Genomic DNA, 61,911 nt, shown 5'->3' with positions numbered 1-61,911 from the left:
CATGGACCAATCAGAAGCTGACATGTGGCGTTTCACTGTTCACCGACCCAAAAACATTAAAATAATATGGTGTCCGGTAAACTTCAAACGTCCATAACTTTTTAACCGGATGTCCGTTTTAAGCGTGCCCCTAGTTTGTGAACTCGTATCGACGGGCACTTCAAAACCATGCACGAGTCAAAGCTCATTTTCCCAAAAACAAAAAGTCAACTCCGGCACTCCTTGGACAGTTTGGACCGCAACTTGTTTCGCCCATAACTTTCAAATTGTAGCTCCGTTTTCGACGTGCTACCAGTCTACGAACTCGGGGCATTGTGCACTTCGCCACGGTACCCTGGTCAACTCGAAATTCCCACCGAGTCAAAAAGTCAACTATTGACCCCCTTGGTCAATGGTCAACGGTCAACCTCGGTCAACGTGCAAAAATTTCCGACATGGTTCGGGACGGGGTGTTACACCATGTAATTTAGAAAAGTTACATTTTTAACTTTCAAATTTAAAATGTTTCAATTTTAATTCTCAAGTTTTATTTTATTTAATTTTGGTCCAATTGTTTTTTATTTATTTGGCTAATGGTGATTAATGGTTCTATTATATTCAACCAATATTAAAATAAAATTTGTTGCAACCTTTTTTATTCACAAAAAAAAAAAAGGAAAAATGAAATATTAATATGGATTAGTTATGTTTAGCATCATGTAATTTAGAAAAGTTGCATTTTTAACTTTAAAATTTAAAATGTTCTAATTTTGACTCTCAAGTTTCTTTTATTTTATTTTGGTCTAATTGGTAGAAAAAGGTAATATTAATATAGGATACGTATAATACCATGTGATTTAGAAAAGCTGCATTTTAACTTTTAAATTTAAAATTTTTCAAGTTTGACTCTCAAGTTTCATTTAAATCATTTTGATTCAATTAGAATTTTTTTTTTTTTTTTGGTTTTTTTGGCCAATGGTTAGTAACGGTTCTATCATATTTAACTAATACTAAAATAAAATTTGTTGCAATTTGAACTTTCTAATTTTAATTTGTTACAATTTATAACTTCTATTTCCAACCTTTTTCATCTACCAAAGTCAAAAATAAAAAAAGAAAAAGAAAATAAAATGTTATTAATTTGGTTAGTTACGGTTACTACCATATAATTTAGAAAAGTTGCATTTTTAATTTTCAAATTTAAAATGTTCAATTTTGACTCTAAGGTTTCATTTATTTCATTTTAATCCAATTAGTTTTTGGTTAATGCTGATTAAAGGTCCTATTATATTTAACCAATATTAAAATATATTTTGTTACAATTTAAACTTTCTAGTTTTAAGTTGTATACAATTTATAGCTTCTATTTTCAAAACGAGTAACCATTTAATATCCTCGAACTATTAATTGCTATTTATTAAAAATCCAAATGAGTAAAAATAAAATAAATTGAAACCTTTTAATATATTTGAAGATAAAAAATATAACTTTAATTACTGAGCACTAAAATATAATTAACCTTGTAAATATTCTTATGCCAATCAAGGTTAAGCACTCACTTAATGATAACAATTATTTATTTTCCAAGCTTGTAGAGGAAACTATTTTATAATTGAATGTACAGGTGCAAAACTGAGCGTTTTATACTATGAGTTGACTTTATATATTTCTTTTTCCTGAAAACCTCAAAAGTTTTCTTCAATTTTAAGTTCTACCAAATTGTGACATTTAATAGAACAACAAAATCTCCAAAGTAGGATAAATATTCTATGAAGTTGTTATATGTGATTGCTTGATGCGTGAACATATCGGATAGCAAATTCATGTGGTCTAATTATAGCATCCTTAGATTAGTCCCTAAATGAATATATATATATATATGTAAAATGATTAGTCCCTAAATGGTGGTAGCACTGTGACTGTACTAGCATAACTATAGCTTAGTGCTTCGGCAGGAATAATCAAGTGGTAAAGTCAAGAAACTACAGCTCAATTTAAGAGGTTTATAATTGTATGTTTAATTGGCTTTCAATACCAACGTGTGATTTATTCTTGAAGACTTAAAAATATTACATTTTAATTTTAGTGGGATATTGGATTTCCAAATGTTCTCTCACTTGGATCTACATGTATAAGCTAAAAATGCAAATTATTATGTTGTGAAAAAATATTTTACAACTAAATTATTTACATCTCATATATTCGTTCAATTTATAGAGAAACAAAAAGGAATAAATTAACGGCACTAATAATTTTTTTCCATTTTTTTTTTATCCACATGCAATGCACCATTTGTTCTAACATGATCAAACTAACATAATAATAAAAGAATTTATAGTTGCATTATCAAATGGACATTATAAAGTCCCATTATAAATTTACATTTTTATTTATATTTAAAATTACTTCTAGAGAAATTTAATAATTAAATCTTTTAATAACTTCTTTATACACCTCAAGGCACATTTGGTATATGAAATATATGCAGGAATAAAATATCTATCCATAGATTAAGTTTTTCTTATATTTGGTATATTTTTAAATTTAAAAATAATTATTCTATAAAATTATATATATCCATTTGAAGTAATAATAATTTTATTTAAAAACTTAATAATTCCCATTTCTATATTTTAATCTAGATAAATTTTAAAATATTCTTAATATATTTTGATAAGTTTAAATTTAGAGTGATTATTAACATACTAAAAATATGAAATTTAACTTTTAATTAGTTTTTACTAAATTTGAACATTTTGGATAACAAATATTTGTAAAGGCTAAAACTTAAGATTCCAATTCAATATTTTTTACTAAACATATAAATAGGAATGATTATACATTTTTTGATTTTTGATTTTCACGAATAATTATTCTTATTTTATTTGGAATAATCATCATGTACACTAAACATGCACTCATTTTTCCTTCAAATCTCTAACTCATACTCCACCATAAACTAGAATTGTATACAAAATAGTTATACAAATCATATAAGCTCAAAAACATGAAAAAAGTAAGATACCTTGTAGTATTTGCTTTGTTTTGTAATTTTTATTTTATTATTAATACTTTTTTGTCATTTACCAACAGCATATGATTAGGGCAACATTCTTCTTGGTTACTTACGTTTAGGTTTTTTTTTTTAAGACATGGTTTACTGAATTTCATTATTTATTTTTTAGCTCAGAAGTGAACACTTTTCAATTGTTGAGAAGATATATTTAAACATTATTATATTGTTCAGCACTTGCCTATGAAAAACTTTATAAATATACAGATGTTATATATGTTTCTTACATTATACAATATGTCAATTTTGGATTTTTTTTTTTATCTTTTTTTTATTATCTTTTAATTTTTATCATAAGGCAGAATGTTTGGCTCTCGTTTATTCTTGTATTTGTGTAGTGTAAAATGGCTGAACTAATGTTATTTTAGAAGAAGATTCAAAGGAGCTTATAAGCAGAATCACTAATTACCTTGGATTCTACCAATATTAGTCGCCGATATACAAGTTTGTTTATAAAGGATGCATCAAGAGACGTAGATTTTGTACCACGGGAAGCTAATCAAGCGACTGATTTGATGACAAAAAGGACTAGTCTCCAATTTTTCAAAACAAAAAGGTCTGAACTTTTACACATTATAAAGCATATATACAACTACATGAAAATAAGTGTTAAAAACAATATATATCATATTGAACATGCATCATATGTAATTTCATTATTTTCATTGTCATCAAATTGTTTTAAAAGACCATTGGCTGATAGGTTCTTAAATTACTGCCTAATAGATTCTTAAAATTTCATTTTTATTGTTTTGTGTAAATGATTGCTGAAATATGAATATTTAGGTGCTATCTTTCTTTAAAAAAAGAAAAAAAAGAAAATTGTAAACATAGTTATATGTACTTATCTGTGCTTGTGCATTACGCCCGAGTATAAATAACTAAAGCTATTAGCTAATTTAAAATATTTTATATTTCAAAAGAAGAATTGTTGTATAGTAATGCTAAATGTGTGAACTTAACATTAATGCTGTATGCGTGATCCACACGGAAATGCACTTGATTCCTCTAACTCTTATTTAATTTCCCAATCAATCCAGAAAATACATATATATATATATATATACATATATATATATTTCAATTTTCTTTATCCAACAGAATCAAAACTTTAGAATAATAATATAGATTAGTCCCTAAATGGTGGTAGTAACATTTCTGTACCAGCATAACTACAGCTTAAGGTCCCCCTGACAACAACTCGTAACAAAGTCGCTGTTTTTTTATTTTATTTTTTAATTAATTTATTAACGGTAAAACATAATATTTTCTATATTAGTGAGATATTAGATTTCCAAATGTTCTTTAACTTGGATTTACATATGTATAAGCTCAAAGTACACACTACTGTGGGGCACATGATGCCTTGGCAAGAGTTTGAGCAGAAAGAAAAAAGAAAACTAAAGGAAACAGTTTTCATTTTTGAGCAAGAAGTTTCTCTAAGAGGGAATTTTTTTTTTTTTTGGTAGTGAATTTTTTTTTTTTGGGGTAATAGTATGTGTTAGTGAATTGAGAGTGAATATATATATGTATTTTAGTTAGATATTATTTTAATAAACAAAAATTATTAATAAAATCAAAAAGTAGGGAAAAAAAATTAGGGGGCACTGAACCGTACGTAGAGCGTCCCATTATATATATATATATATATATATATAGAGTGGGTCTACAATAAGGATTGACCAGATGGCTACAATTCGGACCAAAAACGTGAAGCAAATGGGAGCCCTTGGATTTTCAGCATTGGCATGAACAATCCAGATCCATACTTCATCACTTGTGAATTTTTACCCGAAATCTCCCTTTCTCTTCTCTTCTCCTCTTCTCTTTTCCTCTGCTTCCTCTGCTTCCACATTTCCACCATTCAACCGACGTTAAGCCATTGCCATCTCCAGCCGTTCCCCACCATTCCAACCACTCTTCACTGCTTCCACCGGCAAGACTTGCTATCATCGGCCAGACCTGCTTCCACCAGCCAACCCTGTCACTGATTCTCTACTGCTTCTAGCTAGGGATTAGGTTAAATCTGAAAGTTTTCTCCACCGTTTCAACCCCACTATCTAAAAAATAAAGATTTACAGCTAATTCATCCGATGAAGAAATTTTGGAAAGGAAAACATAAATTCCTCTGCAACTAATTCCATTCACCACTTATTATTATTATTTTTATTTTTAAACAATTTATAAGCTATTTTGGAAAATTGACTAGCTTTCTCCAAAAAAAATTTACAAGTTTGAATTTCTATCCAATAAAAAAAAAAAAAAAAACAAAGGAAAAAATAAAGGACATGTAAACAAAACTTATATTAATCCTCATTGAGCTTCTTTGCTATTCGATCAATGGGTAATGAACCCAGGGGGATTGTTGAGTCACTATCATAATATACTTCATCATCCTCATCGAACTCATTTGTAAAATTGCTTGGCAGAGCTGGTGCGATTTGGCAAAGCTGGTGCGAGAGCTGGTGTGAGAGCTATTGCGATTTGGAATTTTCGCAAAGCTGGTTCTAGATGATGCGAGTGGGAATGGAACCTGATGCAAGTGGGAATGGCTGAATTGGCAAAAATTCACACGTGATAAAGTATGGATTTGGACCATTCATGCCAATGCTGAAAATCCAAGGGCTCCCATTTGTTTCACAGTTTTAGTCCGGATTGTAGCCATTTGGTCGGTCCTTATTGTAGACCCACTCTATCTATATATTAGTTAGATAATATTTTAATAAACAAAAATTATACAAAAATCAAAATGGGGCAAAAATAATTGAGGGCGGCACCGGACCCTATGTAGAGCTTTCCATGGTTAACATACATATACTCCCACTTGAACATAAAGCATATCTACATGAACAAACTAGTATGTTATAATACTATAATAACACCAATAATGTTCTTTTTTTTTCCCCCCCTTGAAATGACACCAATAATGTTATGAGATGATTACTAAGTGAAATCATTGACTAAAATGATTCTTATTCATTAATTATATTTAATTACGTATCATTTGTTTATTTAATTACGTATCATTTGTTTTTTATTTAAAAATTTAATTTGAAAAAATTAATATTTTTAGATAGTGAGATATGAATTCTTTAATAATTGTGACAGTGGCAAAAGATCATTTTTTCCCCCTTACATACAGAGAAATAAAATAATGTTTCATTTCTGATATACTTTTGTGCAAAATCTAATAAAATAGACATGATTTTATTTCAATATCCTTCCTGCAAAATCCTTAGCTTACTTCCAAAGAACCAAAATTATTTCTAATTAATAATTAATAAACACATAAAGCCATGTCCACACCCCCCACTCTTAACACCAGAGATCAGAGATCCAAACCTTTTTTTACTTTCCTCTCTATTTTTTAAGTCGTCGACACCGGCAACAATGTCAATCACCGCCGGCGGAAGCCGACCACATGTTCTTGTATTTCCATATCCAGCTCAAGGCCACTCTCTCGTACTCCTCGATCTCACCCACCAACTCTCTCTCCGCAACATAGCCATAACCATCTTGGTCACCCCCAAGAACCTTCCAGCTCTCCACCCACTTCTCACCGTCCACCCAACCATCGAAACCTTAGTCCTTCCGCTTCCTCCCCACCCCAAACTACCTCCCGGGTTAGAGAACATCAGGGAAATCGGAGTGTGTGGAAACATCGCCATGGTCAACGCCTTGTCCAAGCTCCACGACCCCATCGTAGAGTGGTTCAACTCCCACACCAACCCTCCTGTGGCCATCATCTCCGATTTCTTCCTCGGCTGGACTCAGAAACTCGCCGATCAGATTAAGATTCCGCGAATCTGTTTCTTCTCCAACCGGGTTGCCATAGCCTCATTGTTTGACTACTGCTGGCGCAATATAAAGACAGTTCGCTCTTTACCGGTCGTCGAGTTCCATGAGCTCCCGAAATCACCTTCTTTCAAGCAGGAGCATATGCCTTCTATAATCCGGTTGTTCGACGAATCCGATCCCGATTCGAGGATGGTTAGACATGGTTTCATAGCAAATGGTTCAAGTTGGGGACTTGTTTTTAATAGCTTTGATTTTTTGGAAGGCGAATTTTTAGACCATTTGAGAATGAGAACGGGACACCATCGAAGCTTCGGTGTGGGGCCATTGAACTTGTTTACTTTACCTCAAAGTTTGGAACGGGGGATACCGGATAACAATTTCCATGGCTGCGGCGGTGATGTTTTAAGCTGGCTTGAAGGGTGTGCTGATGGATCCGTGCTTTACGTTTGTTTCGGGAGTCAGAAATTGTTGAAGAGAAAACAAATGGAAGCTTTGGCTTCGGCACTCGAGCAGAGCAGGACTAGGTTTATATGGGTTGTAAAAACTGGTGTTACGGAACGAGAAATGGAAGAAGGATACGGCGTCGTTCCGGACGGGTTCGAAGAAAGAATCCAAGGGAAAGGACTGGTGGTGAGGTCATGGGTTCCGCAGCTGATGATACTGAAACACAGAGCGGTTTGGGGGTTTCTGAGTTATTCGGGTTGGAACTCATTAATGGAAGGGATAGCAGCTGGAGTGATGATATTCACTTGGCCAATGGAGGCTGATCATTATCTGAATTCTAAGCTTCTGGTGGACGAAATGGGTGTTGCGTTAAAGGTCTGCGAAGGCGATGATGGAGTGCCTGACTCGGCTGAGTTGGGAAAGGTGATTGATGAGTCAATGTGTAACGTGGATAACCCACACAGAGTGAAAGTCAGAGAGATGAGGGATCAGGCTTTTGAAGCGGTAAGTGACACTGAGAGCTCATGCAGGGATTTGGATCAGCTCGTCAAAGAATTGCGCCTACTTTTAAATTAAGGTGCTTAGATTGACGTGAAAAATATGCTTCTGCTTAGCAATAAATGTTTATATAAAGAGAATTCATTGAACTGCATCATATATGTAAAATATAATTATATTATTCTATTATCCCATTGAATGAAAATCTTCTTATTCAGGACCATCCGTAATAGAACAATAATAGGCGATTTATTAAATATTATGTTCTATTTGATGTTTTAGCAATTGAATATTAATTAGTTTGCAGCTAATTTATTATTTTATTTTTTTAAAGTAAAAACTAATAAAGGAAAATGAATTATAATGGTAGACAATTTGTTGAAATAGTGATGCAAGAATTTTAGAAACTTCCAAGCATTTTTTGAATGTCCAAACCAAAAATAAAAATAAACAAAAATGAAAAACATGAAACAAAAAAGAGACTATATTTCCAAATGACACCTTAATCATCGACTTACAATTAACATACAAGGCAACATCTGACTTTATCTAATTGAACCTTCTGATTAGCTACATGCATGCCTTCGTTTGCTAATCCAATGTAATGATCGACACCTCTAATCTTATTCAATAACTATATTTTGTCATTAATCATAAATGATATCATATGACAATAAAATAAAACATATAAATCCTACATAAATTTAATTATATATTCAATAATAAACGGTTTGTTACATCGTATTATCACCTAAAAATTAGGTATAAAAAGTTTTTGTTCCATGAGGCTCCCTTATGACATTCATTTTTTTCCATGAATATTTCATCTATCTCCATCTTCATTGTGAATAAGAACAAAAGTTCAAAGGTTAAAAAGATAAATAATTAAAACGAAAAAGCAAAACCCCAACCATCTCGAAGGCCGCACCGAGATTTGCAAATCATTTTATTTTTTTATTATTATTATTATTATTATTATTATTTTGGCTTTTTCCTGTTAAATCCACCATGGAGTGTAAGATCTCAGGTGTTATAACGATGCATCCTTTGTGCACCAAACCTAAATCCATAGAGGGAACAATCGAAATTGAAAAAGGCAAGTATACGTATGGGTGGGCCTAGTTCAAATCGAAAATTGCATTACAAGAACAGAGTTGATGTGGAAGTAAAGATTAAAGGGTTCTTGATCGGATAAGAGTTTCGTGTGCCTCTGATAGAGATGGAGAAGCCAAAAGCCATACCGTGTTACCTTTTCAATAAATAAATAAAAATTAATGGGGATGATGAGCAAAGTGGCATATTGTTAACATAGGGTATTTGGAGGAGAAAATCTTGATATGTTGGGCGTACCATACATACACTTTAATCGCATACACATATAGGATCCATTTACATGTGAATATGGTGCATCGTGCGTCTGCCCCACTAAAATATTTTTCTATTTGGAGTGGTATCGGATTCCATAGACACTTTTTTCCCCAACTATTATCCCATTTTATATTTTTTAATAATTTATTCCATTTACACAAAACAGTCTTATTATTTGTTTATATTCATTTTTTAATATTATTTAATAATTATATCTTATTAATATATATTTGAGTTATTGATTTTGTTATTGCTTAAATTATGTCTATAGTTGCACTTTAATCTTTAAATTATTTTTTAATTTAATATTTGACAGCTTTAAGACATACAGTATACAGAAACAAAAATAATAATAATAAAATTTCAAAATCAAACAATCTCATGAGATATTTGCATATTGCATTTTAAGTACACAGTAGATCTCAAAAATATTATAGACAAAAAGTGAATCAAAAACTGAAGTTGAAAAACCAAAATGGACCCAAAAAAAAAAAAAAAAAAAGGGCACTAGAAGTATAGTTTAGAGACTAACCGAGCTAATGACTCTATTTTTAACTATTATTTATAATTGATATTTTTTCTTATTAATTTTGCAAAGTGGCCTTAAAGAATTATTATTTATGAATGTACAAGAATTACTATTAACTTTTTGTTTTCATAACTAATTTTATACTAATATTATAAGTTTAAAATTTTGATAAAATAATTATAATTAATACTTTTGTTCTAAATATTCTTGTGCAATCATGTGTTATTGAATAAATTTTTATGATGCTTATATATAATTTATTTAAAAAATATTTTCGAAAGGGTGCGTTTGAAATTTTTATTTATAAATTGATATAGGATATCTTTGTCATTTTATAAGCAACATAAAAAAGGAGAAAAATGATTGATAAATGGATTTGTAAAGAGTGGTACCATTCACACTACAAAATATACTAGCTGAACTACAAACTATATACACCCATTTTAAGATTTGTTTTTGCTAACTACATCAATAATTTATATCTACTTTACCTTTAATGACTTAAAATTAAATCCACTTATACTATAACCTATAATTTTCTTTAATACCTTTAAGCTTTATTTGAATATTAGAATGATGGAAGGAAAAAAATTTAGAGGAGAAATGAGGCGAAAAATATGGAAGGAAAAAAAATATAAACTTCCTTATATTTGACTTAGCAATTTGCAAAAGGGGAAAAAAAATCTACATGTAGTATTTCATCAACATGAAAGAGAGGAGCAAGAGAGAATGGAGAGAGAAAGAGTTTTAGAGGAAAAAGACAGAAAAGAGAAAGAGTTATGGAGGAGGGAGAGAGAGAGAGAGAGAGAGAGAGAGTTATAGAAGAGATGGAGAAGATGGAGAGCTATAGAGGAAAGAAAGAAGAGAGAGTGGAGAGATGTCCTAAAAGAAGATAAAATCATATGGTCCTTGGACTACCTATTTCTACATAGTTCTTATGTAAACTTTTTGATGTGTAACAAAAATAAAATTAAAAAAATCAAAATATTAAATCACATCAATCATTTTAAAATCACATCAATCACTTTTTCATCCCACATTAAATCTTTTTGTAATGACAGTATAGAGATAGGCGATTCAAGATGTCAGGACCCGTCTAAAATTTCTCACCGAAATTCTAGACAAGTCCTGATCCCAGGAAAACACCACCGAACCTTCCAACGGAAAATCCGGCAGCATCTCGCCTAAGGGCAGGACTTACAACAAAATTCACTACACATAAAACACACTCTAATAAACATCACCTTATTCCACCCACCTTACTACAATTTGTTTCCACAAATTTACAGCACTCCAAAATAATAGCAGGGAATCAGTAAGCAATTAAACAAATATCTGTCCAATTCACATACAGAGCGTTATACAAATGAATATGACTTTAATACAATAACAGATAAAGCAATACAAGATGGAGAGGAAAAATGGAGGAAATGCTTCTTGAACTTTCGGCCATGAACTGAGACGTCCGGCTCGTCCCGGACGATCAACGTCTCCCAACCTGGGTCTAGGGGAACGGAATTTAAAAATATGAGATGCTAATCATCCCAGTGAGTAACCCAATCTACTATACAATAATAATAATAATAATAAAAGGGTAAATAACTTAATTAATTGATTAATAATAAATAAGTAAATAAATAATAGGTGGTTAAAAATAATATTTTCTCTCAAAACCCTCACGATTCACTCAGTTGGAAAAGTTTTCTTTTTAAAATATTTTCGCAAAATCCAATATTTTATGCCCCAAAAATCAAGGAAAACAATTAGTCAATAATTTTTCAATAAAACATGAAAATTCAAGGATCCAAAATTTATAATGAAACAAATAGAAATAAAAATAACTTATAACAATTACTAAATAATTAATGCATGTCATAACAATTAATACCGAAATATTAATAAAACTCACATTAAAACAATTCATAGAATAATTAAGTAATTAAAATAAATCAATTTATTGAACAATTAAGCAAAGAAAAAATTAAATCAAATTAAAACCTCTATTCAAAATAAATGGTAAGAACATAGTAAGATCTCTTTAAAATCATCAAATCAATGTAAATAGTAAAATCAAGATAAAATGCATTGTTAAAACATTAATATAAATAGGTAATTAAAAATATAATAAAATCCCATAAAATTTGTATTAAAATCTCCAATTGAAATAAATAATAAAAACAACATTAAATACATTCTAATTTAAATATAATTTCAAAATATTTATTTTGAAAATCATGTTTCAAAAACCACTTGATACACCCACTATATACCAGTGGCGCCAACGGTACCCAACATCCCGAGCACCGCCAGACAGGAAGTTAAAGAGAGAAATCGGAATACAGTCGCATGGCATCACACCGCACCGCTGCAAACAGGTGTCCCGGCCATAGAGGAGCGGTCTACCCTCATCCGATGGCAATCATAGGACAACCCCATAATCACTTGTGCACTACTCACACCTATCTGTGCACTCATCACATCTACCTGCGCGCTAATTATATCCATGTATAAAAAACACCAATACGTGTATGGTGCATCTAAAAATCATAAAATTAATATATTTATTTTCAAATCTCAAAATCTCATAAATAACACCGGGTTTATTCCATCCAATTAAACCCGTAAATTTTCTATAATTCCTTTATAAATCATCGTCATAAATCCATCGCACAATTTCCATCAATTTCAAATCCATCAACTTTCAAATGCATCAATTTTCCAATCCACAATATTCAAATGCCTAAGCATAACTTTTAAAATAATATCCTTAAATCCTTAAAATTCAAGATAGGCATAATTTTATTAAAATCCCATAAAATTTCTAAAATTCATAAATCCATATAAATGCATTTTTATTAATCAAAATAAACTCACAAATAAATTCCACAATAAATCAATTAATATTAAAATCACAATTCCTTTAAATATCAAATTTCCATAAAATCTAAATTTCCATAATTTGTCAAAAATCATATATTATTTAATACACATATACATTTCAATTTATTCAAATTGTGCCATCAAAATTTCAAATATAATTTTGCTAAATATTTAACACATAAATATTAAATCCAAACATTTAATTATCACAAAATAAATATAATTTAACACCCGAAATTAAGTTTGAAGGTGGATCACTCACCTCGCGCACGCAATTAAGCAAAGATCCTCTATGAGATCAATTCCACGACGCACACGTGCTCCGAATAGAAGCTTGTGAAATGAGGATTACGAATCTGATCTTACTTCCAGAAGATCGGACCCGAGGTGGCCGGAATCTCGCTGGAAAGCTCTCGGATTTTAGGCCTTCAATTCTCACAATCCGTTAAGAATTGAGGAAAGTGGACAATGGATATGGGTTTAGAGGGTCGGAATTAGTGGAAAATGATGGGCAGTGCAACTGGAAACTCACCGGAAAGTCGATTTCCCGAAGAGCAGTCGTGGTCACCAGAACCCGTCACCACCGGCGACGCGTTCGGTGGCCACTGGTCGTGATTTTTGGTGGGAAGGTAGATTGGGGAATGGGTGACTCAACGGGACTGGTGGTGAGACAAACAGAGGTCAGAATGGAGAGAAATCTGGGTTTGACTCTTTCCATCTGTGACAGCCTAGACCACCCGCATGTAGATATTGTCCGCTTTGGACCTGGAAAATCCTCTTATAACCCAGCCCTCACGGGTTTAAAATGCGTCTACAAGGGAAAGGTATCCACACGCTTATAATCCATGCTTCATTCCCCTTTCCAACCGATGTGGGATCTCACAATCCTCCCTGCTTGGGGCCTAGCATCCTCACTGGCACACCGATCCGGGTACTGGCTCTAATACCATCTGTGACAATCCAAACCACCCGCATGTAGATATTGTCCACTTTGGGCCTGGGAATCCTCCGATAACCTAGCCCTCACGGGTTTAAAACGCGTCTACAAGGGAAAGGTATCTACACGCTTATAAGCCATGCTTCGTTCCCCTTTCCAACCCGTGTGGGATCTCACAGCTGCTTCTGACTGAACTGTCAGGACCCGTCCAAAATTCCTCATCGGAACCCTAGACAAGCCCTGATCCCAGGGAAATACCACCGAACCTTCCAACGGAAAATCCAGCAGTACCTCCCCTAAGGGTAGGACTAACCAAAATTTTCCTGCACTGAAAACACACTTCTAAAAACATCCTCTTATTCCTTCCACGTTACGACAATATAATTCCACAAATTTACAGCGCTCCAAGTGAATAACAGTAAATCAGTACATAATTAATAACTAAACGTCCAATACAGTATATAGAGCATTATACAATAAATATGGAATTAATACGATAACAAATAAGAAGTAATACAAGATGGAGAGGAAAAATGGAAGAAATACTTCTTGGACTTTCAGCAACGAAGTGAGACGTCGGGCTCGCCCCGGACGATCAACGTCTCCCAACCTGGACCTAAGGGAACGGAATTTAAGAATATGAGATGCTAATCATATCAGTGAGTGACCCTATCTACTGAACACTTTTAATATTAATAATATAACAAATAAAGGAATTTAATTAATACCAACAATTAAATAAATAAATAAATAAACATTTGAAGGTAATACTTTCTCTCAAAACCCTCACTATTCACTCCGTTGGAAATGTTCCCCTTTTAAAACATTTTCCCAAAACCCAATATTCGTATTTCCCGAAAACCAAGGGATCAAACAATTTAATAAATAGTAGATAAATACCCCAAATGGCACTTCGGCGTCCTGGCAGTACTGCTGCTGAAACCGTCATCCCGGCTAAGGAGGGGGACAGCTGTGGCCAATATCAAACTTGCCTGCCCAAGGTCCAATGGCAACTCACGGGAGACATAATAACTTGCACGCTAACCACATATACATCGGAACACCAATACTGTATGAGTGCGTCTAAAATAATTATTAAATTAATCATAACCGTACCGATTTTCCAAAATCACCGTGGGAAATATACCAATTTTCAAATTTACCATCCCACATATTTTTCTTTAACATACCCGGTACGAAAACATCAATAACAATAAAAATCTAATTTTTCTCGTAACACGAGGTCCAACAAATAATATGCCACGGGCATAATTATAAAATTTAAACCACCAATTAAACAAATAATTTCCTTAAAATATTTAAACCAATTATGCCCAAAAACAATATTAAAACCACATACGATTTATTACTGAAAATACCTTGCTCATGCGTAATAAATAAAATTAAATCACAATAAAATAATAATTTTTCACAATTATAATTAAATTGCACCACATCAGCAAAATTTCAAATATCAATTAAACACCAATTAAATATAATTAATTGCCCCAAAATATTTTTAAAAGTGGGTCACTCACCTGAAGCACGCAATTAACCTAAGATCCTCCATGGGATCAATTCCACGACTCACCCCGTGCTCCTAGAACACAATTCACACACAGTCAAATAAATTAATATTTTATTCGGGTAAATAATACCCGGTACCCGGGGGGTCTAACACAAATGTTAACCAAAATTGACAAATTATATGTCTATGGAAAGCTTGTGAGATGAGGATCACATTATCGACCTCCATTGAGCTCAATTCGACCGGCGGTGGCCTAATTTGGCCCGAAAGCTTCAGTTGGTCTTGATCTCCTCGTATCTCACGAACCACTTCGAATTTAAACGATTGGAGACCATAATTGAACTCAGAGGACCCAAAATAGGGGGAAAGGGGTGGCAATTTGGACTGGGCTGGCCGGAAACGGTGAGAATCGCCCGAAAAATTCAACCCGCCGCCGCCAATTTCACCGGCCCGATCTGGGCGCGTCGCCGGCCGGCCGGCAGCCAAAAAATTTGGCTGGTGAGCTCGCCGGCGTGTGGTCTTGGACGATGGCCAGTGCGTGTGGCTTGTGGTGGCCGGAGAAAGATGAACACGGGAGAGAGAGAGAGAGAGATAGCCGGTGGGAAGGAAAAAAGAAGGAAAGAAAGAAGAAGAAGAAGGGGAAGGGGCCTGTGGCCCTTTTTTCCCACGTGGGGAAAAGAAAAAAAAAGAAATAAAAATAAAATAAAATAATTAAATAATATTAAAAAATAATATTATTATATAAAATAACAATAATAAAATAATATGGTATTAAGCATGGTTGACATGTGACATCTCGACATGGTGACACATGGTCACATTTATTAAGTCATACGTGGCACATTGTTATACGTTTAAAAATAATATTAAAATAATATAGTATTTGAAAAACTCTACAGGTCCATAACTTTCAAACCATATGTCCAAATCGGATGTACCGCTAGTCTACGGACTCGTATCGAAGAGTACTTCACAACCATGCATGAGTCAAAGCTCAGATAGAATTCTAGGCTGATCAAGGCACCATTGTGAAAATACATGTTGTCTCGAGTTCATAGAGTAGTAGCACATCGAAAACAGAGCTACAGTTTGAAAGTTATGAGCAAAACAAATTACAGTCCAAACTTTCCGAGGATGTCGAGTTTGACTATTCATTTTTTTGAAATCTAGCTTTGACTCATGTATGGTTGTAAAGTACTCATCGATATAAATTCGTAGACTAATGACATGCTTGATTTGGACATGTGATTTGAAAGTTACAAATCTATAAATTTTTTCCAAGATAACTGTTACTATTCATCAATATATGAATATGCTTGAACAATGATGCCACGTGTAACATTATAAAAAGGTGCCATATGTCACAATAAGAAAATACCACATGTCAGCAATAATTATATATTACATTATTTTATTATTATTATTATTTTTTATACTATATTATTATTTTAATATTATTTTATATATTTATTTATTTATTTATTTTCTGTTTCTTTCTTCTCTTTTCTTCTCCCCCCACGTGGGGAAATAGCCCATATGGGAATTTCTTTCTTTTTTCTTCTTCTTTTCTTTTTCTTCTTCCTTCTTCTTTCTTTTTCCCCTCCCCCTCCCGTCGGTCTCTCTCTCCCTACTGCATTTCTTCCGGCCGCACCACGGCCACATGCGTCTGACTAGTGCCTAAAGCCGGCAGCCGGCGAAGCGGTGGTTGGTCGGTTTTTTGACGCCCACTGGTCCCGTGGTTGGTCCGTTCCCTTAGTTTTCGACCCCCTGATTCCAAAAATGACCCCTATTTGCTTAAATTCTAAGCCATTTGTGAGGTATGTGGAGAGGGAGCTCAACCGAAACTTCCCCATCAAATTCCGGCCACCACCGGCGAGGCTGTCATCAATGCAGATTAGAAATGTATTCCTTGTCCCATTAGCTTTCTATAGATGCCTCATTTGTGAATTATGGTGTAGTATTTTGAAAGATGCCATTTTTGAATCAAATATTATTATTTTAATATGATAATCTGAAAGATATATCTGTTTAATTTTTAATTAATTATTATTTATATTGGAGATGTCAATTTATATTGAATGGAATAAGTATGGCGTTCAAATAATATTTTCATAAATTTTAGAAACTTTAGTTTTAAGTCGTCGTTAAATTTTTATTAAATTATTGTTAATTTTACCGTGAGGTTATGACATCTATTAGAATGCATTTTTATATACTTATTTATATATTAAAATTGTATGTGGTTTTAATGATATTTGGTGTGAATTGATTTGAAGTTCAAGGAATTAATTGTATCAAAATTACCGTGATGACAAAAATATGTTTATATGTTTGATTATTTACTTATTTATGAAATTGAATTATTGTGGAAGAGATTAATTTTATAAAATTATGATTTAAATCTTATTAAGTTTATTATTAATTTAAATGTTGAAATTTTGATGCATAAATAACGTATTTATGTTATTTTAATTATATATGACTTTCATATATTTTTCTTTATATTGGTTTGGTGTAAATTAATTTCATGAATTTGAAGAAAATATTTATTTAAATTTTAGTATTTCCATAGAATATATTTATGCATTAATTGATTAATTACTTAATTTATTTATTATTCATAAACTCGATTTTTATCTAATTTTATCAAAACACATTATTTTAATAATATTATAAAAACATTTATAGTTTTTAAATGCACCATACACATACCGGTGTTCTGAAGTAGTGAATGTGATTAGCGCGCCGGCAGAGTGTGATGAGCGCGTAGGTTTATACTCTCCCATGGTTACCATTGGACCTAGGATAGGCAAGTTTGATTTTAGTCATAGCCGCCCCTTCCATGGCCAGGATTGAGGTTTATAGCATCGGCGCTACTGGGATGCCATGGCGGTCCAGATGTAGATTTCTCTTTTTAATCTCCCCATCAGATTGTGCTTTGAAACGCTGGGTACTGTCGGGCATCACTGGTATATAATATATTTATCAAGTATTATATATATATATATATATATGTGTACTATTTGCATGTATTACACCGTACGGGGACAACAATCCGATATGGTCCATGAAGAGCTAGCCTCGTAATTATGTTGCCTACGAGTCCAGAGAATCAGACGGCCAATCTAGGCAACCACCCCAAACTGTATCGGGAGCAAATATCGGTGATAGCTGGAATCATAGATCAAACATCATATTAGAGGGTATTGTTCTTACCTCCGATGCGAGTGTATATTTTATATTATGTTTTGAATTTTAAGTATTTATTCTACTTATATTATCTTTACTATTTCATAATCTGTTTTTTCTAACATTATATTTAATTACTTTTATTGTCATCATCATTATTAATACTATTCTTGTTATTAATAATATTATTATTATTATTTATGATGATTTCGTTACAATCATTTTTATTATTATTATTATCATCATCATCATATGGAATCTTCGGACAAATGTCATAGCCTACTGGCAAGAAAGATAGCCATTGGGCCGGTGGGATAGTCCTTGGGGCAATTGTAGTTATGTGATAATCTTTGGAGAGGTGATTGCCTTCGGATAAATACAAAAGATGATATTAATACTATTTTTACCCTTAAAATGATTGCTACTAGTATTGTTGTTGATGTAATGATTGTTTACTTTCCTTTCTGTATTACGCATCGATATATTTTCAAAATGATATTTGATATGTGTGGCACTTATTGGGTGGTGTGGGCGGATGTGAATGTTTAAAGGTATATTTTGATTGTTTATTTAGTAAGTTATTCCTATTGCTTATACATGTGTGTTATACGAATTGTTATCGAAGTGCTGCCATTTGTAGAAATTATTGTAGTAACATGGAAAGACTAAGGTAGTACTATATAGTAGTGCATTTTTGTACAGATAAATTTCGAGCATGTTCTACCCTTAGAGGAGATACTGTCGGATTTTCCATATGAAGGTCTGGTAAGATCTCTTTGGGATCAGAATTTATCTGGAATTCTGAAAAGAAATCCTGGATGGATCCTGACAATGTATATATATATATATATATATATAAAATAAAGCCACTATTTATAAATATATATATATATATAGACCCGAACCAATAATAACATTAAAATACATATTAATAATAAATTTTGTTCAATTACAAGATTAATAAACTTTTGGGTGGTTTTTATATAAATCTGTCAAATCCAAAACAAACCCAATTTCTGCAATAGACAAAAAAAAAAAAAAAAAAGGGCCAATTGCCATGACGATAAGAAGTCAAATGGGCATCAGCAATTCAAATCAAATTAAGTAAATGTCACCACTCTTAAATTATTACCATTTGCATGTTATTTGGCATGTTTAAATTATATCAATATTGGATTGGGATTTATAAACTCTTTAGGACATTAATGATGGAATATTGGGTAATACATTTTAATTTTGATATTTTAACATCCTTGCAGTGAAGCTCATTTTATAAGTTCACTACAACTCTAAATTGTTCCTAATCAATGGTAGTTGTGAGGTCCCACATCAATTGGAAAGGAAAATGAAACATGCTTTATAAGAAGACGTCGGATCCCAAAGAGGACGGATTGTGAGGTCCCACATTTTATAAGAATGCTGTTATAGTAGTGACTTTGTCAATATTTATTATTCATTTGGCCTACAATTGGTCCTTTTTTTCCTTTAATTTGATCATTTTTTTTTAAATCATTTTAGCTACTATCAAGATTATCCTCTCTAACTAAAGTATATAAATATATCTCCCACTATGTTTTATGCAAGTTTTCTAAAATATTCTTCTTCATCAAAGGTCTAGTAGATTTCAACTAAACAAAATTAGATTGTTCAACACACATTAATTGAATAATATTAAGTTGTTCATTGCATTTCAACCAAACAATATAAATATGTTCAAATAATAAGAATTAAATGTATTTTTAACCTATAATTTCTCTTTTTTCAATAGAAATATACATAACTGTAAACATTCATTTGTATATAATATAATTTATGTTATATTATAAATTTTGCTTGCTAATCAACCATAACAATTTAAAAAATTACAAAAGTATTATCCCACCTTTTATTCACACTTACAGTATTGCTATATATATATATATTCTTTTTCAACACAGGTTTTCTTTAGCAAATTGATATGCCAAAAAAATAAAATAAAATAAAGTAGGTAGTAGCAAATTGTAACACTGGATATCAAACTTTTCAAAGTAGAGCACAATTTGCTTGTTATATTTGACTGCATGCTATATGATCAACATGCAGCAAATTCACACGGTTTAATCAATGCATAGTTAGATTAATCGTTAACATAGGTACATAATAATATCATAATTACAGTTTATTTCACGTTTCATACTGTTTTACAAAATTAGTTTTCATTTCACAAAAACCAAAAAGGGTCAAAACTATATTTAGTGAAATTTGAAAAAAGTCATATATCATCTGGTGAGATACATGTGCAAAATAATAAATTTCATCCTTTTCATTTTAATATTTGCAAAAGCAGTTTTGTAAAAACTCTATCAGCTTAGTGCGAATATTATTATGATGTGTGTGTTTTGTTTTGTTTTGTTTTGTTTTTTTTTTTTTTTTATATTTTATAAAAAAAACTGAGAAATAATATAACAAAGCATCTAAATCCCTTAATCATCACCAAAACTTCACCAGAAAGTCCAAAGGCCTTTTCCTTTCCTCTCCATTTTTTTAGCTGGTCGACACCGGCAACAATGTCCACCACCGTCGTCGATAACCGACCACACGTTCTGGTATTTCCATACCCAGCACAAGGCCACTCTCTCGTCCTTCTCGATCTGACCCACCAACTCTCTCTCCGCAATATAGTCATAACCATCTTGGTCACTCCCAAGAACCTCCCAGCTCTCGACCCACTTCTCGCGGCACACCAAACCATCAAAACCTTAGTCCTTCCCATGCCTCCCCACCCGAAACTACCTCCGGGGATCGAGAACCTTCGTGACATTGGCATAAGCAAGAACATGGCCATGGTCAAAGCCATGTCCAAGCTCCACAATCCCATTATCCAATGGTTCGAGTCCCATCCTAACCCTCCTGTTGCCATCATCTCCGACGTCTTCCTCGGTTGGACTCAGACACTCGCCGACCAGATTAACGTCCGCAGAATCTGTTTCTTCCCCAACCGTGTCGCCGTAGCCTCTGTGTTCGACTACTGCTGGCGTAATATAGACGCGGTCAGTGCTTCAAAAGTCGTGGATTTTCACGATCAGCTTCCTGATTCGCCTTCCTTCAAGCACGAGCATCTACCTAACATAATCCGAAGATACGATGGATCGGATCCTGAGTGGTTGAATGTTAGAGATATATTGGTTGCGAATAGTTCTAGTTGGGGTATCGTTTTCAATACCTTCGAGGCGCTGGAAGGTCGATTCTTAGATCACCTGAGAAAGAAAATGGGACACCACCGAATCTACGGTGTTGGTCCTTTGAACTTGTTAAGCATACCGGAAAGTTCGGACCGCGGCAAACCCGATAAGGATTTCCACGCCGCCGCTGGCGGCGTCGATGTTTTGGGTTGGCTCGAAGGGTGTGCTGATGACTCAGTGCTTTACGTTTGCTTCGGGAGTCAGAAATTCTTAAAGAGAGAACAAATGAAGGCTTTGGCTTCGGGGCTCGAACAGAGCAAGACTAAGTTTATATGGGTTGTGAAAACGGGTACTACAGAAATAGAAATGGAACAAGGATACGGTGTCGTTCCAAACGGGTTCGAAGAGAGAATCCAAGGGAGAGGACTGGTGGTGAGGACATGGGTTCCGCAGCTGATGATACTGAATCACCGAGCGGTTTGGGGGTTTCTGAGTTATTCGGGTTGGAACTCGTTAATGGAAGGGATAACAGCCGGAGTGATGCTGCTGATATGGCCAATGGAGGCTGATCATTATATAAATGCCAAGCTTCTGGAGGAGGAAATGGGAGTGGCGATCAAGGTTTGTGAAGGCGATGATGGAGTTCCTGACTCGGCCGAGTTGGGAAAGGTGATTGATGAATCGATGAGAAATGTGGATGGTCCACAAAGAGTGAAAGTCAAAGAGCTGAGGGACAAGACTTTTCAAGCGGTGAGTGATGGTGGGCCCTCACGCAAGGACTTGGATGAGCTTGTCAAAGAATTGCGACTGCTTTAACAAATTAAAGTTTAAAGTGAAACTTGTCTTCTATCAGCATTTTCTTAAGCAAAAGTGCAACGGGCAAACAAAATTGAAATTTTGTATTTACCGTATTATATTTGATTTTTATTGTATTTTTCATCATAATATTGTGGTAATAGTATATATGGTGTACTTGATGTTCTAGCATATTTTATAATAATATGGGAATCAATAAAATTATTGTATTTCAGTCTTTTGACAATTTCATGTTCCTATAATTCAATTATAGGTTAAATGTTTATATAGAGTGCTTGCTGAAAGTAGGCAGCATCTAGGCCTTGCAAAATTCTACACAAATAGTTCCAAAGTCCAAACAAGGCCCCTATTATTTTTGAAGTTTCTAGAACAATCTGCCTCCCCAACTTTAAGCCCTTCGTAATGGTTTTTAATCCTTCAGACTCCCACGCACAGTGTACTATTCAAATTTAGAACCATTTTTGTCCCACAAAATGGGCTCAAAAACGGCTTCTCTTTGTGGTGGGTTGAGGTGATGCTTAGGAGGAGAAATAGTGGACTTGCCGCCAAGCATCAGGGGAGAAATAGTTGAATTGCCGCCTTGCACTTGCCAAGAAAGAGATACATCTGGCAAGAAATTTGAGTACTGAGGGAGTACTTCAGGCGGCTAAAAATAAAAAAATAACTATCTTTATATTTTCAGAATCTATAAAAGCTATATCCGCCATGAACGATTAATAGAAATCACTTCTTCTCTAGAGAGATAATTTAATAAGAATCACCTAATTGATGTAACTTTCATATATAATCACAAAATATATTATTTTTGAAAAAAAAATCATCAAAAAGCATCATTTTTTGCAAATTTTTTAAAAGTAATTTTAGACAATTCAAAATATGGATACTTTAATGTTTTATAAAAATTTTATTTACAAGAAATTTATTTCTAAACAGTAAAAAAATAATAATTTTCTATTTTGGGATGATTTCCAAATGAGCCTCTAACTTTGATCTACATTTGTATGAACTCAAAGTGCATGCTACTGTGGGGCATATGATCCAAAAATAAAAATATGAAATTATACAAATATAGCATTGGTATTAGGCAGTTCTTTGAGGAGTTAATACTAATCGATACTCTTGCAATTCTAATACATGGATGAGAACTGTTAAACCATGCAACTAAATGGATGAAGAAAACGCAATGCTAAATTTAAAATATTTGTATTTTATATGCTCAAAAGAAGAATTAATTGTTCGCTATAAAGTAATGCAAAAAGAATGTAATCAGAGTGACGAAGCTATCTGACAAAAAACATTATCAAAAAGTATTTGATCCTTCAAAAACATTACATGAGATTAAAGTTTTCATTGTAGCATATCATACTGCTGTTTTTGTAAATTCTAGTACCGACTTTTACAACTTAAAAATTGTATATTAAAAAAAAAAAAAGTGATCCAATATCTTTCTTTATTTCTGTCGTTTAAAATCTTCTTTATGACAATCTAATACTCAATAGATTTCTTTCATATATATTTGTGCGTGTATATATATATATATATATATATATAAATAGTAAGGTGTTAAATATGCAATAAGATGTCAAGTTTTTTGTCAAATTTGATTGTATGCTTTTTTTGAAGCGCAGGGGAAATATATTCGGGTTCAGGTATGCAGGTTGGGGTAAATCTGACACGATTGCTATTCCTGCAGGTGAACAAAGAAACTGGCCAATCAGAATCATATTCCATAGCCTTTGTGATCAACTAATGCCTCCCAAGAGCACTTGAGTCATTAGCTCGACTTAGCTCATGATGGATCAACGAAATTAATGGTTACGGTGCCAACACCTCCTTCAAATAGAGCTTAAGCCTAAGACCATTTGCTTTAAAGGTTCCAATCTTTTCAATTGGTAATCTCAATATTCTACACAAATAGCTCCAAAGTCCAAACAAGGCCTCCTATTATTTTGAAGTTTCTAGAACAATCTGCCTCCCCAACTTCAAGCCTTCTTAATGGTTTTTACTCCTTCAGACCCTTACGAACAGAGTATTCACTTTAGAAGCACTTTTTTTCCCACAAAATGGGCTAAAAAACGGCTTCCCTTTGTGGTAGGTTGAAGGAGAAGCTTAAGAGGAGAAATAGTGGAATTGCCGCCTTGGACTTGCCAAGAAAGAGATACATCTGGCAAGAAATTTGAGTACTAAAGAAGTATTTCAGGAGGCTAAAAATTAAAAATTAAAAAAATAACTATCTCTGTATTTTCAGAATTTATAAAAATTATATCCGGTATGAATGATTAATAAAAATCAATTCTCCTCTAGGGAGATGATTTATTAAAAATCACCTAATTGATGTATCTTTTATATATAATCACAAAATATATTATTTTTGAAAAACAGAATCAACAAAAAGCATAATATTTTGCCAAATTTTTTTAAAAATGTTTTTAGACCTTTCAAAATATGGATACTTTAATGTTTTATAAGATTTTTGTTTACAATAAATTTATTTCTGAACAGTGAAAAAAATTGATTTTATATTTAGTGGGATATTAGATTTCCAAATGTCCTTGAACTTGGATCTACAGTTATATAAGCTCAAAGTGCATACTAATGTGGGGCACATGATGCTTGGCAAGAGTTTGAACAAAATAATAAAAGTATGAAATTATACATATGTAGCATCTGTATTAGGCAGTTCTTTAAGAGTATCCCCAAAGGGTTTTTTATTTATTATAGATTTTTTATTTTGAAGAGCTAATATTTAAAAACAAGCTTCAATCTACCTTGTATTTTGACTTTTTAAAATATAAAATGGGTAGAAACAATCTTTATATATAATATTATATTAATATTATTTAATACTTACCAAATTTCAAAAGTAGTATATTATATTAATATATTTTAATTATTATTTACTGTTAACAAACAAAAAACAAAAAACAAAAAGGAAAGAAATACACAAAGCAACAAATGTTCATTGAAAGAATAAAAATAAAAAATATGATACAAAAATTATTGTTGAAAAAATTTTAAAAGTTTCACTTTTTATGTTTAAATCTATTTTTTATTATATGAAAAATATTTTTTATTTTTATAGAGTCCTTTAAAGATGGTCTAAGGAGTTAATACCGATCGATATACTCTTGCAACTCTAATACAAGGATGAGAACTGTTAAACCATGCAACTAAATGGATGAAGAAAACGCAATGCTAAATTTTAAATATGTATATTTATATGTTAAAAAAAGAATTAATTGTTAGTTATAAAGTAATGTAAAATGAATGTACTCGAAGTGATTAAGCTATCTAATAAAAAACATTAGATTTCTTTCATACAATCTAATTCTCAATAGATTTCTTTCATATCTATTTGTGTGTATATATATATATATATATATTAAATAATAAGGTGTTAAATATGTAATATAAGATTTGAAAAGATGTCACTCGCAAATATGATTGTATGCTTTGTTTGTGATCAACTAATGCCTCGCAAGAGCACTTGAATCATTAGCTCGACTTAGCTTATGATGGATCAGCCACATTAATGGTTGTGATGCCAACACCTCCTTCAAATAGAGCTTAAGCCTAAGTCCATTGGCTTTAAAAGTTCCAAACTTTTCGATCGGTAATCACAATAGCTCCATGATGTGTAATTTGCGTAACCTCAAAAGCACCGGTCCATCTTTTGATTTTAGATAACTCGTGTAATGTATTTGTGTTTTTCACTTATATCTTGATTTGACTTATTTTAAGTTATAATATATTTTCATTATTTTTTTGGACAAACCATTTTATTTTTGTTTGTTTTTCATATTATCACTTAATATAAAACAATTTTTTTTTTATTCTAAAAAGTTAAAAATTTTCACTTTTATCATACTAAAAGAAACATCTAAATGTGTTATTGAAAATTTTTCCCAAAACTACGTTCATCAAAATCCTAAACCTTAACAACTCTCCCTCCCTCCCATATCTATTTCAGTTTGAAAGGAAATTGGTCACCGCTATTCCCCTGAATCTTTCAAAGTCCAGGATCTAAAATGCTCCGATCTGAATGGAACCGCTCTAGTGAGCTCGGATCATATACATCATGGCCGCAGGAAATCTCCTCCTTCGCGATCTCCTCCATGAATGCACTGTTGCAATGGGTCCAGACCTTTGTCCATAAAAGGTTCTTGGTCTCCTCGTGTGCGCAAGGTAGGGAATCTTATCCTTCACATAAGATTCTCAATCTCCTCCTTCGCGGAAGGTTCTCGATCTCCTTCGGGGAAGCCACTGTTGTAGTCAGTACAGACCATTGTTCTTGGTCTCCTCCACAAAGCCACTGTTGAGGAAGATTTATCAAATGGATTTAAGTTTTTAAAAGATAAAGGTGGCGTTTGGAAGACAAGAAAACGAAGAAACGGGACTTTCTTGGAGAAAGCTAACAAAACTTCAGGAAACTTTTTTCAGCTTTTCTTTTTAGTTTTTTTTTCTTTATTTTTTTCTTTTCTTAATTATTTGCCATACTTTTGGGGACATTTATCGTTGCTGTTCATATAGGTTTAGATCCAACATGTTTATCACTTTTTGTTTAAATTTGAAAAATAAAAATAGAATGAAAGATGAAGTTTTTTTTTTTTTTCTTTTTCTCTCTATAATTATGTGATGGATGGAACATATAGCAGCCGATAGAGTTTACCAGTAGTGGAGAATGCAACAATGGCTGTTCGTGAAATTTACCTGTGAAGGATACAACTTGTGAGATGGGAAGAAAGGAATACATAAGGCTGTAAAATTTATTCAAAATAATCTTATAAAATATTAAAAATGATTAATTTTGTTAATAAATCAATCATGACATGGCAATGACCCATCTCATTTTAATATAGCTTTTGGTATAAATTATTGGTATTCATGTCAATTTTTTGGTTCTCTCCTTGTAAAACTTCGCACTCTCCTATGCCCCATATCTAAAGTGCTCAAGAGAATCCAATTGCAATAATCTTTGTTGACCGACGACTTTCTCATCAAAGATTAGCAACTTTGTTATCCAATGAGCCTTGTGCTCTAATTCAAGTGGGAGATCACAAGCCTTACCAAATGCCAACCTATAGGATGACATCCCAATAAAAATTTTAATTACAATATTATAAGTCCAAAGTACATCATCGAGCTTTAGTGACCAATCATTGTTTGATGCATTCACCATCAGCTTCATCATTTTCTTGAGTTTCCTATTAAAAACTTCAACTTGCCTAGTAGTTTGGTGGTAATAAATAGAAATTTTATGCTTGATATTATACATGGTAAGTAAAAGAATTAAAATGCCTACTAGAAAAGTGCTTGTGGTGTCCCCAAAAATATTAAGCTAGACTTACAAATGGTTTATTTATAATTATATATCAAATTATATTTCATCATTTAATTTACCTGACAATCGGTATATACATATCTTAAACAAGTTGAATTGTAATGTTAGTTGTTGAGATTTTAAAATTATAAATTATTATATAACATAAAAGTTAAAAAATATATATAATATGTATTTTTATATAACGGTAATGTGTTAAAATCTATAGTTAACTCTTGACGGTAATAAGTGATGATTTTCGCGAACGAACTACGCATTCATGATTTTTAAACTTCGAATACGTGTGCCCCCTAGGTTGATACTATTTTATTAAAAATAATTGAATTTTAAGCTACATTAAATATTCAATTTAAAAAGAAGAATTGTTAATAAAGTGATGTAAATGAATGTACTTTAGTGTGATACATAAATGGACCCACGTGAAAATGCAATTGATTTGACTAACTCTTAATTTGCTAATCAAAATTTTATCATAATAATAACAATAAACAAACAGAAGGAACGTAATTGTGCAGCTCATGCTCTTGCCCAAGTTTGCACTGACATTTAATTTTTGTTTTTCTTATTTCATCTCACTTATATGCACATGGACTTGAATCTTGTGTCTCATTTTTCTTCTTTTCAGTTCTGTTCCACCACTTAGATTATGACACATCATTTAAAAATTTTCAATCTCTTCTACAGTGAACTCTCCATTTGTTCTGTTTTTGTTTTCACATCTTCTCCTTCTTCTTTTTTTTTTTTTTTAATATAATAAATCAGTCTCTCGATCTACTGGTCATAATAAAGGGTATATCCAAGGAAACCTTATGTGTTTAAGATTGAGAAACCTTCAGACAAATTCACATAAGCAACAATATAAACAGCAAAAAAATGTGATCCTAAATAGAAGCATCATTGCAGAATTGAAGGAGAATGGGTTCATCAGGGAAATGAAGAGTTTGATAAGCCAAGGGGGAAAAATAGACAAAATTAGTGAACAAACAAACACTATGGAAGATAGAAATTGGGTTTCTAAACAGCCAGAGGGCTCCACGGCTATACAAGTGCACTAACTAGATATATTTTTCTTTTTAGACTGAACAACAGAAATAATTCAAAGAAACACAATATTTTAGTTTTCTTGTTCTCATTCTTCTTATTATCAGTATATTCCTTTGAAGAACCAATGTTAGGGTGTAAGTTTAGCAATCAGAGAATAAAATAATAAAGGCTTAATTACATTGATTTGATGGGCACGTATATATACAAAATATTTAGGTACATCGCATCCCTATTCACTTATTTAGAGCTAACATCGATATCACTATATCATTATAATGTAATTATCATTATAGGATAGGTACAACATGACCACCATTTATGTAATGAAATTACAATTATATTATCCCTTCGCGTTATCTATTGACATATCAGCTTAGGTAGCTGTTAATCTATCATAGAGAACCAAATAACAAAACGGGTGTGAAAAAACAACACGATACGGAGGAAGGAGAAGTCAAACTAGAAACAACAACAAAGGAAATAACGGAGTGACTTAACAATAAACAGAAATAAAATTTTAAATGAGTTGTAACAAATTAAATGGTAGGCACGATTAAAAACATGGAAAAGGGGATAGAAGATGCAACTCCTATAAACATATATTTATATATATATATATATATATATGTTATTCATTTATCTTACATCTAATCATAATTATTTATTTATCTATAACATTTTAACAATATAACTATTTAATTAATAATTTGATATATTTTAAAAATATATTTACATAATTAATATTTTCAATATAATATTTACTTACAAGTATAATATCTTAATATAATTAGTTAGCTAACAAAAATATATTACAATATAATTATTTATTTTTTGTCTTCAGTTCAGAAAAATTAAGCTGCAATTTTTTTTTTGTTTTAAATATACATTTTTTTTTTAGTTTTTAATTATTTTAGTTGTTTAAATTCTAATGAAATCATTTTTTTCTTCAAGGATAGTATTTATTTTATTTTTATAAATTTGGACTCAATTTATCACACATTGAAAATCAAATTTTTGCTAAAGTAACCAAAAAAAAAAATTCAACCTTTAATTTAGTAAAAACTCCAATTGTAATATAGGGGAAAATGTTGCATTTTAGTATATGTTTGTATCTCTACACTATCGATTAAAATATAACAAATGTTATCATGTAATAGAGCTCGCTCATCAAATTTCAATATCCATCACTCCAATTAACATGTATATAAGCTCAAAGTGCATACTACCGTGGCACATGATGCTTTGCCAAACAAGTTTTAATAAGAAGTTTTTTGAAGAGGGAGGGCAACTGATGTACATAGGGAAACTACATGGAGACTGTGGCGGCAAGTAAAGCCACTTTTGTCTTTTGCAATTAATGAGGCTTCTAACAAGTCAAAGGAGTGGAAAGCTTTTTCACTCTTCTACTAACGCAGCAATAGATCCATGTTTATCCTTTAAGCCATTTCATTTGCCCATGGGAGTGAAAGACAGCAAGTATTAAACTGTTATGATAGAGTTCAATTTTAATTAAAACACTTCTACTGCCTCTTTCTACCGCCATTGTCATTTATATACAGTTCATCTATAGTGCGGACTGTCCTCATACGGACCACAGTATTGGTGACAGTTTTTCATAGTATTGGTGACGATTTTCTAAAAAACCGTCATTAATACTATGAAAAACCATCACTAATACTATGATCCTCATACGGACCGTCCTCACCATAGAATTTCCACATCTATATATATATATATATGTGTGTGTGTGTGTGTGTTTCCCTTCCTTGAAAAAAGTGATTCCATTTTGGTGTGTGAAAAATATAGAAAACAAAGAGAAAGAGAAGAGTATGAGAGAGAGAATTATAAAGGGGATTTTCTCCTAAATATTTTTTTTTTTTTTGTTAGAGAGAATGTGTGTTTTTCTCTTATTATAAAAAAAGAATATTGTTAATTGTGTTCCCTTTATTCTAAAAAAAATATATTATATTTTTTGCTATAATAAAGTCCTACAATTGCAAATTGTTTTGTATTTACTTTATTTGAATATTTTACGTATAAATTTTTCATTTTTATAATTTCGACTTTAACTACAATTGTAAGCCTTAGTTTCCTAATAGAGACCACCAAAGGACCATATGAATATGATCAACATAAATTTTGATGGGTTGTTTTGTGAAAAATATAGGCGAGGCCGGTCTTGGCATTGTAGGCTCGAAATTCTTGGGAAGTCCATACGATGTATGCATACTGTGACTTCTCGTGATTCAAATTTCAATTCAGAGTATTTGGCTCTTTTCTATACATGCTGGATTAATGCCATTCTAGAATGAGATTTTTCAAGCTTTCGATGACATATGGAAGGAGGGTAATGCCACAGAACCTTATAAAACTGTGGATTTATGTAATTGTGTTTAACCAGGCTGGGATGATAATTAATTACCAAATGCTTTTGGGGCAATCCCAAATCTAGCCTCATGAGGTTGTAATCTAGTTTGAGGCGTTATTCAATATGTCAAGGCAAAATATTTTAGAACTTAATTTTTATATTATTATATTATTAGACAAACAAACACAATAAAGAAATGATACTATTATATACGGAGTTTATATGGTACGGTTCGTCCGCATGCGGATCCGCACTATAGTATTTCTCCTATTATATATATATAATTTTATTTTCTTTTATTTTTTATTCACATAAACACATATCGTGAGAATATAAATTAAAAAAACTTACAAATAAAAAATGTTTATGTATGATATTGTTCCTTCGCAAATCTTAAGCGAGCTAACACTTCCAAAACCAAAACTTCAACACCAAAACCATACCAGACATCCAAACCCTTTTTCTTTCTCTTCCAGATCGATTCGATAACTATGTCGACCAATGTAAAGAATAGTCACACATCCTGGTATTTCCATGCCCTGCACATTGCCACTCTCATGTCTTCCTCAACCTGGTCCACCAACTTTCACTCCAAAAAATAGCCATAACCATCTTGGTCACCCCTAAGAACCTCCCAATTCAAGACCCACTTCTAACTGCCCATGCAACCATCCAAACCTTAGTCCTCGCTTTGCGGGTCGTGGACTTTGTTGGCTTCCCAAATTCACCTTCCTTCAAGCATGACTATCTTATGAACCTCAATCCGAACCTATGATGACTCTGATCCAGATTGTCAGATCATTAGTGATGGTTTTATGTAACACCCCGTTCCAAATCACACCGGAATCCGTGCACGTTGATCGAGGTTGACCGTTGACCGAGGGGGTCAAAAGTTGACTTTTTGTTCCAGTTGGAATTTCTAGTTGACTAGGGTACCGTGGCGAAGTGCATGATGCCCCGAGTTCATAGACTAGTAGCACGTCTAAAACGGAGCTACGGTTTGAAAGTTATAGGCAAAACAAGTCGAGGTGCAAACTGTCCAAAAGGAACCGGGAGTTGACTTTTTACTGTTGTATAATTTTGTTTTGACTTTTGTATGGTTGTAAAGTACTCGTCGATACGAGTTCATAGACTAGTGGCACACTTAAATTGGACATCTGGTTAAAAAGTTATGGATGTTTGAAGTTTGCCGGATACCGTAATATTTTATTATATCTAGCTTAAGTGCACAGTAACGCCATGTGTCATCACCTGATTGGTCCACGTGGATGAACAGTGTCACCACGGTGGCTTTTATTTGGCAAAAACACCGGGGAAGAGAGAGAAAGAGAGAGAGGAGAGAGAGAGAGAGAGAAGCCGATCGACCGCCGGAATCATCCAATTTTCCGGCCGATTCTTGCTACACGCGCTGGCCAGACGGGAGCGCCGTCCCATTTCTGGCCAAACCCTGAAATCTCACGACCGACCGTCGCCGAACGCGCCCGGACCGAGGCGGCGAAGCTCGGCGGCGATTTTTCCCTCCACCGCCGTTTGCCCAGTTTCCGGCCATTTTCAGGCCACACCCCTCACCACCACCTCATTTCCGGCCAGCCCACCAAATTTCACGGCCACCGGACCGGAGCGTTTTCCGGCGAGGCACCGAAAATCTTCAAATCTCGATCTCTCCGCCGTCCGGTCTCCGTTTGCCTCACCGCCGGTCCCGTTGGAATCCTCTCCCCTCGATCTACAAAACCGCCAAAAATCTCAGCCAATGGCCACCGCACGCGCCGCTGCCTGCGACTGTTGCCGGTGACCGCGACGGCTCGCCGGAAGTTACTGTTCCAGCGAGTACCCAGTTGCACCGCCGGTCCCTGTCCACTGATTCCGACCTCCTGAATCCAAATCCGGCATCCTTTTTCGCCAATTCACGACGGTCTGGGAGAATTGAGGAGTCGAATCCTGAAAGCTTTCCGGTGAGATTCCGGCCACCTCGGGTCCGATCTCCGGAAAGTAAGACCGAATCCATGATCCTCATAACTCAAGCTTCGATTCGGTATATAACTCGTAACTTTTAGTTGTCGTTTGTGTTCGCTCTCCGGGTACCCATTTGGGAATTATCGATTAAAATATTAATATATTTGGTTGGTATATTGTGGATGTTTTAGGTGCGCGTACGAGTAATGGAGTTGATCCTGCGGAGGATCTTAGCTGATATACGCACTTAAGGTGAGTGACCCACCTTTAAAAATATTTTGGGTAATTAATTATATTTAATTGGTGTTTAATTGGTATTTGAATTATGCTCATGTGGTGCAATTTAATTATTATTTTATTATGATTTAATTTTAATTATTATGCATGAGTAAGGTATTTTCAGTAATAATTTGTATGTGGTTTTAAATGGTATTTTTGGGCATAATTGGTTTAAATATTTTATGAAAATATTTGTTAAATTGGTGGTTTAATTTTATAATTATGCCCACGGTATTTTATTTGTTGAACCTCGTATTACGAGAAAAATTATAATTTTATTGGTTATCGATGTTTTCGTACCGGTTTGTTAAATGAAAATATGTGGGATGGTAAGTGTGCAAATTTGATATATTTCCCACGGTAATTTTGGAAAGAACGGTACGATTGATTTAATAATTATTTTAGACGCATTCATACAGTATTGATGTTCTGGTGTATGTATATGTGGTTTAGCGTGCAAGTATTATGTCTCCCGTGAGTTGCCATTAGACCGTGGACAGGCAAGTTTGATATTGGCCACAGCCGCCCCCCTCCTTGGCCGGGATGACGGTTTCAGCAGCGGTACTGTCGGGACGTCGAAGTGCCGTTTGTAAGTTTCTCTCTTTAATCTCCCCGCCAGTCGGTGCTCAGGACGCTGGGTATCGGAGGGCATCACCGGTATATGGTGTGGTGCGTCAAGTGTAAATTTTCGGACAAACTTTCAAACCCCAAAAAATGTTCAAAAAAATTATTTATTATAATTTAGTACGTTTTAATTATATTTGGGGTATTTATTTATTATTGTTTATTAAATTGTTTAATCCCTTGGTTTTCGGGAAATACAACTATCAGGTTTTGTGAAAATGTTTTAAAAAGGGAACATTTCTAACGGAGTGATTAGTGAGAGTTTTGAGGGAAAATTATTATTTCCAACTGCTATTAATTATTTACCTATTAATTGTTGGTATTAATTCAATTCCCCTATTTGTTCTATTATTAGTATTATTATTAAAAGTGTTCAGTAGCTAGGGTCACTCATTGAGATGGTTAGCATCTCACGTTTTTAAGTTCTGTTCCCTTAGGTGCAAGGGGTGGTAGACGTTCTTCCGGGGCAAACCAATTCTCCGCCGCTATCGTGTTTCGAGAAGTACTTTTGTACTCGTCCATTTCAGTTGTATTATTTCTTTCATCTTTGTTGTATTTCTGTTAATTAGCACTTCATGAAGCTCTGTATACTATTTGGACACTTATGTTTTATTTATGCACTGGTTTGCCGTTATTGTTTTGAAGTGCTGTAAATTTGTGGAATCAATTTGTAGTCTTGCGGGAGGAATAAGGGGATGAGTATAGAAATGTGTTTTCAATGCAGGTAATTTTTGGTAAGTCCTACCCTTAGGGGAGGTGCTGCCGGATTTTCCATTGGAAGGTTTGGTGGTATTTCCTTGGGATCAGGGCTTGTCTAGGGTTCTGGGAAAGGAATTCTGGACGGGTCCTGATATTTTATCACTAATGGATCAAGTTGAGGTTTCATTTTCAATGGCATCAATGCTTTGGAAGGTGAATTCTTAGACCTTTTGAGGAAGAAAATTTGACACCACCACATCTATTATGTTGGTCCATTGAACCTGTTTACTTTACCAAAAAGTCCGGAACAAGGCAAACTGGATAAAGATTTTATGGTGGTGGTGGTGGTTTTAGGTTGGCTCAAAGGTGTGCTGATGAATCTGTGCTTTCCATTTGCTTCAAAAGTCAGAAATTCTTAAAGAGAAAATAAATGGAGATAGGCTTTGGCTTCAGTGCTCAAACTGAGCAAGATTGATTTATATGGGTTATGAAATTGGGTACAGAACAAGAAGTGGAAGAAGGATACGGCGTCTTTCCAAAGCGTTTCAAAGGAAGAATCCAAGGAAGAGGATTGGTGGTGAAGACATGGGGTTCCACTATCGATGATGCTGAATCGCCAAACACTTTAGGGGTTTATGTGACGACCAATGTGGGCCAGTGTGAGATAGTGACAGGCTATATAGTGTACAATCCACATCGTTCGGGTGTAGATTAATAATGATTCAAATGTAATAATAGTCACTCTCATAACGCCGAGGCTTTTTTGGTTGACTTCAGGGTTCAAAAAGACTCCAAAGTTAATAGGTGACCCAAAGTTAATGCTTGACCTCTTGAGAAGCTTTGAATAAAAAATCTAGTACGAGTAAATTGACTAAATTAGGGACAATATAGGAAGATAATAACAGGTCTGCCAATGGAAGTAGAGTATTACAAATGGTATCAGAGCCTCTATACGATCGAAAATGTATCAGCGAAGATGCTTAACCTTAATGGGGTAGATTGTGACGATCAGTATAAGCAGGTGCAAGACACTAACAAGCTAACTGGTATTCAATTTCACATCATCTATGTGTAAATCAGGAGATAATTCAAATATAATAATAGTCACTCTCATAATGCTTAGGCCTTCTTAGATCGACTAGCTTTAGGGTTCAAAAGAATTTCAAAATTAAATGTGCTCAAACAAGGTCAATTCTAGGATGGGTGACCTCAAAAATTCGATACCTATTGGCATAGGGACACTGATATGGCTAATGGAGGCTGATAATTATCTTAATGCTAGGCATTTGATGGACAAAATGGGAGTGGTGGTGAAGATTTGCTAAGGCGATGATGGAGTTCCTGAGATAGAGTTTATAAGAGGAAACTATAAAAATGGTACATATCTTTTAAATTATAATGAGAAAAGTTAAACGAGATGACATATTAAATGAAGTATCAATATTTAAATAGTGGGATAGGGTTGAAGACAGAAGATTCATGTCCTAAAAGATTACTATTTTTGTAACTTCTAAGAAATAGTAAGCATTAAAGATTGTTATTTTTGTCACTTATATTAAATTTTTGCTTATTTATTCAAATATCATTCCTATTATTTGTCTCATCTTCTTCCATTATAATTTGAGATAATTTCAAGAAAAAATATATTTTGTCTGTATAAAAGTAAGGGGATATAGGAGGATGATTCAAAACTTTATTAATCAGGGTTAATGAGTAATTTGGTTTATTTTTTATATTGGGGTCAGGATTTCAATGGGGAAGCATTTGAACTGAACTTTGGATTTCATAAGCATTAGCCCCAACTTGTTTGAATTTAGATTATCATATTAAGCATATGTCATTATTTTCATCTAAAACGTGTTCTTGACGGACCTATCACTCATAATGTTTTACCGGACGATTTTTACAAGTAACATAAAATAAATATAGAAATCAAAACTTGTTCTTCTGATGGGTCTGTCACACCTATTCCCTTTTCCCTTTGACAAAGAAAAGGAACATTGAATTATCATGATTTTAGCTTAGCCTCAAATTAAAGTCTTTTCTGACAGGACCCGTCCCGGGAACCCTCTCAGGATCTCCCGGGTGATCCTGCCTAGTGAAGTCCCACTGGACAATCTCTAGAAAATATCTAATGGAACCTCATCTTAAAACGTAGATAATCAAACACCAGCATTAACATTAATGCCTCAAATATATAAATATATATATATATAAATAAGTCCACAACTGGCCTACTGTACTACAGGCCATAACTATACACATGAGTACTATGGTTTCTACTGAGTCCCATATTTAAAATCAGAGCATTCTAAGAGTGTTAACAAAGTCTATGAGTACAATTAAATAATAAATAAGTCCAGAAGATAACAATAGGTAAAGAAAGGATAAATACGGCTGCTGTAGTGGAAGGAAACAAGCGATAAGCTGTGCGCGAGGTAGACTGCTACTAGCTTCCTGGGCCTAGGGGAACGAATTTAAAACAAACGTGAGATAAAGGAATCTCAGTGAGTGGCATAGTATAATAGAAAAATAATGATTTACTTCTGAAAAATCTTTCTCTCAAAACCTCTCGTTACACTCGTTTGAAAAGTTTCCCGTTCAAAAATCATTTCACAAAGTCCAAACTCGTACCCAATTAATATCATAAAAACTGATGCTCAAAAGTATGAATGAACAATCATTGTAATATTATGAAATGTCTCAAATCATGATATAAACATTTGGGCATAAAATATAATGAATACAGTTCCACCAAATAAATATGAAAAAGTAGAAATCACCACAATATTTGTAAATCAACAATATATACAAACACATACAATGTACCATACGATTTACCAATATGCAAACCGTGAGATACACCCAACTCACGACCCTCAATATATGAATGGTGTTATGGAAATAATAAATAACCGTCAGGACGTACCCAACCTCACGGTCCATGGTAATAATAAACTGTTGGATGATACCAACCTCACGGCACCGTGGTAATAATAATAAACCGTCGGATAAACCCGACCTCACAGTCCGTGGTAATAATAGATAACCGTTGGATGAAACCAACCTCACGGCACAGTGGTAAACCCAGCGCGTGGTAATATAATATAATATAATACTTATCCAAGGTATTGGCATTACATGGTACATCAATTTAAAAATAACCAATACAGTATACATGAAACAATCTTCTAAGATTATATATATACTTTTCCAAACGATATTGTATCATAAATCATAATTTAACATTTAAACTTCCACCGCTTAATTAAATACTTCAAAATCTCAAAACATCATTTCATACGAAAACCAGAAATACCATAGTGAAATATATTCACCATAAACCAATTTAAGCACATAAAATTATAAAATATTTGATCGTGCTTAAAATTATCTGATTTTCAATAGGGTTTCTCAAACCAAATAGTTTCCAAAATGATTTAAAATCTCAATTTAATTACCAAGATATTTAAATACCACAAGTCCATTTATAGACCCATTAAAATTGAAAATCACTTAAAATATTATCAAAAGTCATATAAAATGATAACACATATGTGAAAGCAAATATTTATATATGCATAAAACAACATTTCAATCAAATGATCTATATCTAAAATATTTAAACCACATATATACTATACTATATACCCAAATCATTTAAAAATGATATAACCACTCACAGTACTGTAGATGCTCACTCCTGCTCCTTTACAGGATCGCCTCCAGGCTCAACTCGAGTGCCTATAATATAACAAAATATTCCTCAGGCTCCAAACAACTAAACCAGAGACACTTGTATAAACCAAATGTCTCAAAATAATTTACAGTACTACAAAATTGCATAAATTGGACACAGGACAGTCTAATTATACCGCGTGTCCTTAGCACCCAGTACCCAAAATTAAGGATTTTCACCCGAAGCCTAATATTTCAAAATTGAACCACCCAATGGGTCCTAATAATATCCAATTTCACTAATTCAGCTCCAATTTTAACTAATTTAACCAATTTTGTCTAAACACAGTCCCCAACTTATCCGAAAATTAACTAATTGATCCAAAAATGGAAAAATTATCAAACGACCTCCAAAATTCACAAACTTTATATTGACGGAAAGCCCAAGAGACAAGGAACTCATCAGTATGCTCACCTTGGTCCAAAGTTTCCTCTGGTGGCCGGAAAACACTGTTGAAGCGTAGGCCAAACTTCCAATTGTCGGATCTTTCAAACGGTGAGGAATCTGGACAAAATAACCACGGGAATGAGTTCAGAGGGGTCAAAAATAGTGGAAAGGGTGTATGGGTTGGCTTGAAACGGCCAAAAAATGAGAAAATTTGGCGACCCACCTTGCCGGCCGCTGCGAACTTCGCCGGCCCAATCTGGGCGCGTCCGGCTACTTCTTGCCGTGAAATTTCATGGATAAGCTGGCCTTAAGGTGACCTTCCTAGGTGGCTGGCGCGTGTAAGTGGTGGTTGGCCGAAAATGGGCAAAACGGCGATGATCCGGTTCGACGGTAAAAAGGTCGAAACGATCCAGTTCGAACCCACAGATCTAAGAAGAGAATTTCTCGGGTTTTGGGGAAGAAATGGGTATTTTGGGCTTTGTTTCCTATTTGACCCGGTTACCTAGGCTTATATAAAGTCTTGGGTTACTAACAGACAAAAATTGGGGACTGGCTTGGACACTGATTTAAAACTTATGTTTAAAACTTCTCAGAACTATAATTTTTTATTCGTAACTCAGAATTTGGCGTGCCGCCAGTCTATGAACTCGTATCGACGAGATCTACACAATGGTATCTTATTCAAACTAAAAATATTGGCTATTGAAAAAGTCAACTTGAACCCATACATTGTCACTTGGTCGAACTTAGTCAATTTGATCAAACTTGTTTAATCATGTATATTTTTTGGTAAGGGGTGTTACATTTTCTCATTTAAATGGATTAAATAGAATGAAAGGTTAATTTTATCATCCTTCAAAGCTTGATTTAAATACAATTTGATTAATTATTTTAGTTTTAAAACCATCATTAATATCTACTTATGTTTCAAAAAGCTATCATATTTTTTCTTTATTATTTTATTCAATCCTACAAAATAATATTATCTAAACCTCTTTATAAGTGCTAATTATAATTTTCGTTACCTATATGTAATATTTTTCTAGAAAAAATTATTAATGCTCCATGGCATGGAAATAGATTATTGGAAATTGTTTAAGCAATCCTATATATGTATACGTGTGTGTGTGTCATTGTATATACATGACTGAAAGCAGCGACAAATGGTTAGGATTTAAAGTTAATTCTTTTTCTAAAAACTAGGTTTGGATTTAATTTGAATGGTTGGAGACAACATTTTCATTGTTTTGTAGCAAAATGATTGCTAAAATGTGAATATTATTTAGGTGTTATGCTTCTTTTTTAAAAAATAAATGAATAAATAAAAATTGTAAACATATTTTGGTGATATCTATGCTTGTGCATCACGAATATTATGTATACAGGTTCTATAGTCTATGCTGCTATCTATGCATCACGAGGATAAATATTTACAGCTATAGCTAATTTAAAATATTTTATATTTTATTTTTAAAAAAGAAAAAGAAAAAAAAATGTAAATGTGTAAACCTTTTCGTATTCTTAACACTAATGCTGTGTGAGTGGATCCACGTGAAAATGCACTTTAATTTGACAACCTCTTATTTAATCTCCTAATCTATTGTCGTTTAACCACAAAGAATATTTGGATTTATTAGAATCTCTCTCTTTCTCAATCTCTCTCTCTCTCTCTCTCTCTCTCTCTCCACCCTAAGTACTCCAGCCATGTCCAAAGGCCAGCCACACATCCTGGTATTCCCTTTCCCAGCACAAGGCCATTTACTCCCACTTCTCGATCTAACCCACCAACTCTCTCTCCGAAACCTAACCATCACCATCTTAGTCACCCCAAAAAACCTCTCTTCTCTCAACCAACTTCTTTCCCTCCACCCAAACAACATCCAAACCCTAATCCTTCCATTTCCTCCCCACCCGAACCTGCCTCCCGGTGTCGAAAACGCCAGAGACGTCGGAAACCACGGACATATTCCCATCATCAACGCCTTGTCCAACCTCCAAGAACATATTATCCAGTGGTTCCACTCCCATCCTAACCCACCTATTGCCATCGTCTCTGATTTCTTCCTCGGTTGGACTCTTCGACTCGCCCACCGGATTAACATTCCCAGGATAAGTTTCTTCTCCTCCGGTGCTTTCTCCTGCTCTCTCCTTCAGTACTGCTGGAACAATTTGAACGATGTTCGCGGTTTACCAGTCGTCTGCTTCGAAGACTTTCCGAACTCGCCGTCGTTCAAGGAACAGCATCTTCCGACCATATTCCGACGATACGTGATGGGCGGAAACGATCCGGAGTTGCAGATGGTTAAGGATGGCATGATTGCAAATATTGAAAGTTGGGGTGGCATTTTCAACAGCTTCGATGAGCTGGATGGTCAATACTTTGACTATCTGAGGACGACAATCGGCCTCCGTCGGGTATATGGAGTGGGCCCGTTGAGCTTAATCGGCGTATCCGAAAGTTCGAAACGGGTCGACCCGAATATTGATTCGGGTTCGGGTTCTGAAATTCTGGGTTGGCTTGATGGGTGCTCGGATGGATCCGTGCTCTACGTTTGCTTTGGGAGTCAGAAAGTTTTAAGCAGGAAACAAATGGAAGCTTTGGCTTCGGGTCTTGAACAGAGCAAGACCAAATTCGTTTGGGTAGTGAAAACGGGCACGGATCAAGAGGTGGAAAACGGGTATGGAGTGGTACCAGATGGGTTTGAAGAAAAGGTTGCTGGAAGAGGATTGGTTGTAAAGAAGTGGGCTCCACAGGTGCAGATACTGAATCACCGAGCTGTGAGTGGGTTTCTGAGTCACTGTGGATGGAACTCGACGCTTGAAGGGATAGTAGCTGGGGTGCTGATACTGGCTTGGCCAATGGAGGCTGAACAGTTTGTGAATGTCAGGCTTTTGGTGGAGGACTTGGGAATGGCAGTGAAGGTCTGTGAAGGAGGTGATGGAGTGCCTGACTCAGCCGAGTTGGGAAAGGTGATTGCTGAGACAATGAGTTTGGATGCTCCTCAAAGATTGAAAGTGAAAGAGGTCAGGGACAAGGCTTTTGCAGCTGTTAATGAAGGTGGGAGTTCATGCACAGGTTTAGATCAGCTTGTCAGAGAATTACACCAACTTAAAAATTATAATAAACAATAAAATAACAATCATTTACAGAGGGGTGAATTGGGTAGGTATATTTATTGTTATTTACTTTTAAATTATATTTTTTATTTCAAACATTTTATGTTGTGATGTATCATTTTTTTTGGTAAATAAAATTGGTATTTATAATTTATTATTCCTTCATAAAAATTGTTTCCTGTGAAAATTAGGTACATTCTTATTCTCGGTTTCTCCAGTTGTCAATAATAAAATGCTATTGGTTTTATTACTTTTGCAATAGAGTGGCATTCTGTATCCAAGAAAAAAAAAAAAAAAAAAAAAAAAAAAAAAAAAAGGCCCCTCCAAGTAGTAGGACACTACCAAACTCTCAAGATTTATGCAGGTGGCCTTCCCTCAAAGGGAGGGAAGCTAATTTGCCATGTTGGTATGTACGTTTGGGCAAAAAAATTTTGAAGCTAGGTATAAAAATAAGAGGTAAAGATAGAGAATAGAAATCCGATAAATAGCACCAAAGGGTGCGTTTGATATGCAAGATAGGTTCGGCTTGGACAGGATATAATAGTGCAGTTTTATATTTGGTATAGATCCGGACTAAATGGTGGACTAGTTGTTCCATGTTTGGTGCAGATAAGACTCGATTAAATTATTTTGTAATTATTTAAAATAATTATTTTTAAAAGTGAAAAAATTAAATGATATTTTTTATATTTATAAAAAAAACATTATATTTAATGTTAATTGTAAATTTGTATATTTATATTTGCATACAATATTTTAATACTTTTTTACACCCACAAATTATATTAATATATTTTACAACCCCTAAATTTATTAATATAAATTAAAATTAAATTATAACATAATATTTCATAAATAACAATTAACTAAAAATAAGAAAAAAATTAATTTCATATATAACTAGAATTATAAATATTATATATTTATATTTACATAATTGTAATTTTTTTTTCACCCACAAACATTATATTTATCCAATTAAGAGCTTGTTCATATTTAATTAAGTTGGATTACAAACTGAGGGAGGAAGGGGGTGCTTATTCAGCGAAGGGGATAACAAAGGAATGCTAATACTTTTTTATGATCTTTTTTATTTTATTTTATTTTTTTCCCCTGGTCTTCAAACTTCAGTGTTGTATGTATAGGAGCTCATGTTATTCCACAAAAGGACATTTGATCTTCTATTGAGGTATAAACTATATGATCATACAATGATATACTAAACATTAAGGAATTGGTTCAAGTGCTTCAGCATGTAAAGTCTTATTTAAATTTGGCAAAAATTGATTCATCTATAACTAAAAAATAATCAAGTCAGTGCCTGCCTATCGATCAAGATTACATAATATCAAAAAACTCAGCTGCGGCACTGCTTGCTTAAAACGAAAGCAGAAATGAAAAATGCAGTGTGGAAGAAGGACCTTAGGTGACATTTTTCGACAGAGTTCTATATTTCAAGTCCTTTTTAACTTCTTTCTCATGGAGCATCCCTTAGCATTTCTCAACCGAGCCCCAACAGTGGCATAAAGTTCTCAGCTTCTCAAGGATCCTCCTCTCACTGATTAGAAGCACCAAAGAATGGCACAACTTATTCTCTCTTACACAACAACACCTTGCTAGTGCTTCAGCATCATCTTTAATCGAATTTGTACCACAAAATCTCCCTCATACAACCACCAACCACTTAATACATCAAAATTTGCAAATAAATAGAATCCCCCTAACAAATATTAACTACAAATATTAAAAAAAATTTAAAAAAAAAAGCATCAAAATCTCACAAATGTATATTCATTACCTCAAACAGTTAAAGAAATCAACATATCAAATCAAAGGCATTGTATGAAATCATTGATAACGCAGGTGTTTGAAAAAAAATATTCACAAATGGATGTTGCATCCACATTAGCTTATAGCTAGTAGGTCTAAAATAAAGCTGCCATTATCATCTTCATCTCGATCATCCTCTCCTTGTTCATGGCCATCAATTTTTTCCTTCGGTGCTTGTCAACCTCCCTGTGCTCTCAGATTCAGCAAAATCCCCCTCATCATTGTCAACCTCTTCATCCTCATCATCATCTTCATCACCATCATCATCATCTTCATCATACTCAACAGCATCTTCTCTGTTTTTCGCTGTTATCAATCTCCTGAACCTCCACCACATCTTCTCTGTTTCTCCCTTTTCTTCATTTTTTTTTTTTTTTTGGCACTTCAACAGAAAAGAAAGAAATGACAATGGCAGTAAAGGCTAATTTGCACAATCAAACATACTTCAACATCAAAATGAACAAATTTCAAGCAACCCAATCAAACATACTCAAATACCTAGATTCAGTATACATACTTCAACATCAAAATGTATATATAAAGAGAGAGAAAGCATAAAATGGAGAAGCAGAAAAGCAATGAAAAGCGTTAGAAGAAGAAGAAGAAGAAGAATGCCCAAACTATAAGAAAAAAAAACCGCCCAAATCAAAGCCCTAAGTTTTCTAGATCAACTAACAATCGGCTTTCATTTGATTAGAGTTGATCAAAGGAGAAGAAAGGTCACGAAACGGAAGGAAGAAGGAGAAGAAGATCAAGAAACGGCTGGAAGAGATGCAGAGATGCAGAGATGGAGGATAAAGTAAGAATCATGAGATGCATAGATAGAGGATAGAGTAAGAATAATACTCACCGGCCGTGTTTGTTCCTGGGAGAGATGCAGTCGTCTGGCGAGAGAAAGACACGATCCGGTGAAGAGCTGCTTCAGCAAGAAACACTAGCGAGAGAGAGTAGAGCTACTTCGGTGAGTTTGGGACAAAAATGACCCGGGGGGGAGACGGGTCACATGAGTCCCAATTGATTGGGATAAAATCACTATTTAGATTAAGTTGTCGTAAACTCAAAATGACAAACCAAACATCATGCTTGGGACACAATCCCATCTTATCCAAACCAATCCCATGAACCAAACACACCCAAATAGTGTCAGGACCAAAAAATAAAAATAATAAAAAGGCTCTCGTTTTCCACATACACATGCAGACATTGAAAAAGAAATCCACTTTTATAATCAAAAAAGACAATGATTTGTCTTTTTTGTTCTTAACAATGTAACAGAACAAACTTTAAATATCCACACGCATTTCGGCTTGGGAATTAAATGGCAATTATCTTAACAAATAACCTAAAAAATAAAATTGCATATGTGGTAATTTGTTAAGAATGCCATTTTCTAAATAGTTTAAAATTATTAAACTTCATTATGTTTTCTACTTTAATGACCAAAATATTTACGGTATTGAGTGTTGTTCTTTTTACAATATTGTTTTTTCTCCTATCATTATATTTTATGTAAATTTTCAAAAATACACTTTTTATATAATAGTTAGTTTTATATTACCAAATATTACTTAAATGTTCGGTAACTTGTCAACCAAATAATATAGAAGTATTGTGCTAATAAGAATTGAATGTACTTTTAAGGTTTAGAAAATAATTTTTTTATGGTAGAAACATCGAATTTCAATTAATTTATATGTAATATAATTTATTCATATATAGTATTTAATTGTTTTAAATATAATTATATTTGATAAAAAAGAATTAAATGTCCACCAAATTTCCAACTTTAATCATATACTAATTTTTAATAAATATGTTTAAGGTTTGAATATTCTGTTAATTGAACATTTTTCATCAAATATAGTTATATATAACTTAGCAAATAAAAATACTTTGAATTATAACTAGTTAAATATATCTATATTGTTTGATTGATGTAAACGAAAGATGATAATTTTTTTAATATAAATGTTTCTTTAGCATTACATGCAAGTCCTCTTTGACAAAGAAAAGAAGCACTATACTATTCTAATTTTAGCTTCGAAGTCTTTATCATTTAAATGGAGAGATTTTGGATAACATGAAATGAAAGTTTATGTTTCATATAATGGGAAATGTAAGTATTCACCGAAAAACAAAAATGGAAATGTACTCAATGTAATCACGTGTTTCGTTAAAAAAAAAAAAATAGATCCACGTGTAAATGGGCTTGAATTGACAATCTAATTTTATAGTCACTGTGGGAAAATAAATAATTCTTTTTTTTTTTTTTTTGGTAGTTTTTTACCCAATAGAATTAAAAAAGTAAAAATAAAATAAATAAACTAACAGAAAATAAAAGAAGTTTGAAAGTTCAATTTATTATCCATGATCATCTGCGTCAATGGCCAATAAAAGCGGAAATAGATTAGACAGTCCCTCTGTCTCTGTGCTACGTTCGTCAATTCCAACACCAAAGACTTGGACACAAAAAAACTCCATTCTCATCTATTTCTTCTCTCTCTCTCTATCTCTTTCTCTCTTTCCACTCTTCTAACCTAACCATGTCGACCGGCAGCAATGGCAAGCCTCACATCCTAGTCTTCCCTTTCCCAGCACAAGGCCATCTTCCCCCACTTCTCGATCTAACCCACCAACTTTCCCTCAAAGACCTCACCATTACCATCTTAATCACCCCCAAAAACCTCCCTTCTCTAACCCCACTACTTTCTCTTCATCCAAACATCCAAACCCTAATCCTCCCTTTCCCTTCCCACCCAAAAGTACCTCCAGGAGTCGAAAACGTCAAGGACCTTGGAAACCACGGCACGGTTCCCGTAATCTGCGCCATGGCAAACCTCCAAGAACCCATTATCCAGTGGTTCGAGTCCCACCCTAACCCACCCGTTGCCATCCTTTCAGATTTCTTTCTCGGCTGGACTCTGCAATTGGCCAAGAGAATCAAAGTTCCCAGATTCACTTTCTTCTCCTCCGGTGCTTTCCTTTCCTGTATCCTCCACTACTGCTGGCGTAACCCAGGTACATACCTCGGTCGGCCGGTCGTCGATTTCCCTGATCTGCCCAACTCGCCGTCGTTCAGGGAAGACAATATTCCTTCCACATTCCGGCGATACACTGAATCCGATCCCGAGATGCAGATCATGAGGAATGGCATGATCGCAAATACTGAGAGTTCTGGTGTCGTTTTTAACAGCTTCGATGCGTTGGAGGGCGTGTATTTTCACCATTTGAGGACGAGGATCGGCCTCCCTCGGGTATATGGAGTCGGCCCGTTGAGCTTACTTGGTGTGGCGGCTCACAGTTCAAATCGGGTCAACCCAAATGATAATTCGGGTTTGGGTTCGGAAACTCTAGGTTGGCTCGATGGGTGTCCGGCTGGCTCTGTGCTGTACGTTTGCTTTGGGAGTCAGAAGCTGTTAAACAGGCAACAAATGGAGGCTTTGGCTTCCGGGTTGGAACAGAGCAGGACCCGGTTCGTTTGGGTCGTGAAAACGGGTACGGAGCAGCAAGTGAAGGACGGGTATGGAGCTGTCCCGGATGGGTTTGAAGAAAGGGTGGGTGGGAGAGGGTTGGTTATAAGGACGTGGGCCCCACAGGTGCCGATACTGAGTCACCGAGCGGTGGGTGTGTTTCTGAGTCACTGTGGATGGAACTCGACCCTGGAAGGGATAGTGGCTGGGGTGATGATACTGGCTTGGCCAATGGAGGCTGACCAGTTTGTGGATGCGATGCTTTTAGTGGAGGACATGGGTGTGGCAGTGAAGGTCTGTGAAGGTGCTGATGGAGTTCCTGACTCGGCCGAGTTGGCAAAGGCAATCGCTGAGTCAATGAGTTTGGATGCGCCACAGAAAGTGAAAGCTAAAGAACTGAAGGAAAAGGCTTTGGAAGCTGTGAAAGAAGGTGGGAGTTCATTAAAGGATTTGGATAAGTTTGTTAAAGAGTTGGAGCAACTCATCGTGACTTAGAAGATGAAAAATAATGGCACTTAATTTAAGTAGATGAGATATAAAAAATTTGGCAATAAAATAGTACTATTTTGTTAAAGGAGAAAAGATAAAGAAAAAGAGGTTCTTCCCTTCTCTATCTTTGGTAAGATGGAAATAAAATATTCATCAAATAATAATAAATAAAAAGATGCGAATAAAATACTGTTTTTTTGTTCTTGAAAAATAAAATATATCTTCTTTTCTCTCTCTCTCTCTCTCTCTCTCTTGCTCTAAGTTGATGTCTTTCACTCATGCTCAGCAGCTATTATTTTAAAGAAGATATTATACGTAAGAGAGAATTTTTTGAGGGTCCATGTCATTTAAATTCCCCTGTTTTATTTTATTTTTTCTTTGTCTTTTTTGAGGGTGCACGTCCTGATGATTATAACTATCTATTTGATGAAATTCTCCTTGGATTAAATATGTACATATGTATATATATATATATATATAAAGGAAAATTTTACCATATAGATGGTCTAGATTGTATTCAAAACTGTTATATTTTTTATGAAAATATCGACATATTTTTTATGAAAATATCGACTTTAATATATATAGTGTACAATAAAATTGACATTTTCATCAAAAAAATATCGATTTTAAATATATTCATAGAACATAGTCATATATATATATATATATAGAAGAAGAAATATTTCAAGCAGTAAATTTGGTTTTGGGGAGATTTTCATCATCGAAATTTATCAACCTTAATTGAAAAGGCTTTTATAACTTCAAAATAATTTATTTATTATTGAATAATGATTTTAATAGTGACATAAGAAAAATTTATCACAAAACATGTGTACGTTCAGCTTCTATTTTCCGTTTTGTAATTGTGACTTTCGGGGATGATTTTTGGAATTTATAATTTATTGTAGTATATGAAACAAAGAAAATTATAAAAATAATAATAAGTTAAGAACACTGGAATCAAAGCATCTAAACATATTAATTGCGGGTAAATTATATCTTAAAATTTGTTGGTTCTCATATTTTATAGATTGTATGAGCATCAACAAATGAACCACAACCAAATTAAGAAGCGAAAAAAGCTGAAGAAACAACATCCAATCATGGATACAACAATACTCCGGAAATTTTACCCCCATAAATGGTGACTGTTCACCAACGTTTTCTTGTTACCTAAGCCCCATCAAAGTGCCTTTGATTCCAGAAGAAAAACACATCGAACCAAGTCAAAAGCCTGTCATGCAAAGGGCATGTGTGAAACGCCAAGCATGAAGCACTCCATTTTGAACTTAAATCCTCTGAAACTCACTCAAAATGCATTTTCTAAAGGCTATCAAGCAAAATCTTATCTTCAGCAGCCTTCTATGAGCGAAATTAAGCTTCCTCGAGTATTCATGGACATATCTTAGTCTTATAGTCTTATAGTGATTGTAATTAGCAAGAGACATCATATAATTAGAAATTTCTGTCAGCTATCATTTATTTTAAGGTAACTCTTATTAAATGCAAAGTTGAGGACGTTCTCTAGACAGCCACACAAACATATATTTTGTTTGCAACAAATTCATAAGCTGCTTCACCTTGGGTTATAGATTCCCTGAAGCATAATCCCCTGACCACACACCCTTGTACGGATTGCATAGAGCAATTCCATTATTTGCTACCATTATACATGAATTTCTGCAGTCAGTCAACCCTGAAGGGAACAAGGATTATTATAAGACAAAGGTTCCAACTTCCAAGTATTTTCTCACTTCAAAAATATGTGAAAAATTATTAAATCATAAATCAGAACAAATAAATTGAAAATTTATTTTTCTTACCATAGCAGATGTGATGTTCCATCTTGCCAAGAGTTAGTTATTCAGTCACTACAAAAGTTGCGTCATTGAGCAAGCACCACCTCAATTTTGTGAAGAATAGCAGAATGCAGGTAATGAAAAAACGTGTTTATGTGGGTATCACAAGTTTGGTTTTAGAGACTTGCTATATATGGGCAGAACCATATGTATTTCCAAAATACCATGTTCCAGAAACCCAGATAAAACAGTGTCTGCAAACACATCCACAACCAAATAAAAGGAAAAATCTATGCCTTTGTTTCATATAAAATATATAAAGCCAATAGCGACAATATAAATTATAAAAAGAAAAAAATTTGTCTTATTATTATATTCATTAATGATGGTGTTAGATGCCAAGAAACAGATGAAAATTTAGAAATTTTGCTGTATCTCATTCATTAGAAATTTTACTTTCTAAGTACTCTGCATGAGAACTACTAATTGATATCAAGGTATGAGGTTTCAAAAAATTAATACCTTAAATTAACTCTGGTGCTTGTATACAAGGAGTGAAGGTGAACATTATTCTGCAGGCAGCTTCAGCAGCAGTAAACCACTTCAGAGGATATTGATTGTCTATACTTTATATCATCACCTATCAACTCCAATATAAAGTAGAAAGATAAGAGGCTTTGATATAGTACCATTTGAGCTCATCTGTGGACATGAAAGTCATTTACTTGTTTCTTAATTAAAAAAATTTACTTCTGTACATAAAAATTCTTCACCTGTACATCAACCCCAGAAAAAGCTATCCGTAGGTGGTAAAGAACTCTACACTTCAAGCATAAACTTGAACTTTGAAGAGGGCCTAAGGAAGGAATAAAATAAAATAAAAAAACTGCAGAAAGATGTCTCAAAATTACACTTCTGGCAACAGAACAAGAAAAATAAACCCTCTTTCAATATGGCTTTGACAATATTGATTTTATCTGGAGATCACAGCATGCCACCAAGTGTCATTCTTGACATATAGTGGTAAATAAAGCATTCTGTATGGTATTTATCTCAAGCAATCGAGAAGGCATTTGAAGTGATACGCTACTTTTAATTGAAGTTTAAGGACTAAAAAATTATCAATATATGCAAGTTGCTATACCTCATCTATGGAACTCCTATAGGACTTGCAGCTCTTTTAACAGGGAGAAGCCCAAATAACATCATTTTCTCATGGATTAATCAAGAAAAAATCCAGATTTGATCATCTTGGCAACAAGCTCCAATACTGAATTGAGATCACCATCTTGATGGAAAGCCTTAAGCATCACCTCACAAAGTTCTTGATCCGGGGAAATGCCTTTGGATAACATCATGTGCAAAAATTGTCTTGTTTCTCTTAGCAGACTCCTTCTGCACAATCTATTAATTACCGCACTATAATCTCTTATTGAGATTTCAAATCCTTTCTCCACCATTCGATGGAAGAGTTCCACCGCCCTAAATACCTCACCCTTTGCACAATGTGCTTTTATTAGTGTAGTATAAGCAACTTTTGTCAATCTGACATTGTGGTTTTCAAGATAAACCATTAGATCATCAGCATCCTTAAGTTTACCATATACACAAAGACCATTGATGAGAACGTTATATGTAGAAGGAATTGGCTCGAGATTATGCAACATCTCTTTATGTAACTGAAAAGCTTTGCCAAAATCCTGAACTTCACAGAAATACTTAATGATGATGTTATATATGATCTGATCTGGAATTAGACCCTTAGCATACATATCCTCAATCAACTGAAAAGCTTCTTTAAGCTTCCTCTGTTTGCAGAGTCCTTTAATAACTACAGTATAAGTTACATGAGTCGGTGCCACACCCTTTGCTTCCATCTCATGAAAGAGATCAAGCATGCCTTGCATGTTTCCCTCTTCACAGTAGGCATTGATCATAATAGTATAAGTTACCACACTTGGCACCAGTCCAAGTGGTTTGATTGTGAGGAAGAGGTTCTGAGCCTCAGCTAGTTTGCCAGTTTTGCAGAATCCATAAATAAGAGTATTGATAGTGACTATACTTGGAGTAATACCTTTTTCAATTAAATGTTTGTATAAATGTACAGCCTCAGCAGTATCACCATGTTTCACATATCCATCAATCATAATATTATACAAGACAATATCATCCATCAGGTTCCTTCTTGTTAGAGTATCGAAATACTCTCTTGCTTCAAGTATAATCCCCTTCTCACATAGACCCAACAAAACAGCACGAGGTGCAAAATTATTGGGAAAGATTAGTTTCAAGCACATTTCCTGGTACAGTTGACTAGCCCTTTGGACATCTCCTTGCTTGCAGAGGCCATGAATTACGATAGAATACGTTATAAAATCAGGTTTCAAGCCAAATATTTCCATTTCATAAAGCAATCTCAATGCTTCTTCAACCTGACTGCTTTTACACAAACTGCTAAGCAATATACTGTATAAAATAACACTCAAATGGATACCCCGTGAAAGCATCTCATTCCGCAACTTAAGGGCTTCCTTGATATTGCCTTCGTAACAATGACCACATATCAGAATTGTATAAGTAGCATGATCTGGATTCATTCCTTTAAGCAACATTTTCTGAATGACCATCCGAGCCCCATCCATCAGACCAAGTAAATAAAACCCTTTAGTAAGAATGTTGTAGGTTACTATGTTGGGCTCTAGCCCATGCTTCTCCATGTCATTTGTGAACTCCAATGCTTCCTTCATTGAACCTGCTATACAGAGCCCATGAATAAGAATATTGTAACTGTATGAATCAGGAACAATTCCATTCTTGAACATCATACAGAAGTAAGACTTTGCAACATCCACAAAACCAATTTTACAGCAACTTGACATGATGGTATTGAATGAAACAACAGAAGGTCCAGGCTCCTTCTGTGCCGTATTCCTCAGAAACAAAATGGCATCTTTTAACCTGGATTGCTTGCATAAGCCATCTATAAGTATGGAACTGGTGTATTCATTCTGAGGAGTTCCACTGACTTTTATTTGATCATATACATCCCACATGAAATCTGTGTGCCTCAAGTTGTACAACAGACAGTTATAGGTTGATATTGAGATATCCAGGTTCAGATCTTTCATCTTAGCAAGAACAAAAAGGGCATCACGAACCATCTCAGATTTTGAATACCCAAATGCCAGCACATCCCATACAACATTATTCGCATCCCAGCCCAGAAATCTATTCAGGAGCAGCTCACAGAGTGAATGAGCAGAACCAGAGCCTATCACAAATCAAATAATTCTATAAAAAAGAGAAAAAATGAGCTACATATTCACTAAACAAAAAATAGAACCAAATGACAAAAAGAAAAAAAAAAAAATGCAAATGGTTCTGATTTCAACTAATAGAATCAAGTAACCACCCTTGAACCATTACCTGGAAAAACAATTAGTCAAGAACACAGAATAGGCCTTAAACCCACAAAATTTTATGAAAGCTCCCAAAAACTACATGCAATTCGAGAACTTTTTTTTTTATTTTTTTTTTAGATTGACACAATTCAACTAAAGCCCTAGACGACCTCGGTCAGAATATATCTTCATTTTCTTTAAGAAAGCGAAGAGATATATCCGGCAACCAAACAAAAGAAAAAAAGAAAAAGAACCATAAAAATCATTGAAGAACACTTAAAAACCAATACCTTCCTCATCCACCATTTGCTTTATGACGAAGCGCAAGCCATTGAACCGCCTTTTCGAAGCTAAAACATGAGAAACGACGAATCTCGAAACCCTGGAATGACGAAACCCGTACACATTCTTCAATAAATCGAAGAAATCCAAAGCAGAATCTGGGTTCTCAATTCTCAAGCTATCGACAATCAAATCCACCTGAGGTTGATTCAACGTAGGTACAAGGGTTTTGAAATATTGCCCACAGACAAACCTTCTCAAACCCAAGCTCTTCAAACCGGCAAGGATTTCAGAAACGGTGTCTCTAGGGTTTTGGACCAAGGGCTCGTCATCGAGCTTAGCGGCGGAGACAGAGGGCTTAGTGAAGATGAGGGAAGTGAGGGGAGCTAGGGTTCGAGATTTTTGTGTGAAATGAAGGCGATTGTTCCATCGAAGGAGGTGGTAGAGCATGGAAATTTTGGGGTCTAGGGTTTTTTTAAGGGGCAGAATACATAAATAAATAAATAAAAATTGAAAAAAAAAAGAAAAAAGAAAAAAGAAAAAAGAAACTGTTTGTTTCTAGGGAAAATTTGAAACTTGGAGGTAGAAAAAATGACATAAAAAGAGTGGAAATTAGATAAAAGGTTTAAGCTTTTATTACAACTATCTGAGGGTTTAAACGAGCGCAGAAGAGAGAGGTTTTGGTGGGGTTTTAGAGAGCCATTAATTTGGCGGCAATTTTGAAGCTTCTGATTCACACATTTTACAATTTTCGCTGGATTATTGTTGACCTCTGTGGCCATGGTGATCAATTTTTTTGATTTCTGCTTAAACCAGCTTTGAAACGACGTCACTCCATTTATAAACTATCATAGACACCTAAAAATAAATAAATGAGAAGAAACCCAAAAAACAATTATCCCAAAAATAATTTAAAAAACACACATCTATCCACATGGAATCAAGTTAATAAAATAATTAAAAAAAACAAGGAGGCAGCAAATTAAAGTTAAACCTAACCTACAAAGGTTTTTTCTTTATCAATGTCAACCATGTTCAATATGGAGAACTTTATATAATTTTTATTACTTCTGAATGCACCATACTAATATAGGGGAAGTATATTTTTAAAATTGTTTTCCCCTTAAAAATAATTAGGATAATAATTTTGAAATTCTTAATTAAAATATACAAAATCATTTTCACTTCAAACTTAACCACAAACAAAATGAAATTTACATTTACAATAGTTGCTCTTTGGCCAAGGGAAAAAATGCAAAAAATCATTGCCACTTACTAAGGAAAATAAATTCTTTATTTCTTACAAAGTTAAATTACCAAACTTCTCACAATAAAAAAGAACTTTAAAGATTAAATTAATACATGTTATTATACAGTTGAATTATGAAACGAAAATAATATTCTAAACATATATAATATGCCTACTTGGTTGGTCTCGCAATATTGCAATATTAATATAAAAATGGCTTAATAGAGACCCCAAAAAAAAAAAAAAAAAAAAAAAGGGGGGGTGGAAACCATGGCCATGAAAGTATTGACTAAAATAAGAAAACAGAGCATGGAGATGAATATGATGATGGATAGGATATCTCTTTCCATGTAGGCTGTATGTTTGCTTTCAGAGGTTTTGAGGGCAGAATCAGACAGGAGAAGTACAAGTTAAGAATATTAATGGACCCATTTTACACTTGCATTGAGACAAACACCACAACTATATTTATTTATCATTTACACTTTTCCTGTTTACTAAAGAGTGCTATCAACTCTGCAACTTAATTAAATTGTATATTTCCAACTTCACCTTTTTAAGATGTAAGACCATTTTCATTGTAACCTCTCAATCTTCACATGCCAAAACATTACATCTTACTGTTGATCCGTACACTACAGTACAATTTATATATATATATTGAAAAAGTCAGATTTATATTATGATTTTATCATTAAAGTTTTATTTGTAAACTTTTTAAAATATATATTAATAGCTAAATATAAATTCAATGAAATATTAAAGTATTAAGGAATCGCTGATATATTTTTAAATTTTAGTCTAAAAGAAGTTATCAGCTTCTATGTAAATTGATAGTCCAACTTCCTCATATGCATTATTTATTATATATGAAGTGCCATTTACCAAATACTTGTTATGAAGTGCTTGAGAACTTAAAGCTGAGATTTCCTAAAGGTCCAAATTGCTTTACTTCATAATTGATCAATGTTAATTGCATCTTCTAGCAATTGAATAATTTTGTTATACTTATTATTTCACAATCTGAAAAGCAGTTTTTCATAATTTTATAGAATCACAAAAAAAAATGATTGTATTTCTAATCATTTTTAAAGTTTGAAAATGTGTTTGGTATTGAACTAGAACAATTTTAAAGTTATATATTATTCAAATTAATAGAAACTTATAAGATGTAGATATACTATTTGGTTGACCCAATTATTAACCCACAAACCTAGTTGTAAGCATATTTATTTTTGTGATATTCCTTTTTTCCTTTTCATTGAATCATTTTATGTTTAGTTTGACTTTAAAAACAATTAAAAAAAAAAGGCCAAAGTAACCTAACCAGAAAAGGAAATTATGGTTGATAATTTTGAGTTCCAATCTCCTTATATTCAATATTAAAATAAATAAACAATAAAGAAAAGAAATAAAATAGAGGTAAATGTTGATTGCTAGATCCATAATATATGGCTTAGAAACAAAAAGAGAGAAATAATGACATCAACATGAGTATGGAACCCCAAAAATAAAAAATAAAAAATAAAAAAATAAAAAAAACTTGAGTAAAGAACTATATGGACACTTTGACAAGACATGCATTATTAATCTTTGCAACTCCTGTCCTAATCTGCTTAATGAGAGAGTAATTAACAAAAAGTCAAATAGTTCATTTATTTGCTAATTAGATGAGGTGGTTCAATAAATTCACCAAAAAAAAAATAATAATAATAATAATAAGGTGATTTAATAATTTTACTTCCCCATTTTCCCAAATAGAAAAAAATTTACAAGATTTCAGGTGATATTCAAAAGTATCTTATTCAAGAAAATGCTTTCTCATATCCCACGTACAATAAAGAGTGTATAACTACTCTTTTGGATTTTGCTTGAAAACTAAGGTGAAAAAATTAGAAAATCGATAATTATGAAACTCACATTTCACCAACCAACTTTTAAGTAAAAGCTCAGAAAATCCTCAAATTTGTCCTAATCTGCTAAAAAATAAAAAAATAAAAAATAAAAAACAGGCATGTCATCATATTTTTACAAATCCTCTTCCTATTTAAATCTCAAACCCACTTTTCTCATCTACCCCGTTTATAACAACAAAAGCTAGCTACCTTTTTTATCTTTTTCTTATCTCCCTTTTCCAAAATGTCTAGGCCAACTGTAAGAAAACAAATCTTGGAGAAGAACAATATTTCAAAAGAGAAAGAGAAAACAAACAGTCCAAGACTTTTCTCTAAACACCTCAAAAGAATCTACCCAATTGGTCTTCAGAGAAGCAATTCATCTCTTTCCTTATCATCATCTGTTTCATTGTCTCTCTCAGAGAACTCAAACGACTCTTCATTGACAGATTTTGCTTCTCCACTGGATCAGAAAATCTCTTTGGCTCTCCGATTGATTGCACCTCCTCGAAGAAAAGAAACCCCAGCTCCGAAAATTGATCAGCAGCAGACTCTGGATGGTGATACTGGAGAACCTAGAAGGTGCAACTGGATAACAAAGAACAGCGGTAAGTCTTATATGCAATCAGTCTCAAGTCAGAACCATCTGATTTTTTATAATTTTTCTATTATCAACAAAGTTGTCCAGTTTATTGTGCGAGCTTAATTGTCTGATTGCATTTGTAATTCCAGCAATATAATTCATAAATTGCATGTGATTACAAGTTAGACCCTTATCATAACCTAAGCTCCATACATTATAATCATATTTGATCAGAATTTATTTTATGATTTTTCTCTTCTTTTTTTTTTTTTTTTTTGGGTTTCTGTTTTATAAATTTAAATCATATTGAAGTAGTATAATCATATTGTTTTTTCAAAATTGTAGTATAATCATATTTTTTTTTCAAAATTTACTTCATATATTTTTGCCGTATAAAATCAGAATTTCATTTGCTATTTATCTTTTTTCTGGTTTATGGAGAGCAATTTAATTGGGGCCTAATATATTTTCTCAGTTGCTGAAAACTCAATTTTTTGTCAAAAAAACGTTGTTAGACATTAATTACTTTTTCAACCTTACCAAGCAAAGAAACAAAAATAATGTATCTATCATGGCAGCTGGACTATGGAATCTAAGGAAAATGATATTATATATATAGTACATACGTAATGAAAAAGAAAGTCCCAAAATTTCTGCTATAACTTAACTAGCGGTTGAAATTTCAACAACATGGAATTAAGAATGCAATAGATATATATATATATATATATATATATATATATATATATATATGTGTGGATAATAATATTTATAATATATCATGCATTTTATTTATTCTGTTTCTTGGAAGTTGGTACGTCCTCTATTTCTCTCCCTTCAAGACTGATTATACGAAAAATAAAAAAAATGTAACAAAGACCAAGTTTTTTACCAACTCTGAGGAACATATTACATATGGAAGCAAAGTGTCTTAACTAAAGAAATTGCACTTGCACAATATTGGCAATTGACAAATAAAAGGTTTTTAATACAGATAAAGTTTACGTAGCATTTCACGACGAGTGCTGGGGTGTTCCAGTTTACGATGACAAGTAAGCTGATCTTATAATAGTTCTCAATCAAAACTAATAATAATCACCATTAATGGTTGAATGTTGTACTAATCCTTTAAAGTTGGGCAATTATCAAACAGTCAATTGTTCGAGCTGCTTGCAATGTCTGGAATGTTGATGGATTACAATTGGACTGAAATTCTTAAAAGAAGGGAGCTTTTCAGGTACTCTTTTCACAATTTTCATATACATTATTTATATTTGCTTTTTTTTTTTTTTTGTTTTTTTGGGGGGTTTTGAGCCAAAATGTGACTGAAAATAGGGAAGCTTTTTGTGGGTTTGATCCAAACACTGTGGCTAAAATGGGGGAGAAAGAGATCACAGACATATCATCAAACAAAGAAATCATGTTGGCAGAGAGCAGAGTAAGATGCATAGTAGACAATGCCAAATGCATATCAAAGGCAAGCCTGTTAAAAAAATACTGATCAATTTCATCTCTTTGTCTGTGCAAATATAGTAATAAATTAATTTCTGACACTAAATAATTTATATGTGATAGTGTAGATTGTTATAGAATTTGGATCTTTCAGCAACTACATGTGGGGAAACATGAATCACAAACCAGTTATCAATCGGTTCAGATATCCAAGAAATGTTCCTATTAGGAGCCCAAAAGCAGAAGCAATTAGCAAAGATTTGGTAAAACGTGGGTTTCGTTTTGTGGGGCCAGTGATTGTGTATTCATTCATGCAGGCTGCTGGGTTAACGATCGACCATCTTGTGGATTGTTACAGGCATAACGAATGCGTTAGCCTTGCAGAGAGACCTTGGAGGCACATTTGATTTAAGTCTAAAAACCATCAATGTGTATACCAAAAAAAAAAAAAAAAAGGGAAGGGAAAAACCAAGAATAACTAATGGCCGTAATTCCACATAAACCCTACATCACAATTAACTCATGCATAATATAGAAAGAGAGAGAGGGAATATAATATATATATATATATATATATAGAGAGAGAGAGAGAGAGAGTTATGATATGCTAGAAACATATTTTTAATTTATGTTTGGAAGTGTGTTGACGTGGTAAGTGTTAGGGATAGCACAACTTAATTAATGATATAAATATAAATTTACATGGCAACCATTAGCATTTATCACGTCACTACCATTTCTGGCAACCATTAGCATTTATCACGTCACTACCATTTCTGATAGAAACAATTTTTCAACATATCAAAATTGTATTTATATTTGTATTTTAAAATTAAAATAAAAATATGCATATGGTTATGCATGAAATGGACAAGGGAACCAAATGGATTGTTTAGACTAGCTTAAGTTGCCTTTTTTGTTAATCAAGCTTCAATTTTCGCATGGAGGAGGACTTAAAACCGAACTGAAATGCCCCCGCTATCAATTGTGTACAAGTTGTACCCCATATTCAACTGGCTAGCTTTGTTCATTTTATTTTTTGGGTTGGTAAGATTATGTAATTTTTGTGTATTTATGTGAAACATGGTGCAAAATATGTTTAATTATGTTATAATTAAACAGAGGCACGTAGACAAATAATTTCTTTCATGAGTGGGGGTAAATAAGATCTGTTTGAGGCAGAGTTCCAAGAGTTTGTTGACATGTAATTTTAGTTTTGTTGGAAACTATATATTTATTTGTGGCTTGTATAGGAAAACATGTATAAATGCAAAATTCTTTTGTTTTTTTTTTTTTTTTCAAATTTGTTTTTTTTTTTTTATCAAAAAACTAATTCATTCCATCTCAAATCACAAATATGGTAGGTTAGATTATATAAAATGATGTATTCTTAAGCTTAGACCAATGACAAAATCATTGAAAAGGCACTTACAAATTCAAGATTTAAACTTTTGATTTAGGTAAAAATCCCTTCAAAAAATTGTAATAAAAATAAATGAAACAATAAAATTATAAACCCAAGATAGTTATTAGCTTAAACCAACGGTAAAATCACTAAGAATACCTACAGATTCAATATTTGAACTTTTAATCTGGATAAAAATTCCATCTCCCAAATTGTAATAAAAAATTTATAAAAAAATAAAATAAAAGATAAAATGAAATTATAAAGCCAAGATGGGTATTCATCTGACTAAAATATTTTACTAGATTGGGCCAAACAAAATGTAGCAAGTTCATGACCAACCACAAGACGTTCTCTATTTGCAAAGGTAAACAAAACATAACCAAAAGTAAATGCCTACTAACAATGAATTGATTCATGTTGTCTTTGCTCTTTTTGACAAAAAGTTATTTACCTAATTAAGAAGCTAACAATGAAAAAACATCTACTAGTTTGTAAACTTTGCGGATTTCCCCCTTTTTTTCCCTTTTTAAAAGAAAAATGCTGAAACAGATCTAGATTCATTTGGCACATACACCTATCTGGGCCCAATTTTCTCACATTTCAGGTCCTAAAAGCTTAGAAACTGAATACAACCCAACACAAAGACATATCCATTTAGTGGGTTTAAATTTATAATTGCAGGACTCGATTGATGTGTTCAATGGGTGCATGATTAATGTTTTAAAACAGGATACATTCTGGGCCCAATTTTGACAGTACATTTCAGGTCCTAAAGCACAGAAAATGAATACACACCAACACACACTTATATCCTTTTAATTTTAATTTAGTGGGTTCAAATTTAATTGCAGGACCAGATTGATCTTCAAATGGACATATGATTAATGTTTCATAACGGAAATAAATGAGTGAGGCAATTCTGCTAATAAGGCTACCCCAACTTGGATCTAAGAAAACCCATTTAAACATCCCAATTTTAGTCCCTGATTGATATAAAGAACTTCAAATTGGTTCTTTGGAGAACATTACCAGATGTTAATGACTACTTGGTGTTTAAACTCTCATGCGTTGGTTGCACAAGTCTGGGTCTAAAAAATTTCCTCATCTAATTTAACATATATTTAAAAACTCCAAATTAATTGTTTATGGTACCATGAGTTCTGAATTTAAAGCCCTGTTGTTTTACTAGATTTTTTGGTTTCTATAGTCATATGTTAGTCACCAAAACCATTTTATTTAGCATGGAAAGAGTTAATTTCATTAAGTAAAAATGAATCTCACACCTGCCGTGTGGATCACACAGTGTGATCGCAGTAAAGGGGATTCAAAAACCCTTTTTTTTTTTCGTTTTTTTTTTTCAGTACATATATTAGTTTTAGCAACAAATTGGTTTTTCTTAACAATTTGAAGCTAAAATCCATCTACGAGGATCCAAGCATACAATTTACTTGCATTTAAAAATTATGAAATATATATAGATATTTTTCTTTTTTATTTTAATGATTTATTACATAATTTTATGATTCTATTTAGCCATAAATTACATGATTGAATAGTCTTAATATATATTTATATATATATATGATAACATGCATTCGTCAGAAAATAAAATATATGATAACATTTGTGACTTGTCTATCAACTTCATTTAGTTTATCGTTTTAAATTGTTTTTAATATCCAAAAAAAAAAAATGTCTTTAACAATATCAAATGCATAAAATGTCCGTCTCGATTAAAAAAACTTGAAATTAAAGATTACTAAATACTCTGACGGAAAAAAAAAAAGTTTTTTTTTTCATGAAAACAAAAAGATTATTAAATGTGTTAACCGTTACTTCAAAAAATAAAAAATAAAAATGTGTTAACCCTTTATTATTTGCATAAATGATATTTGTCAATACTAATAAATATGTAATAGCAATCATTTGATTGTACATATGGTCCCACATAAGAAAAATCAAATTAAATGTATTGCGTATTTATATATAATGTGTCATATCACCAATAAATTATCACCACATTGACAGATAATAATACTATATTTCTCATCTTCACAGCGAAGTTTCAAATGCATATCTATATCATAATTTTTTATTATTATTATTAGTATTATTAGTATTTGGTAATAGCATATCTATAGCACAATGTTGACACATACATTGACAAATACAAAGTTGATAGCTTTCTCATTTTACAAAACATTCTAGATATAAATAGTTCTTTAACTTTTTTATTTGTTAATTTGCATATATAATACAGTTTTTTGAAGTTTTCTTTCTTAATCAAAACAGCTTTATC

At 33.3% G+C, this 61,911-nt stretch overlaps 6 protein-coding genes and 1 long non-coding RNA gene across 9 annotated transcripts in view; 5 read left to right on the top strand and 2 right to left on the bottom strand.

Annotated features, from left to right (window-relative positions):
* The window catches only part of LOC132800288 (uncharacterized), a 2,611-nt gene extending 2,118 nt beyond the window's left edge, over nt 1-493 (bottom strand). Inside the window, exon 1 of the long non-coding RNA XR_009635289.1 lies at nt 1-493. This exon is cut by the window's left edge and continues 855 nt beyond it. This is a non-coding gene — a long non-coding RNA (uncharacterized LOC132800288).
* A 5,666-nt stretch (nt 494-6,159) lies between these two features.
* On the top strand, nt 6,160-8,009 carry LOC107429126 (UDP-glycosyltransferase 89A2). The gene has a single exon (XM_016039774.4). The coding sequence runs from the start codon at nt 6,443-6,445 to the stop codon at nt 7,868-7,870; it is 1,428 nt and encodes a 475-aa protein (XP_015895260.3). The 5' UTR covers nt 6,160-6,442; the 3' UTR covers nt 7,871-8,009.
* Nucleotides 8,010-20,665: 12,656 nt separating this feature from the next.
* LOC107429122 (UDP-glycosyltransferase 89A2) lies at nt 20,666-22,407 on the top strand. The gene has a single exon (XM_016039769.4). It carries the CDS (start codon nt 20,770-20,772, stop codon nt 22,198-22,200), a length of 1,431 nt encoding a protein of 476 aa, XP_015895255.3. The 5' UTR covers nt 20,666-20,769; the 3' UTR covers nt 22,201-22,407.
* Nucleotides 22,408-40,252: 17,845 nt separating this feature from the next.
* LOC107429124 (UDP-glycosyltransferase 89A2) lies at nt 40,253-41,874 on the top strand. The gene has a single exon (XM_016039771.4). The coding sequence runs from the start codon at nt 40,339-40,341 to the stop codon at nt 41,764-41,766; it is 1,428 nt and encodes a 475-aa protein (XP_015895257.3). The 5' UTR covers nt 40,253-40,338; the 3' UTR covers nt 41,767-41,874.
* A 4,053-nt stretch (nt 41,875-45,927) lies between these two features.
* LOC107404532 (UDP-glycosyltransferase 89A2) lies at nt 45,928-47,756 on the top strand. Its single transcript, XM_016011484.4, has one exon. The coding sequence runs from the start codon at nt 46,125-46,127 to the stop codon at nt 47,544-47,546; it is 1,422 nt and encodes a 473-aa protein (XP_015866970.3). The 5' UTR covers nt 45,928-46,124; the 3' UTR covers nt 47,547-47,756.
* Nucleotides 47,757-48,499: 743 nt separating this feature from the next.
* Nucleotides 48,500-53,757, bottom strand: LOC107404528 (putative pentatricopeptide repeat-containing protein At1g13630). Of its 3 annotated transcripts, XM_025068692.3 has the most exons (7): nt 53,034-53,757; nt 50,487-52,613; nt 50,116-50,198; nt 49,865-49,982; nt 49,367-49,596; nt 49,124-49,239; nt 48,500-48,777 (listed from the first exon to the last, which is right to left on the bottom strand). In XM_025068692.3, the coding sequence occupies exons 1-2, from the start codon at nt 53,473-53,475 to the stop codon at nt 50,563-50,565; spliced, it is 2,493 nt and encodes an 830-aa protein (XP_024924460.3). In that variant the 5' UTR covers nt 53,476-53,757; the 3' UTR covers nt 48,500-48,777; nt 49,124-49,239; nt 49,367-49,596; nt 49,865-49,982; nt 50,116-50,198; nt 50,487-50,562. The 3 variants fall into 3 exon arrangements, with proteins under 3 accessions (XP_024924460.3, XP_015866967.4, XP_048318747.2); XM_016011481.4 differs by having other exon boundaries at nt 48,537-49,239; XM_048462790.2 differs by lacking the exon at nt 50,116-50,198 and having other exon boundaries at nt 48,537-49,239.
* Nucleotides 53,758-56,308: 2,551 nt separating this feature from the next.
* LOC107429087 (uncharacterized) lies at nt 56,309-59,491 on the top strand. Its single transcript, XM_048462133.2, has 5 exons — nt 56,309-56,777; nt 57,747-57,804; nt 57,906-57,989; nt 58,088-58,229; nt 58,333-59,491. The coding sequence occupies exons 1-5, from the start codon at nt 56,414-56,416 to the stop codon at nt 58,609-58,611; spliced, it is 927 nt and encodes a 308-aa protein (XP_048318090.1). The 5' UTR covers nt 56,309-56,413; the 3' UTR covers nt 58,612-59,491.
* The last annotated feature ends 2,420 nt before the right edge of the window (nt 59,492-61,911 follow it).

The sequence above is a fragment of the Ziziphus jujuba genome, chromosome 12, assembly GCF_031755915.1.
Source record: "Ziziphus jujuba cultivar Dongzao chromosome 12, ASM3175591v1".
Lineage (NCBI taxonomy): Eukaryota > Viridiplantae > Streptophyta > Magnoliopsida > Rosales > Rhamnaceae > Ziziphus > Ziziphus jujuba.
Note: the sequence above shows the minus strand (reverse complement) of the source record. Positions and strands in the feature narration are given on the sequence as shown.

Bases quoted from the DNA above. Each gene is read 5' to 3' on its own strand.
- LOC107404528 (XM_025068692.3), bottom strand. From the start codon at position 53,475: ATGCTCTACCACCTCCTTCGATGGAACAATCGCCTTCATTTCACACAA. The intron at 52,614-53,033 runs GTATTGGTTTTT...GATTTGTGATAG, and splicing joins GCAAATGGTGGATGAGGAAG to GCTCTGGTTCTGCTCATTCA.
- LOC107429124 (XM_016039771.4), top strand. From the start codon at position 40,339: ATGTCCAAAGGCCAGCCACACATCCTGGTATTCCCTTTCCCAGCACAA.
- LOC107429126 (XM_016039774.4), top strand. From the start codon at position 6,443: ATGTCAATCACCGCCGGCGGAAGCCGACCACATGTTCTTGTATTTCCA.
- LOC107404532 (XM_016011484.4), top strand. From the start codon at position 46,125: ATGTCGACCGGCAGCAATGGCAAGCCTCACATCCTAGTCTTCCCTTTC.
- LOC107429087 (XM_048462133.2), top strand. From the start codon at position 56,414: ATGTCTAGGCCAACTGTAAGAAAACAAATCTTGGAGAAGAACAATATT. The intron at 57,805-57,905 runs GTAAGCTGATCT...ATTATCAAACAG, and splicing joins GTTCCAGTTTACGATGACAA to TCAATTGTTCGAGCTGCTTG. The intron at 57,990-58,087 runs GTACTCTTTTCA...GACTGAAAATAG, and splicing joins AAAAGAAGGGAGCTTTTCAG to GGAAGCTTTTTGTGGGTTTG.
- LOC107429122 (XM_016039769.4), top strand. From the start codon at position 20,770: ATGTCCACCACCGTCGTCGATAACCGACCACACGTTCTGGTATTTCCA.